This window comes from Cricetulus griseus, chromosome 3, assembly GCF_003668045.3.
Source record: "Cricetulus griseus strain 17A/GY chromosome 3, alternate assembly CriGri-PICRH-1.0, whole genome shotgun sequence".
NCBI classification, from domain to species: domain Eukaryota; kingdom Metazoa; phylum Chordata; class Mammalia; order Rodentia; family Cricetidae; genus Cricetulus; species Cricetulus griseus.
In genome coordinates this window covers 9,827,111-9,899,199 of record NC_048596.1, presented here as the reverse complement: position 1 = coordinate 9,899,199, position 72,089 = coordinate 9,827,111, and positions in this window count along the sequence as shown.

Genomic DNA, 72,089 nt, shown 5'->3' with positions numbered 1-72,089 from the left:
AGGAGTACTGGTTTAGCACTTGTTTGAATTTCTGGTAGAATGCTGCAGTGAAGCCATCTGGCCCTGAGCTTTGTTTGGTGGGGAAGCTTTTGATGACTGCTTCTATTTCGTTAGGGGTTATAGGTCTATTTATACTGCTTTTCTGTTCTTGGTTTAATTTTGGTAAGTGATATCAATCCAGAAAACTGTCCATTTCCTTTAGATTTTCGAATTTTGTGGAGTACAGGTTTTCAAAGTATGAACTGATGATTCTCTGGATTTCCTCAGTGTCCATTGTTATAACCCCTTTTTCTTTTCTGATTTTGTTAATTAGCATGCTCTCTCTCTGCCTGTTGGTTAGCTTGGATATTGGTTTGTCTATCTTGTTGAACTTCTCAAAGAACCAACTCTTTGTTTCATTGATTCTTTGTAATGTTTTCCTAGTTTCTACTTTATTGATTTCAGCCCTCAATTTGATAGTTTCCTGGTATATACTCCGTGGTGAGTTTGCTTCTTTCTGCTCTAAAGCTTTCAGTTGTTCTGTCAATTCTCTATTGTGACTTTTCTCCAGTTTCTTCATGTGGGCACTTAGTGCTATGAACTTTCCTATTACCATTGCTTTCCGAGTGTCCCATAAGTTTGGGTATGTTGAATATTCATTCTCATTAAATTATAGGAAGTCTTTAATTTCTTTTTTTATTTCTTCGTCAACCCAGGAATGGTGCAATTGTGTGCTATTCAATTTCCACAAGTATGTAGGTTTTGTGCAATTTGTATTGCTGTTGAATTCTAACTTTAAAGCATGGTGATCTGATAAGATACAGGGGGTTATTTCAATTCTTTTATACCTGTGGAGATTTGCTTTGTTGCCAACTATGTGGTCAATTTTAGAGAAGGTTCTATGTGACACTGAGAAGAAGGTATCTTCTTTTGTGTTTGGATGGAATGTTCTATAGAAATCTATTAAACCCAGTTAGGTCATAACTTCTGCTAGATCCTTTGTTTCTTTGTTAAGTTTCTGTCTGGTGGTCCTGTCTAGTGGTGAAAGGGGGTTGTTGAAGTCTCCTACTATAAGTGTTTGTGGTTTTATGTGTGGTTTGAACTTTAGTAATGCTTCTTTTACAAATATGGCTACCTTCATATTTGGGGCAAAGATATTCAGAATTGAGACTTCATCTTGATGAACTTTTTCTGTGATGAGTATGCAATGCCCTTCTTCATCTCTTTTGATTGTTTTAGTTTGAAGTCTAATTTGTTAGATATTTGGATTGCTACACCAGATTGTTTCTTGGGCCCATTAGATTGGCAAATCATTTCTTCACCCTTTACTCTGAGGTAACACATGTCTTTGAAGTTGAGGTGTGTTTCTTGTATACAGCAGAAGGATAGATTCTGTCTTTGTATCCATTCTGTTAGCCTGTATCTTTTTATGGGCAGGTTAAGTCCATTGACACTGAGGGATATTAATGTTCATTAATTGTTGGTTCTTGTTTGTTTTGGATTTATTGTTGGTGGTGTCATTTTGTGTGTATTTTGCCCTCCTGTTTCTTTTCATGTTTGGTAAAATTGGATTATCTATTGCCTCTGGTTTTGTGAGTGTACTTATCTTTGTTGGTTTGGAACTTTCCTTCCAAAACTTTCTGTAGTGCTGGATTTGTGGGTATGTATTATTTAAATCTGGTTTGTCATGGAATATCTTGTTTTCTCCATCTATAGTGATTGAAAGTTTTGCTGGGTACAGTATTCTGGATTGGCATTCATACTCCCTTAGTGTTTATAGGATATGTATCCAGGACCTTCTCAAAGTTTCCTTTGTGAAGTCAGGTGTGATTCTGATAGGTCTGCTTTTATATGTTCCTTGGCCCTTTCCCTTTGCTGCTCTTAATATTTTCTCTTTATTATGTAGGTTTGGCATTTTGATTATTATGTGTCAAGGGGACTTCTTTTTGTGGTCCAGTCTGTTTGGTATTCTGTATGCTTCTTGTACTTTCATAGGCATATCCTTTTGTAGGTTGGAGAAGTTTTCTTCTATGATTTTGTTAAATATGTTTTCTGTACCTTTGAGCTGTATTTCTTCACCTTCTTCTATTCTTATTATTCTTAGTTTGGCCTTTTCATGGTGTCCCATTCTTCTTAGATATTTTGTCTTCGGGATTTGTTGGACTTGAGATTATCTTTGGTCAATGACTGTATCCTCTATCAAGTCTTCAATAACTGAGATTCTCTCTTCCATCTCTTAAATTCTATTGGTTATACTCACATCTTTAGTTCCTGATCATTTATCCAGCCTTTCTATTTTCAGCACCCCCTCATTCTGTGTTTTCTTCATTGTGTCTATTTCAGATTTCATGCCTCGAACTCTTTCCAGTGCTTCCTTCACTTGTTTGTTTGCTTTTTTCTTGTCTTTCTTTAGATTCTTTAAGAGATTTGTTTATTTATTGAATTTTTTGGTTTGTCTTTTCCTCCATTTCATATAATTTTTTTCTTGTTTTACTTTACATAATAGAGTGTAGAAGTTTGTCCATGGATAGACATTTAAGGAATAACAAGGCAGTACCTTTAGCACATCAGAGTAAGCTTAAGTTCCTTAGAGATGTCTTCTTACTGATTCAACACAGGACTAAGATGAGCAGGAAGAGCACACCTATCAAACATGAACACAATGATCAAAGACACAAAGTCTAAGATGGATAAAATTGAGCCAATAACCTAAAGAAATGCAGGCCAAAGTTGGAGAGAGAAAAGGTCAGATCACTGGAGACTCCAGCATCCTCCAAACAGACACTACTCTATCTCATGACTCATATTCCTTTGATCAGTTTTTTTCAGTTAGCATAAAACTGACCCAGAATTTGAATTTATATAACAGACTGAAAGCTATTTTGTCTTCTAGATTTGCTCTTCATTGTTGGATGTTACCATGATCATAATACAAAGACACTGCTTTCAGAGTGAGTAGTATTACAGGGAAAATTGTATTTTGCTTTTCTTTTACAAGCTCTGGGCAATTAATAGCTGCTGGGGGAATGGGAATTACTTTTCTTTAAGGATGAAATTCAAGAAAGAAAAAACAAGCAAATTTTTAACTAGGAGGAATATTTAAATAAAATACTGTTTGGCCAATGAGACAGCAAGTTAGTCAGAACTAGAAGTCAAAGAGGATTCTGGGAAATGTAGTAGAGAAGTGCTGATCCAGGCAGGAAGTGACATAGCAAGGAGACTTATATTTAAGCGAAGGAGAAACAGGAAGGGTCCCCTTTTCCCGTTCGCCTCCTCCAGCGGCAGGATGTGAGCCACTGGCAAGGAGGGACACCAAATAAGGTGTCCAATAAGATAAGTCTTATAAAATATATAGATGTATGATAATTGAGACTGAGCTAACAGATGAGAATCCTAGTCATTGGCCAAGCAGCATTGTACCTAATACAAGTTTCTGTGTAGTTATTTGGGTCTAACTCGGGCAGGCGGCTGGCATGTACATGTGGCGGTGGGGCTCAGCGGCTATTGGGGGAAAGATTTATTGTAACAGTTGGCCATTTTTGTTTTCAATATTTTAATATTATCTTACAGCATCAAATTGCATCCCCATGCTGTTCTTGGCTGATAAATCCTATATGAGACTATCTAAAAACACATATTAACTATGTGAAGACTCCTGCTTTAGCAAAAGCTTGGCTACAATCTAGGGAAGGAAATAATTATTGGAAAACTGATTAATTTCAATAACAATAGAAAATAACATAAATTTTTAAAATTAGTAACATAACAGAAATATCATTATATATTTGATATATAGAACTTATTAATACATATAACCAAGACATAACTTGCTATATCACATTCTTAAATTTAATTTTCCTAATCAATGAAGATTTATTTGCTCTTTGAAATGTCTTTTTAAAACACCTGTTATATTCTTCCAAAGAAATTAGAATTCAGATGTCCACACTTTCTTTTCTGCAACCATGTCAGGCACATTGGTAGCATAGCAGAAAGCAATATGTGGTCATTACCCTCTCTCTGCCTCACTTCCCTAGCCCCATGTTTTCCTTTGTGCAACTTTTATAAAGCACATTGAATTCAATGATATTCTTCAGAATTTTAATGTTGAGCCTCTAAATTGTTGATAAATGAATTGAACACATCAATTTTATGATTTCAGATCACATGGTAATTATTACTGGAACACTTTAGATAATAAATGGAGGACACATTCATGAAATCTACATATACATTGATTTTTTTTAAATATAGTATGTTTTCAGTGAACTCTAAGAAAGCTGTGATTTCAGTTTGGGATAAATAAATGGTCTTTTCTTAATTGATAGAAATTACATTAATGGATTTTTTCAGTGACATTAATCATCATCAATATAGTTGGGTCATGGAGACAAGATGTCATATATATATATATATATATATATATATATATATATATATGTGTGTGTGTGTGTGTGTGTGTGTGTGTGTGTGTGTATGTGTGTTTATAGTGATAGAAGAATATTAAAAGAATCAAGTCCTTATCAAATCTCAGCTTTAAATCAGTTACCATCATTTTGCTCTCTTCAATAGTCTATGCAAGATCTTTGTGAAACTGCCCAGTTAACATGGATCTTGGGCATTTCAGAAGCAGTTCCACTGTAATATAATATGACAAGGTTACATCCTGAATAATATTCTTTAGTTCTGGAATCTTATAAATGAATTGGAAAGTGGAGATAATTGGGATGCATCCAGAGGCCATGGCAAGACTGACAAGAAGATTATTTCCTGTGTGGCATAATGAAGGGAATGTGAAGTGCATAGCTTCTGGATATGATGGTTCGGTTCAGAGTAGCTACTCAGAGATACTGATGCTAAAGGTTTAAGATTATCTCAAACATCAGAGAATTCAAGAAATGGAGAGATAATAAACATATAGCATTTGTATCAGTAGATGTATTTATTCTCAATGTGGAGAAACACAAAATAGTGAGACACCATCATTGATCATGTTCAATAAAAGCTGACTAGCCATCTCACTAATCCTTATAATGTTAGATCTGTGAATATTCTTTATAGTCTCAGAGTACATGCATAAGCTATTGTGTATGAACATGTATTTCTTTCTCTCCGTGTGTGTGTGTGTGTGTGTGTGTGTGTGTGTGTGTGTGTGTGTGTAAGAGAGAGAGGGGGGGGGAAGAGAGGTGTTAGAACAACAGCCCTAAATCTTTTTGGCTCATTTTATATAGTATGATATTTACTCCTGTCAGAATGGCTAAAATCACAAACACCAATGACAGTTTATGCTGGAGAGGTTGTGGAGAAAGGGGAACACTCCTCCACTGCTGGTGGGAGTGACAATCCTACAGCCACTTTGGAAATCAGTATGGCATCTCCTCAAGAAAATTGGAATCAGTCTACCACAAGATCCAATAATTCTACTGTTAGGCATATACCCAAAAGAAGCACATTCATACAAGGACATCTGTTCAACAATGTTCATAGCAGCACTATTTGTAATAGCCAGAAACTGGAAGCAGCGTAGATGCCCTTCAACTGAAGAATGGATAGAGAAAATGTGGTACATTTACTCAATGGATTACTACTCAGCAGAAAAGAAAATGGAATCTTGAAATTTGCAGGCAAATGTAAGGAACCTAAAAGAAACTATTCTGAGCGAGGTAACCCAATCACAAAAAGACAAACATGGTATGCACTCACTCATATCTGGATTTTAGACATAGAGTAAAGGATTACCAGCCTACAATCCACACTGCCAGAGAAGCTAGTAAACAAGAGGGCTCTAAGAGAGACATACATGGGGAAAGGGACAAGATCTCCTGAGCAAATTGGGAGCATGGGGGAGGAGAGAGGGAGCTAGGAGAATGAGAAGGAAGGGAAGAAGAAGAGGGGTGAGGAGGACATGAGGGAGCAGAAAGGCTGAGTCAGGGGAAGAATAGAAGAAAACAAGATAAGAGATACCATAATAGAGGGAGATATTTTAGGTTTACAAAGAAATCAGGTACTAGGGAAATGTCTGGAGATCTACAAAGATAACAACAAATAACAATCTAAGCAACAGAGGAAAGGCGACCTTAAATGCCCTCCCCTGATAATGAGATTGATGACTGTCTTATATGCCATCCTATAGCCTTCATCCATCACTAATGGAAGTAGAAGCAGACACCCACAATTAATCAGTGAACTGAACTGGAATACAGTTGCAGAGAAGAATGAGTGATGAGCAAAGGGGTCCAGACTAGGGAGGTGAAACCCACAGAAGCAACTGACCTGAACAACGGGGAGCTCTTGGTCCCCAGACTGATGGCTGGAAAACCAGCATGGGACTGATCCAGACCTCAGGAACATGGGTTTCAGTGAGGAAACCTCTTAAATCTATGGGACCTCCTGTAGTATTTCAGTACTTATCCCTAGCATAGGTGTGGACATTGGGAGCCCATTCTACATAGTGGGATATTCCCTGAGCCAAGACACATGGGGTTGGGTATAGGCCCTATCCAAAAGGATATGATAGACTCTGATGACACCCTATGAAGGCCTCACCATCCAGGGGGAGCAGAAATTATATGTGATAGGGTTGTATTTGGGGGGTAGGGGAGGAGGGGAGGGAGAGAGAACTGGGATTGCCATGTAAAACAATCTTGTTTAAAATTCAAATAAAAAAATCTGCAAAAAAAAAACCTATAGGAAATCAATAAATCCCTTAAAGAATGTCAAGAAAGCCAAGAGAAACATATGGTTAAAGAAACAAAGGATATGATAGACTTGGAAGACCTCCTATGGAAGGCCTCACCCTCCCTGGGGAGCAGGAAGGGTATGGAATAGGTAGGGTGTCAGTTGGGGGAACATGGTAGGAGGGGAGGGAGTGGGAACTGGAATTGACATGTAAAACAATCTTGTTTCTAATTCAAATAAAAAATAATTTAAAAAGAAAAACTATATAGATAAGAAAAAAGTAATAGCTCTAGACCTATTTGTGTGTTCAGATCCTTCCACAGTGTGAAGGAAACCAGGCTCCCCTACTGCACAGAAGATATAATCCCATAGAACTGCAAGAAAATTGACACATTTGGTCATCTTACAGGTAAACTAATAACATCAAGAAAGAGGGCATAACTATGGCCAGCCATCCAGAAGCTTCATAGAATAGCCTAGACACATTTTCCAATACTCAGATTTCAGACCTGGATCAATGCTTATTTCTTTAAGGTGCTTTGATTCAATGTTGTTTGTTTTGCAAAGATAAAAATGATTGATGTGTTTTAATAGAAACTAACCATGCATAGAAACTGTTCTACGTGATCAGTGCTATAATAAGAATGTGATAATCATCTTGAGCATGGAAGAGGAGACAAAATCCAGTGATTCTTGGAAAGAAAGTGCTTAAACTGGAATTTGAAGGATGAGCACAATTTGGAAAAGCCACACAACAGGGAACATTATGAACAATGTGACTCTGTTCTCTATTAGGACAACAGTGGTCAAAGTTCCTTAAACCGAATATAACGTAAAGTTTCGACAGGATTTAGAAATTAGTCAGAAAGTGAGAAGACAGAATAGACTGTACCTGCAAAGGGTTATGGAGTAACAGGATAACTCCAAGGATCCAAATTTCAAAAATCAAAGCTACTCTCTTTAACACAGCACATAGTGGTTAGAGAAGAGACGCCAATGCAATCTCTTCTACCATGCTGCCTTAGATTGTTTTATGAGAAAACATTTAGAACTGTTCTTTCATAGATCTGGAACATACTTATGAGCTTAATTTCACAAAATCTTTAAGAAGTAAATACAGAGAAATGTACATGTGTACATTTGAACACACATGCAAACACACAACACCACCCAATATTTGAAAGTATAGTGTCCTTTTAAAAAGCTAAAACATCTACCAATGTGTTATTCAAAATTCTGATTGTGCTTGCACATGACCAAACTATACATTTTATGTTACACCAAGCATTAAAATTTCTTAAAATCACTGAAATTTTCAAAGACTGAAATTTTGTCTTTTTCATTAAGTTACTGAATGAAGACTCATAGCTGGAAGGTTAATCTAACACATAAGAGGGTTGACAGGTGGTGGCAGAATCCATCCAGTACAACATATATGTGGTCACAAAAAGAGTGATTATTCTTGAGAGAGACAAAAGAATATTTTTTTGGTTTTTCGAGACAGGGTTTCTCTGTGTAGCTTTGGATCCTATCCTGGCAGTCGCTCTGGAGACCATGCTGGCCTTGAACTCACAGAGATCCACCTGCCTCTGCCTCCAGAGTGCTGGGATTAAAGGGGTGCACCACCAATGCCTGGCTGAGACAAAAGAATTTTAATCATTTAAGAATGATGACTATACAGTGCAAGTAAGACTGTTACATGAAATTGTAACATGAAAAATAAAAGACCCAGAGAATGATATTGAAGTTCCTGCTTCAAGCTGAATATCAGAAAAGCAAAGCAAGTGGCCACTAGCTCACACCTGTAGCTCAGGCTAAAAGGGCTGATCATGCACGAACTATTCACTAAGTCTCAAACTGCTCCTTTCCTCAGTGTGACTGGAGAATGAAAAGGCTCTCTGAGACCTTGCTTTTGTCTTATATATGTCTCTAATGGTGAGATTAAAGGTGTGAGTTACAAATCTCTTTCAAACTAATTCACTCTTGTGTATATCTGGATGGCCTTGGACTTACAGAGATCTATCTATCTCTTAAGCCTGAGTCCTAGAATTAAAGGTGTACCACATCCTCCTAGCTTCTAGTTGCATGGTATTAAAGGTGTGTGCCTGGCTTCTATGGCCTGTAGCTAACTTTGCTTCCTGAATACTCAGGCAAGCTTTAATAAATAATAAACAATATCTCACCATGGAAAATGATTCAATGAGGGCAAGAATTAGTTTATCTAACATGTATGCTAAACGATATCAGACGTATATGTTAAGTGAGATTTCTATTATGTTATACTTCAGTTGGATGTCACAGCAAATGTAACAATTAGTTTTCCACTAATCATTAAACAGATTAATGATCTAATAACTTGTTCCTGCTAGCAATGAGCTCTCATTTTAATATGTGACCTGCATTATGAAGATTCTACTGCCAAAGTCTAACTTTGAATAAAATAGATACTTTTATGCCGGCAATAGTTATATAATATTCTTATGCAATATCATTAAACTATGGGCAAGCATATGATACTGAAATAACTTTGTCCTTTCCTACTTTTTGCATTTTCAATATATTTATATAATGAATATATATAATATCTATAAATTTTATCCTAAATTCTCAGAATATTTAATATTAGATAGTATAATAATTATATAATATTTAAGATGAAATATTATACAAGATTCCAGTCAAAAATTTTTCAGTCATTATATGTTTATGTAATTTTTAAAATTTCTCACCCATATTTATCTGTTTGGAATATCATAATTGAAGTCAGTATAGTTCCATGAAAATCAATTATTATCATATACCAGGGAAACTGGGTTGCTCTAATTTATAGATGTTGGCATTAGGATGAATAATTTATTTTATTATAACATCATATAATACTTACCTATAAAATATACATAAATTCAATGAATGATTAAGTAATTATAGCAATCTCTATTCATTTCTTGACTGTTTATGTAAGTATTATATAGGGATTATTTTTAAATTATTGTTAATCATCATATACCTCTTCCATGTGACTTTAAGTCTTAAATTATTATTTTTTCCCAATGGAGGGCTATTTTGAGGGAATTATTTCTCACACATACTTTAATAAATGTAACCTCTTTGGTCTGTAATAACATTATTTCTGCATATGTTCTCAGCGCTGACCTTTTGATATTATTGGATAACCATTTGGTGTTTTTCTCTGGTATAGACTATTTCTCCAACTCTGGCATTACTTAGTCACCTGTCATTCTTTCTAGAGGGTTGAGGCCTTTTGTGGTCTTTTTCCTATCCATTTTGGCATGCCCATCATCTTTGCTGGACTTTTGTTTGGGAAGTTATTTTGGTGGTATTTAATGGGTGTACCTTCCAACATTATTAGGAAACAGTCTCACAGCAAAGGACCTGATCTTCTGTTTCATCCGGTCTTTCACATTCTCTGAGGCTTAGACACAGGTATTATCTTGCAGATATATCCCTTGGGACTGGGCTACATAACTCTACAGTTTGATTGGCTGTTGTTTTCTGTAACAGTCTTCATCTGGTGCAAAGATCAGTAAACCTGAGGAGGGATAGAGACTACACCTATCTGTTTGCAAGAGGACAAATATTTATAATGTAATTAGGGATTCTACTGGTTTATTAAAATTTTGTAGGCTCTCCTCAAAGATCCATGCCTCACTAGCTCTGGTTTTGCTACATTGGTACCAGACATGATCATAAGGAATTGTAAGCCTGCATATAAAGTATTCCTACATAGTTTAAATGGTGATTTACTCATCTGGACCAACAATTCAAAGAGCCAAATACTAGAAATGAGCACCACTCTTTTAGGTCATCAGTAGGGTTGTTCAAGAGACTTCATTAATATTACATGTTAAAAGTATAACCTGATTTCCAACCAAAGGTAGAAGAAGGTAAGTTCCTTTTGCTGAAGACCCAATGCATCCCAGTCACAAACCCAAAGACACCTAAAGTGGAATTCACCTGAATACCTTCTCCCCAAGGACTAGCTTTCACGGTACCAGAATTCACCATGCAAGCTCCTAAAGAGGGGAAGTAACCAACAGTCCTATCCAACTAAGATGCCTATGAACTACCACCATGACCACCACAACATCAAAAAATACAGCATGATATGCTAATCCTAAGGGTTCAGTAATGTCACACATATCTTGGCAGTGACTCATTAATTGGACAAAAGGGAAATCATTCTTATCTGTAAGTGATCAGCTTTGCTTTGTCAAGTCCTTTTGACATGATGTTCTTCTTTTCACAGATCCAAAATCAATAAAGATAATCAAACATGACCTGGGATGTTTGGAAAAAGTAAAGCAAAATAAATATTTCCTTTATAGGCACTATAGTAAGAATGGCTTTTTTATTAGATACTGCATACCTTATGGTGAGAAACAAGACTAGTTTAGGGTCAGACAAACTGAGGAGAAGCCTTTTCTTTATATAGTAGGTGATCATCATCATGTTCTTTAATTTATTTGAGTCTTCACTTATTTCGTCTTAAATGTGGATAACAGTTTCATCTACTATTTTACTTTAAGGATAAAATGAGATGATATATGGAACAAGTAATGACCTAAGGTGGCCTGAAACGAGGTAGTGCATGAAATTATCTAGTACAACTTAAACTTTCAGATCATTGATTGCTGCCAAAATATTCTTTCATTGGTTTTCTTGCAGAATCTCTTATATTTCATATAACAATCTGGTAAAAGAGGAGTTGCTTCTAACATTTCAAACATGAGAAAGTCAAGTTTCCGTTTGGGATGATTGAGTTTTGTCAAATCACTGGGTTTAGAGAGAGTCAAAAGGAATTTTAACTCAAGTAACGTAACCCATGTCTTGTTCTGTACTTAGACAGCACACACAGGACTGTATTACTTCCATTTTCAAATTCACTTTGACACAAGAAAGCCTTTTACTGTATTGAACTCCAAAGCAGATTAAACAATTCTCTTCACTTTGCTTTTTATTTATTCATTTTTTAAGGTATTGAGAGAGTACTTTTTTTTCTGTTTTCTTTTGTCATCTTCCCCAAGCTATTGACTTTTAACACCCACACAGGAGAAGGTAGAGCTAGTGGTTTCTATATTCACTTCTTACAAATTCTAAAAATCAAGAAAAAAAAACCCTTCTGAAAGTATACTTGGAGTTGCTGTGGTTACAGGAGAAATCCCAGACATAGGCTAGCATGGAAACCTGAAACTGTGTGCACACAAAACAACAAAAATGGACTCAGTCAGATATATGTATATATGTAATTATGCATATAAACCTATATATGTATGTATATACATATATATGTGTGACAGTAATAATCAAAGAAATAGAAGCTGTCAAGTTGAGAGGTAGGTGGAGTGACACGGGAGGAATTTGAGGGGGGTTACTTGGGGAAGGCTGGAGGAGGCACAGTTATATAGTCCTATTTCACCGGAAATATAACTTTAAAACTGAAAGGTACATATGATTGTTATATTTAAAAACGGGCACATATTCCTTAATGCTATATGAAGCAAAATAATAGTATTTCTAACTTTGGATTATATTTAGCCAGAATTGGGTAACTGCAATCAAAGAAGTAAGTCAATCAAATTAATGGAATTTTGAAATCATCAGTGCCAAGCACACCAATAGTGTTAGTTACAAAATGTAATAAGCTTATACTGGATATCAATCTTTATGTCATACTGTCCATGTTCATCAGTTGGTGCCCATACTTAAAATTTCTCTTAATCTTTAGATTGCCCTATGGATGTATTCATCCTATGCTGGTTTATTAAATAAATAATATAAATTCAAAACCTGAAATAGTGAGATGCTACAACTATTTAATTGAAAGAAAATAACCAACTGAAATCTACATCATCTCTAATTTTTATCTTCCTGTTACTATAATATCTTTTTGTATAATTTTTTTATTAGTTCAAGTTAGGGTACATTATGTTTTTAAATAAGGCATTTGTATTTATTATATCTTTTTTGAGATTTAACCATAACTGCATTATTTTCTCCTCTTTTTCCATCCAAAATCCCCACATGTAAATTTTTATTATCTTTCAAATTTGGGGTCTCTTCTTTATTAATTGTTACTATATGCATGTAAGTATGTTCATATACATATATATTTCTAAATATACAAAAACCACCTGATGAGTATAATGCTACTAATATGTATGTTTTCAGAGCTGTACATTTGGTATTGGGTAATCAGTTGGTGGGCTCCTCTCTTGTGAAGCATATTGTTCCTGCTTTCAGCATGTCTCAGTTACATGTAGGTATTTGTATAGGGTCAAGTCCTCAAGGGTTTCTACCAGGATATCTTTTAAAGAAAGTGTCCCTAATTTTTGTGAGATCTTTTTTTCTGATTCCTTTTGATAACAGCATACTTAAGAACCTGGAGAGTAATATCTTCCTACCATTTCCAACAATTTTATATTCATGACCTCATAATGTTTTGCCATGGCCTATTAAACACCTATATTCTTTTGTTCCAGAAATGGAGATCCATTTGCACAAGCAGCTAAGCTTTATTGCCATTTTATCTTGGCCTAAATTCCCTTCGTCTTCCCCTTTCTTAAAGCAGTCACATACCATCCTAGTTGTCTTTACGATATATGAAAATACCTGAGCTGTCAAGTGAATTTCACAAGGCATAGCCACACTTCTTTCTTCAGTTTTCTCCCTCTCATATACTGGAATACCAAATTTTGTTTGGAATTTAACATACAAGGAAAATGTGAACAAACAAAATGTTTGCTTCATGTGTATTTATTTCAAATGTAATTAGAGCATTGTAGCTTAGCAAAGTGTTAATCAGGCATCTGAAAAAAAAAAAACCTGCATGTGGGGATTTATTCTTGTTAACCTGAGGCAGTTTACCTGGTTACATGCTGCTTCCGTCTCCTAGGAAATATCAAACACTTGAGATACATTTGTTAAGAAACTTGTACTTTCCCAATAAGTCAAAAACTTATCCTGTCCTGATCATCTACATATTTGCAGCCTTAGAAACTCTAAATCCTTCAAGGGGAAAGGAAAAGAAAGGTTAGGTCCTATCAGAGAGAGAGAGCTAAGTATGTTTTTGGAGATGACTGAGGATATTCTTTCCATGCAGAGATAAAAGAAATCAGTGTTGTTTATTTTTTCTCTATTCATTACTTAATAAATTGCCAAAGCAAGCACAGCCCTCAATTCCTCCAATTCACCTGTAATGCTCTTTCCATTTGAAAATAAACACCTTTCTAAACTGTAAGCAGCTGTCCCTCAAAGCAAGACTACTGTACACGTACTGCCACTATAACATATATACATAACATATATACATTTCTGAGGTTTGAGGTTTCCCACATTCAATACTTCAATCAATAATCATTCAAAATAATCACTCATGTTTTCTATTTCCTTTGAAAATCTTTAGAACAATAACTCTGTTACTTAAAATATATGTATCCCAGCATTGATGTTAAATATGTCAGTATATATTATTGAATGAATAAAGTATTTTTGAAAAAAAAGTTTGACAATGAGGGGTGCTTGGAATACATTTTCAATAAAAATACCAGAAAGCAAATCCAAGCCAACATTCTGTCATTATTATTCCAATATTTTCCAAATTATTTTTATTGTGGAATATTCATATTGGAGATGCTTAATGCATATCATTTTGCTGAAAACCTTAACCATAGTGACCCATGACGTTTTCAGTGGGCAGATCAATTCTTTTTAGAGAAATTCATGAACATCTGTTGGCAATAATTTCTAATGACTTTATTTGATTCTGACACATTATTTCCTAACCCCATTATCTAAACCCATCTGTGAGAATGGCAGGGAGCCCTCCAGCAATATGGCAAGCTCCTGGCATCTTGGCAAACATAGAAGGAGAGATTGAAGAGATTAGGTCTGGCCAGAAATCCTACTGCAAATCCAAGCTCCTCTATGGCAGTATTTTAATCACCCCTCAGATACAAACTTTTTACATAAAGGGCATGCTCAGGGGCAAACACAACACTACCAAAGGCGTTTTGATTCAAGACATGAAATGAAATACAAGTAGTCAAATGGTGAACTGGTTGGTATTAAGAAATGAATGGTGAAATAACATTTTAAAAATAAATTCCTGTGGAATAATAGCCGGAATGACAACTCAGAATAGGGAAATTATAATCTACTGTCTATTTTGGATGTTGAGATAGAGTTTTATTGATGGGGAATGTACTGTGTATGTTCATCTTATTGATTATTAAATAAAATACTGTTTGGTCAATGGCAGCAAGTTAGACAGGACTAGTAGTCAAAGAGGATTCTGGGAAATGTAGTAGAGAAGTGGTGATCCAGGCAGGAAGTGACATAGCAAGGAGATTCATATTTAAGCAAAGGAAACAGGAAGTGTCCCCATTCCCACTTTGCCTCCTCCAGTGGCGGGATGTGAACCACCAGCAAGGAGGGACGCCAATAAGGCATCTGATAAGATAAGTCTTATAAAATATATAGATTTATGATAATTAAGACTGAGCTAACCGATGAGAAATCCTAGTCATTGGCCAAGCAGCTTTGTACCTAGTATGTCTCTGTATTATTTTGTCCATCCACGCGGCAGGCAGAACTCGGTTGGCTGGCAGAGACCGCCCATGTGGCGGTAGGGCTTTGGCAGAAAGATTTATCATAACATTTTATCATGAATCCCAGAATGTTCTGCTTTACTATATAATGTGTTGAACTCACAACAATATTGCAGCCTCTTCCTTCTGTGTGCTAGAATGACAGGTCCATCATCAGAAAAATCTGGTCAACCAACAAACAGAAACAAAGACGAGAAGCACTCCAAACTCAAAATGTATAACTGAGAAAACTGGAAATGAGAAAGAAGTGACACATTGATTTAGTATTCATAAAATAAAATGACAACTCTTTACTTTTTAAAGAGTGCTGAGAATGTAGATATTGTCTTCTTTGCTTAAATAATCAACACCTAAAAAATGCCAGTGACACATTAGCCTTTTGAGAGATCTATTTTTAAGCAACTAATAAAGATTTCCATTTTAAGGGCATGTGAAAAAATGTTAAGAGATTAAAGTCAGTATCAAACAGAGATACCTAGGAGATACACAACATCAAGGAATTGATTGGATGTGGAGTTATCAGAGCCTTTTCTTAACTTCTTGTATCCTTCAAAGAGCTGGGATAAAGAAAATAAAGAAGGGGGAGAGGCAGAAAAGGATGGAAATGGAGGGAAGTACAGACAGAGAAGAGAAGTGAAGGACTTGAAGCAAAGAGAACTAGAGAGGGAGAAGAGAGAAAGGAAACCATGATAGTGGTGAGTGAAAAAAATGGTAGTGCCAATGTACCTATGCAATATTCCCTTAGCTTACTATCTGTTAGAGAAATACAAAGTAAATATACAGCAAGTTACCACATCATAATGAAAAAGAGGCCTAATCATAAACACAATAGAGATGAACAAATCAACCAGAAACTACAAGCTGTTTCATAAGAATATAGAGAAGTTGAATGTTTCATGTGCCATAGACAGAAATGTTACAATGTACAGCCAATAGGGAAACAATTCAGAGATTCTGGAAAAAAAAAGGATCAGGAGCTAAACTCATAAATTCTCACCAAAATCACTGCCCAAATATGAGCTAAACAAGGATGCTAATAGACTTGGAAAAGTGGAAGAGGAAAAGCCTGAGAGGCCTCAACCCTACACAAAGAACTGAGGAGGGCAGAGAGTGAGAGAAGTGGTTCCTCCTAGGGAAGAACACCCCAATTGGTTATCCAGTGCAAAACAATCAGTGCTGCAAACTGCCACCCAAATAATATTAAAATGGAGTGATCAGGTTATATCTATGAGTGTGTGTGTGTGCGTGTGTGTGTGTGTGTGTGTGTGTACATACAGAGAAATACAATAACAATTAGCAGAAAGGTGCCCATAAATTTGAAGGAAAGTGGGGAGGGGCATATGAGAGGATTTAAAGAGAGGAAAGAGAAGGAAGACATGTAATTATACTACTATCAAAGCAAATTTTTTAAAAATTGAAGAAAATAAAAATATGTAGCATTGGTACAGAATACTGCAATTTTATTTATATGTACACTTGTAAAAGAAAGTGGGCCAGTGCCTCAGATACTTACACACCACTGTTGTTAAGATCATTATTCATTTTTATCCAATTTATTTATTCTTTAAAATTTCATTTTCCATTCCAACCACAGTTCTCCCTCCCAACCCTCCTCCTGCCCTCCCTCAATTCCCCCTCCAGCCCACCCTCAGTCCAGTCCTCCTCATGGATAAGGGTTCTCATGAACTGAAATGTGAGCCAATGAAACTGTCTATTTAGCCAATGAAGCAATTATGGAAAAAAACTTGAATGGCATTCACCCTTTAAAAGGGTATCATTCTGATATTCACTACTATAACATTAGATCAAGAAAATTCAGACACAAATGTGTGATTTCAATTATATCAACTATGAAGAATAGTCAACTTTGTGTTTAAAGTTTCCAGGTGCTACCGATGGAGAAAAATGGAGAGTTACTACTTGAAGATTTCTATTTGAGACACAGACAAACAGCCCAGAAATGAATTGTAATAAAAAAATTGGAAATCAGTTAGTATACATTAAATCATTAAATTGAACAATTAAATATGAATAAATATCAGTTTTTATAGCTTTTATATTACCACAAATAATAGATAATTTTTTAGACAGTCACTGATTTTTGCCACACCTCAGAATTCTTATCAAAGGCATAAAGGAGACGATAAATCTCATCTGGATTGCCATAATGGCTGTTAAGGAGATGTATGATGCAGACCTCAGATCACCCTGAACTTGAATTGTGCTGGTCCATTTTCTTTCTTTCTTTTTTCTTTTGTTCATTCTATTTATTCTTCTCTCATAAGCATCCCAAAAGCTTTTTCCCTCCCTCCTCCCCTCTCCCCCAGATCCAAAGCTCCTCTCTTTCCCTTCAAAAATGAACAGACCTCCCAGTGATATCAACTGAACCCAGCATAACAAGATTCCATAATATGAGATATAAACCCTCATATCAAGGCTGGACAAGGCAACATAGGAGGGGAACAGGATCCCAAGAGCAGACAAAAGACTCAGGAATTACCTCACTCCCACATTAGGAATCCCATAAAAACACCAAGCTAAACCACAGCAGCATATATTCAGAGGGCCTTATACAGACACATGCAGGCTACATGATTGCTGTCTCAGTGTTTGTAAGATCCTATGAGCCCTATTAGTTGATTCCATAGGTCTTGTTCGCATGTTGCTCTTGACACTTCTGGCTCCTACAATCCTTCCTCCCTCTTTTCCTCTGGGTTTTCAGAGCCCTAAAGTTGGGGTGTGGGTTTGTGCATCTGCTCCCATCATCTGCTGCTATTGGAACCTTCTTGGATAAAAAATGGGTTAGGCACCAATCTATGATCATAGCAAAATATCATCAGGAATTCATTTCATTGACTCTTTTTTGGACAGTCATGTTTGGTTCTTCCCTGTCTCAGCTCCAACCAGTTTCCAGTTCCTGGCCAACTAGACAATGCCAGGTTCCTAACCATACAGGTTGTGTCTGGCATGTTCTCTCTTATGGCTTGGGCCTCAATTTAGATCAGTCATTGGTTGGCCACTCCCACAATCTCTAACCACCTTTCCCCAGCACATTTTGCAGGCATGACAGGTGTGGGCCAAAGGTTTGAAGGCTGCTAGATTCTTATGTTGGATGGGGATTACTTTTTTTTCTGGTCCAATGTATTTGATGACCTATGCTTCTGTATCTTTATAGGCATCTCCTTCTTTAGTTTAGGCTGGATCTCAAAATATTCCATAGTCGAAATATTATGGTCCCCCACAACTTACCTCTGTAATTCCTAGATTTTTTTAACCTAGATTTAACCTAGATTTTTCATCTCCAAAATTTCCTTACTTTGTGGTTTCATTATTGCTTCTATTTCCATTTTCAAGTCTTGGGACACTTCAATTTGCTTTTTCTTGACTTTGTTTTAGGGATTTACTTATCCCATCCTATTTTAATTTGTTTTTTCCCTAGATTTCTTTGTTGGATTTATTCTCTTCTTCAAGGGTCTCAATAATCTTCATGAAGTTGGTTTTAAGACATTTTTTCATGCTTCAGCTGTGTTGGAATAGTCAGGGATTGCTCTAGTGAGATAGCTGGGCTATGGTGTTGATATATTACTTGGGTTATTGTTGATTGTGTTCTTACACTGGCATCTACTAGGCATCTGTTTGGGGATGTTTTTAGGTCTAGGTGCTGATTTGGGGGTTTATCTTTGTTGGATGGGTATTTTGTTCCTTTATTTCTGCTTATTTTCTGGTCTTGTGGCCTGTGGTTGGGCAGTGTTTTTCCACTTGAGTTGAGGACATGAGTTCTGTCAGGCCTTGTGGCCTCTGATCTACCAGGGAGTCTCTTCCCCAGGTAAAGGATGGTACAAGGTGACAAGGAGGAGAGGAGTGACTGGGAATAGTGTTAGGGGGAAGGGCACAGAAAGAGAGGTAGGCAGTCCACCTAGAGTTCTAACAGCCAAGTGTGGCCTATGACTCAGCAGAGAGTCTCCACACTAGTGTGAGCTAGGATATGGTGATAAAGAGAGGGAGATAGGAGATAGTGTCAGAAAGGTGCTCCAAGAGAGTGTCCATAGACAGGCAGCCTACCTGGCTTTCTGGCAGGCATGGCTTGTGTTTAAATAGGGGTCTCTTAGAGTTGGGTGCTGTGATACAGGGGACAAATGGGGGTGGAACAACTAGGAATTATGTCTGTTGGAAGCTAGAGTCTAGGGAAGGTGCAGCCTACCAGAAGTTTACCTGGTCTTCTGGAAGGCCTGGCCTGTTTTGGGGCGAAAGATGTCTTCTAGAGGGAACTGAGAAACTATAGAATGGTAGATGTCCATAGGGATGGCCTACCCTGTCATTTGGGGGTACCCTCAATAACTTAGAGAGTGGTAACAGTATGCATGTAGGTAGCCAACCTAGTCTTCTTCTGTTTTGTTTCTAATTATGTTATACTATAGAACCTTTTTGCTGATGAATTGGTTTAGTTTCTTTTCTTATAGGCATGGTTTTCTGTTCTGCCTGCTAGCTCCCAAATAACCACACAGAGATTTACTATTAATTATCAATTCTCAGCTGGTGTCTTAGGTTTGTTTACAACTAGCTCTTACAACTTAAATTAACCCATAATTTTCATCTAGATTCTACCATGTGGTAGCACCCTTTTCCAACATGGCATGTTCCATCTCATGCTTCCTCAACGTCAGGGGTGGAGACCTTGTGGCTCTGCCCTTCTTTTTCCCAGAATCCTCTCAGTTTGGCTTACCTGTGTAACCAATTCCTGCCTAGCTATTGTCCAGTCTCATCTTTATTAATCCAATGAGAGTAACACATAGTCACAGTGTACAGAAAGGATTATTCCATAGCATTTTCATGTTGTTTTGATCAAATTTTCTGACAAAGAATAAATGATACATTGTTGCTCACAGTTCATTGCATTTCCCTGCAATTCATCTTGCCAGGAAAACCAAATATTGCAAGATGTTGAAACAGCCAATCTCATCACAATCACAAACAGAAAGTAGAAAGTAATGAATGAATGCTTCTGCTCTCTCCCTTTATTTATTTATATGGGTCAAGATTCCAGACAAGGAATGGTGGCATTCAATCCCCACCTCAGTTACCATAAATGCAACCGAAGCAATAATCCCCTACAAGCATGCGCTGAGGTCTACCTCCTGTGTTATTCAATACTCTTTCAGGATGACAATTGGCATTAACCATCACCTATGCCTAAGGAACAGCTCAATTCAGATGCATGAGTATGAATGAGGAGAAGGAAACCAAGTCTCCAGGAGCATGCAACTTGGAACAAAGGAGAAAACATACTAAAGATAAAATCAGAAATGGAAATAGCTTTGCATAGGAAGAAGATATCAGAATAGAATAGAGATGGTATCTCAAGTCAGTGACACAACTGGCTTATTTCTTGTTCTGTTTATTACTTCATTTATTGTTGTCAACTCAAATAACATTTGGACACTAGAAATATACAATGAAGCATTCCTTAGAAATACTCTCTCATTTGAATAAATAACAACAACAACAATAATAATAAATGTTTCCAGTTATGAGATAGTCACAGAGGTTACCTCCTAATACTATAAATCTATAATTTATTGAGTTACCATTGAAGTCCCAAATTAATTTTTCTGAGTCTCAGAAATTTCATATTAATGTGTAAGCATATAAAATAATTTATCAAATGAGGTCAGGTAGTGTTAAAATTGTTTTGTAGCACTTCATGATAACAAAGAGAGAATTTTGATCATGTGGAAAAGCTATTTCCTGACAAAACAAAGGTTTTTATGTATTTGTTAGGTTTCTCTTTCATCAATGTAACAACCTCAGATTGATCCTCTTTTGTTTCTTCAAAGAATTTAAAATTGCAAATGATTCACTCTACCAGACTTTCTTGAAAATGTTAGAATGAAGCATACCTTATCTCTCCAAATGAATTCAATTTACACCAAACAGAATCAGCTGACTTTGTCAACAAGGGAGAGATACAAATTTATATCAAAGTTATTGTAATGCTTTAGATGTGAACATCTCTGTTTCCTTCTTTCTAGTAATTTTGTCATGACTGGAGGCATCATTCATTGCAATGAATGAATGGCAATGTAGACTCTCTCTCTCTCTCTCTCTCTCTCTCTCTCTCTCTCTCTCTCTCACACACACACACACACACACACTCTCACTCACATGCACACAAAACTTTCTGCCTTCTAGATTGTAGTGGTATGAATGATAAATGCTACCCAGGCTCATGTTTGGGAAGTGATGGAGGTCATGAAGTAGACAGTAGATGACAACTGGTTTATAACAGGTCAACCCACTGGATGAATAACTCTCTGATGAGAAAACTCACTTCACAAGGACCGTGGGGGTCACTGACTATATGAATGACTGGTTGTTCTGTCTGTAATTTTTCTCATGTGCCAGCTATGGGCATTTTTCCACTGCTTGTGTATTTATTGCATGAAAATATTCCATCTACTGGGCACACATATAGCTGTGGATGACCACAAATATGATTTCTGGTTAATCTGTATAATTCTGATGAAAATAAACAATACTAGGCTGTTTTTCAGTTCTCATATTGACATAGGAAAATACTAGTATTCTCAGTCACCAAGACAGATAATTTTAGACATCAGAAGTCCCAAACTCAAGGTTCAGTCAACAAACTGTTTATTGTTTAAGTCCTGAATTTCAGTGTCACTTTCTGTCTGGGAACCCTGACCACTCAGATTTATATGCTTACCTTACTCAGCATGCCCTGCCAATGTAACCTCTGTAGCCTGAGAGAAACTTGTGATAAGTTTGACTCTGTTTCCTATTGTTTACCCAAGAAGTGCTGTGTGACCCTGAAAATGTGATTCATAATTGTCCAGAGGTTTTGCTCTAGAGGGAGAAGTAGGAGAGAAATTCAAGAGAACTCTGTGTGTGTGTGTGTATGTGTGTGTGTGTGTACATGCTGAAAAGGAGACATAGCTGAATATGCAGGAAAAAATGGAGACAGAAATGCTATATAGCTAGCTATATACAAAAATATTTAGTTGGGTGTAGATAGAGAGATTTTCACAAAGGGATTTTTTTGAGTTGAAGTAAAAGAGGTTATCAGGAAAGTGTGTGTTTCCTTATTTAACCTCAGATAGAAAAAGTATAGCCCTCAGATAAAGAAGAAGTTTTTTTAAGTCCTTGGAGCTCCGAAGGCATTATTTACATTACCCTGGGAGTATTTCTGGTACCTGATATCCCAAGCTGCAGAAGGGAAGTAGTATATAGCCTTGCTAGAGGAAGTCTGTTACTGGAGGAAAGATTTGAGAGTGGATGGCCTTTCCTACACTTCAAATTTTCTCTCTCAGCTTTGTTTTTGTTGTTCAATACATGATATCTCAGCTTCCTGTTAACTGTTTCCTTGTCATTTCCACCTTTATGGACTCTTTCTGGAGCTGTAAGTCCAAATAAACACCTTCCTTAAGTTGCCTTTGGCCACGCTAAATTTTGCCATGACAACATAAAAGTAAATGTCCATTCTGACAATAGAATGTTCAAGCAATGGTTTACATAAAACACAAGTTTAGTAGGTCATAATAACACTTACCTACTAAAAGCATCCTTGGCAAACACTAAACTGTCACTTCTCAAGCAGAAGTATATTTTCTTCTGCAGACAGATATGTCACCAAATATGAACCCATTTATTTTAATTAAAAAATGTTGTACCCACATGTGAGCAAATTAACACAATTTCCCATTTGAGACCTCTTCAAAATAAAGTACAAATCTGTGGACCAAAATGCTTTTAAAACTGTCAGCTGCTTCATAAAATATCCAGAGAAGAATGTCAATTTATATTCACCAATAAAATTAGCCCACAAAATAGAAACAAATCTCAATTAGAAGAGTAAAAATAAAACATTACTGACATTATTATGTTCTACAAAATTATATCAGAACAAATTCTTTTCAGAGACTACATTTGTTTGGGGGGATTTATAAACCACAAGGCTAAGTTCTGTTCTTTTTTAAGGTCAATTTTAATCTTCTGATACCAAATAATATACTCCCTCTGAAACTTACAGAGTTTCTTCCAAGAATGAGAAAAATATTGTACAACTAGCAGTGTTAAGTGCACATATTGGTCAATAGTTGCTCAGAAAACACACTGAGTCATTGGTTATCATTTCTGGAGCCTTCAACCAGTAGGGGATCGAAGCATAAACAGGCACCCACATTTAAGCACTAAACCATACTCCTGGAATCCAGTTGTGGAGAGTGAGGAGAGATGAGCAAAGGAGCCAAGCTGGAGAAACCCACAGAAACAGTGGACTTGGCCTAGTGAGAGCACAGAAAACCTAATCATAAATCTGGGGAACCAGCATTGGACTGAACCAAGCCCTTGGAATGTGGTGCCAGCTAGAAGGCCTGGGCAGCCTATGGGACCTCCAACAGTGGAGACAGTGTATATCCATAGAGCACAAATGGAGTTTGGGAACCCATTCCCTATGGAGGGATACTATTGCAGGCCAGATACAGCAAGGAGGGCCTGGACCCTCCCCCAAATGATGTGATGGACTTTGAAGGTCCCCTGTGGAGGGCCTCACTATTTCTGGGGAGGTTGGGGAGTGGGTTTGGGGGTTAGTGGGAAACATGTGAGAATAAGAGGGCAAGGGAATGTGAAAATAGATATGTAAAGAAGAGTGCTTCTAAATAAAAAAGAATGAAAAACATTAAAATAAAACTGAGTACAAGAATGTGACAACAGTAAGGGAAGAGAGAACAGGGATGTTAGAGAGAAAATCCAAACACATGCAATGGCAAATTCCATTTATTTCCCACTATTGCCAAGCCCAACTACAAATAAAGCAAAAGAATACATGTTCCACACACACCATCATGCATGAATCTGAAAGGCCTGGTTAGCCCCTGCAGTTTTCAGCAGACTTTGAACTTCTCTGATCAAACCTCACTTATTCAGCTTTACTATTACACTGTTGTAATGGGCTTCTTTGCCAACATCATTTTGTTAATTGGTGTTCCATTTGGGAAATGTGCTACATAGTTTCCCCATATTGGAAGAATAGACTGTACTGGGTATAATTCAATCAGAATAGTACCCAGAGATAGTGCTAAACTTGTGAGTTTTCATTGCAAAATACAAAATAGCAAAATAATCAATTTTCATCAAATGAGAAAAAAGTGGTCCTCAAAGAACTGACAAGAAGACAGTGACTAAATATAGTGCACAGATCACAAATGCCAGCCTACAGCCAAGTTTAAATTATTTCAGGATAATATACATACATATATATATATGTATGTATATTTATATATATCCACATGATTTACCAAAAAGAAGAAAAATATATGTTCTAAAGCTATTATTTGAACTTAATCTATAATTGCACAGAAGTTAAGGGTTTATCAGGTAAATATAAATAAAACTGTTTTATCCATCCCTTGCTGTCTTTTTTAAAAATATTACTGAAATTAGTGAGCCTGTCTCTTAATTCATTTACTAAATAGAGATAATTGTAGCTTTAATTATTTAAATATGATCCTTATGGAACTCTGATGGGGGAAGTACTTCTGGGTATTTTTATCCTATTAATTGTTTAATAAAGTTCTGCTTGGCCAATGAAACAGCAAGTTAGGCAGGACTAGGAGTCAAGGAGGATTCTGGGAAATGTAGTAGAGAAGTGGTGATCCAGACAGGAAGTGACATAGCAAGGAGACTCATATTTAAAGAAGGAGAAACAGGAAGCATCCCTTTTTTCCCCTTGCTCCTCCAGCAGCACGATGTGATCCACCAGCAAGGAGGGAGGCCAATAAGGCGTCTGATAAGATAAGTCTTATAAAATATGTAGATTTATGATAATTAAGACTGAGCTAACAGATGAGGAATCCTAGTCTTTGGCCAAGCAGCATTAAGCCTAATACAAGTTTCTGTGTATTCATTTGGGCCCTAACTCAGGCGGGTGGCTGGCGTATAGCTCACACGTGGAAGTGGAGCTCAGGCAGCTTTTGGCAGAAAGATTTATTGTAACAGAACTCACTTGGAAAGATGTTTGGCAGGTCTGAGGAAAGAACCTATTAGGATTACACTACACTCTACCAAGTGGGTGTAGTATCAAACCAACTTTCAAAGACTTAGTTCTATATACTTACATTAACACAACTCTCAAGAGAAACTTCCTGTGATCCACAATTGGTCAATTCATTTAAGAGAACAAGAGATTACAGAACTATGAGTCTTGTATGGAACATCTATATCACACCTGCACATTCCAAGATTCGTCTATTGTGAAGAGAGGCAAAAGGATTATAAGAACCAGGGGTGACAGATGACTGCAAAAAAATGGTTTTCTAGACACAGCAATGTCGGGGATACTGTAGCCACACCTGCCTAGGGGCTGGCTACAGGTGTGCCTGACCACACCAGCGAGGGGTGACATAGGGAAGATTTAAGAGTGAGGGATACTGATGTGGAGGCCCCTTCTTTCCCTTTTATCTTTGGCTTGCTTACTTACTGCTGCCATGCTGGCTGGCTAGGTCACTCTGTAAGTATTCCCTGTTAAATTCCCTTGTAATTTTACCTGGCTCCATATTGGTATTCCCACATTACAGCAAGGCAGTCACATTTAAATTCGTGGTGGTTATAACAGAATGCACAGGTCCTGCTCAAGCTTAAGGCAGGCACCCAGTCTAGCAAAGCAGCTGCTAAGAGAAAGCTAGGCTTTTCTTGAGGGGTATATACCCTGAGAAATCATTCATGCTTTAGTGAAAGGCCACAGATTCACAATATCATATATGGTTTAAAAATTAATTTTAAAAAGAGAATGCAATGTCGACTGGGTACAAAAATGGTAGTAAATCTGGGAAGACTTGAAAAAAGTTCAGTATGATGCACATGTATTACAAGAAATTGTCAAAGAACTAATCAAACTACGAAAAAATGTTGTCATGAACTACTACATTTCAACTGCTCAGTCACTATTATTTGGGTTGGTTTAATTTCACTTGAATTTCATTGCAAAGCACCAGTATAAAGCAATTAATATATTAAATATCAAGAGCATAAAGAGTATGCAATTCTCAAATCTCAGATTGTATCTACATATATACTAATAAAATGTTAATTCATAACCATGTAATGTCACTCCTTATACAAATTTAGAGAAAATATCCTTCAAATAACTTTGAAAAATTAAATAATATGCCACATATATATTTTATTTATAAATATACACAAAGGAAATGTGTTTAAAATTACAGTCTAAGACCTACTTTTCACATGCAGAATTATTGACAATTACCATTGTTTTCTGAGAATCATGATTACTCCCAAGTTATTCATACTTTTAAATAGATCATACAGCTTTAAAAAGTAGAGAACATCTTCTTTCAAGGGTATGAAGATAAAATATTTCTGCTAGGCAAGAAGATTATGGAGTATTGTTTCTGATTGTAAGATGGTATGTTTTTTAACTTAAAAAAAGTGAATCCCAAGCCTTATGTTTATCTACCGTAATAAAATATAAGAAACTCTAGTGTTTTGTTTACCTAGAAAGTTACAAAAACAAATTAACAGAAAAATATGTTATAGCTAGTGTTGTCAGCTCCTACCCATAGCTCCTACCTACAGAAGGCTGTAGACTGAAGATGCTGTCCCGCCTAGTACATAAGCCCTTGTATCCCAAATAAACACAGAGGTTCATATCAATTATGAAGTGTTTGGCTGATGGCTTAGGATTCTTACTGGTTACCTGTCTCTTAATTATTAACCAATTTCTGTTAATCAATGTATTTTGACTTGGCCTTTTCTTACCAGAGACTGCCTGGGTTCCCTTTTCCCTTCCATCACAATAGCTACATGGCATCTCTCTCTAGTGACTCTGCCTTTATTTTCCCAGCATTCTCTTAGTGTGGTAGCCCTACCTTTACTTCCTGCCTGGCTACATCCTGCCTGTCCATTGGCCAAAATAGATTTATTCATCAACCAATAAGAGAAACATATATTCACAGCATATAGAAGTGTCTCCTCCTTCAGAAGTCCAATTAGAAAACTTAAAACAATCTGGGTTGGATAGTTCAACAAAAACATGACAAATCAAAGGTATAGTCATCTTTTAGATAGCATAGTTTTTATTGAAAAGTAAATTATCATCACAAATAATTGAAAATTTGAGAGTATTAATAAAAGAAATTTCAAATGTATACATACTCAATAAATGCTTACTAAAATACTGACTCACTACATACATTTATTCATAGTTGACTGTGCATATATATATATATATACATATATATATATATATATATTTGTGTGTGTATGTGTGTGAATTATAATGTCAAAATTTTAAAGGAAGGAATTTTTTTTTCATTTTATTTGCACTCTTGATTAAACGTGTAGGTCTCCTTCTAAGGACATGTGGTTCACTTTCATTTCCTTAATATTAGAAAATATTCCTTTTGAGCATTTGCATATAGCTTTGTTGTATAATGATAATAATTAATAACGGTAAATTATGCAGAAAGAAATTATCAAAGCCATTGAGTAACACCAGATTTCAAGCCCCTGATCTAAAGCCTTAATACAGTAAAATTATTCAGTATTTGCAACTATATAAAGTATCTTAAGTATCCAGTCATAAATGAAATTGAAGATTGATATACTATGAAGGTAATAAAAGTCAAAACAATCTGAAGTCTTGTAATGTGACTACCTACCACAATTATAAACAATTCAGATTAGTTCAAATTCAAAAATTTTAAAAATTGCTAAGATAGTTTTAGGTCTTAAGAATTTCAGTGTGGGAGAGACATTCAGAAAGTCTTAAATTAGTTTGTCTAAGATGGAAAAGGTAATGAGATCCTTCAAGGCAAATATTACAAATTTATTGAAAAAGAGTAAAAATTCTGTAGTGCATTTGGCATGAATGTGAAAAAAAAACAAGTGCTACATGGAAGACTTTTTTTATATACTGATGCAAGATAAATGAATGTAAGTAGACCAATTATTAAACTATCCAAAAGAAAAGGCAGTGATTACATCCTGTCACACCCTGGGAAGTTCTATATACAATGACATGATTTTGTCACTACTGGTGCCTTCATTTGAGTGATGAAAGTGGCAAAAATACATACATCGATGCAGTAGTTTGGGACATACATGGATCTTCCTGTATGACTCATTTCACAACTCAACTTTTAAAAGATTTTCAACATTGTTTTCTGTGTGAGTTTTCTCTCATTTTATACAATCCAAGTAAGCCCCCACATTAAAATACAAAATATCAAAATAGCTCATAGTATCATCAGTTGACCCTCCATAAATATTTTTAAAAGTCAAAGAATTGAAATGAACCCAATTTTTCAACATTTTGATTCATGCAAATTAAACATACATAGCAAATGCTTTTAATTTAACAAAATTTTAGATTGCTAATTTCATTCTCTAAGTTTCTACAGTGCATTTTTTAAAGTACAATAAAGAAGATAATCAGGGTATTGTTTCCAGGCCAGTTATCAATGAATGCACGGAAATAAAATCATTTTCTCTAAATACATAGCTTAAGTAGATTCTACATAGCCGCTTGATCTCAGGTACTAAATCTAAACTAAAATAAAGACTTTCAACCCTGCTTCCAGGATCAAAGCAGTTGCCAATCTTGTTCTATTCCTTTAGCTATCCTTAATGAATATTTCAAGGGATGCTCCCTTTCTGATATCTTTCTCTGTAGGAATGGCATCAAACAGAATTGCTTGATGTAAAGTCAGTGCTCACATCCTTTAAGACATTAGCTCAAATGACATCAATTAATGTTTTTGGAAGTTTAGAAAAGCTGGCTTCATGTGCAGGTTCCTTAACCAAAAGACCCTTGAGACACAGTGGTCCCTTGATTCTTTCATATAGCTACATGAATCAGTGCCAATTGCCTCTCCTATCATCCTATAATATTTCCAGTTATCATCAGAGTAAATTTGGCCATGAAAATAGCAATTTTACAGCAACATGTGCATTTAACATGATGTAGAATCTCAGATATCCATATATTTTATTGGGTTTTAACTAATGGTTTGGTTTACCCCTATCTTGTATCTTTAGGAATTAAACACTTCTCTTATACTTTAATATGCTTTTCTTTACTAGTTGACTTTATATATTTGAGACTTTTAATTGGATAAACTCTCATTTAGTTCAACATTATCCACATGATGATATTTATAGGAATTAGACAGAGAGAGCATAGCTTTCATCATTCTCCTCACTCAGCAACCCACTTTGCCCTAGGCTTTTCCATTCTATCATTGCCTAAATAAGCTTGGTAAGATGCCATAGTGGAAAATATAATTGGTAATTGTAAGGATAAATTCAGGAAACAGGACTCAGGTATTCTATGCCCTGGTTGTCCATGGCTGCCTTCCCTAGGCATCAAACATGACTGTTTCATAAAGCCTTGAAATTCTTATAAGTTCCAGTCTTTAAAAGCCCAATCAGAAACAGACCAGAAAAGAAATCTCATCAAATCCCTTAACACAGATAAACAAGAAAAACGAATATTGCTTTCACTAACTTGGCTCATATCCAACCTTTTTTCTAACTGAGATCTTTGTATAATGGGTGGTCTGAGTAAATGACTCATGAACATAGTGGATGCTAGGATTTATAATTTTATCCTCAAAATATCACTTAAGAAATTTCTTGTCTACTCATCTTTGCTTTGGAAAAGGCTTTTGGGCATGAATTTCACTTGCATTACTTGCCTTAAGAACTTGAAATGACAGTAGAAGCTCCCTAAAGTATGTGCATATAAAATGGCAAATCTAAATGATTTCATCAAATAATGAGGAGGTAGAGCCCCAACTGGCCATTTCTGGTCACAGATGGGGATTGTCCATCTCTGTATATGTTTATCTTATTGGTTGTTGAATAAAGTACTGTTGGCCAATGAAGAAGCAGGTTAAGCGGAACTAGGAGTCAAGAAGGATTCTGGGAAATGTAGTGAAAGAAGTCTTGTGAAACAGGCAGGAAGTGACATAGCAGGCAGACTCATATATACGCAAGGACAAGAAGGAAGTAGTCCTCTTTCTCTTGCTCTTCCCCTTCTTCTCTGGGGAATTGCCATGTAACTGCCAGGAACACAGGACCCAAGGCCTGCATCCACCATAAGATAAGTCTTATGATTATGGTTGATTATTAAGACTGAGCTTGCAGTTGAGAAATCCTAGTCTTTGGCCAAGCAGCATTTGTACCTAATATAAATCTCTGTGTAATATTTGGGGCCCTAACCCTGTGGGTAAAACTCGGGCAGCTGGCAGAAAGCACCCACATGGCAGCAGGTCTCAGGTGGATTTGGAGTAAAGATTTAACATGTCACCAAGTGAAAATTCCAGTACTAGCATTGGGTTACATTTAATTGAGTTTTTTTTTGTCATAGGGGTCCCATGAGAACCTCCAAACAACCCAAGCTGTTGTCAATTCTATAACTTGCTCCACAGACACTAAGAGCTATGTCTATTGCTAAAATCAAAACCTATATAACTCAGTGAACATGAAAAAGTCAAGCTGGTATCCACCTACAGCTGCCACCCCTATGGGCTAGAGCTTTTGGTTCACAAAGTACTCTGAATGCTACCAAAGGAGAAATGTAAACAACAACCCAGTCACAAAACCCTTTTTATCTACAATAGTGTCCTGCCTGCAAAATATGCTAGTATACCAGTGGCACAAATTTTGTGGGATTAATCAACCAATACCTGATTTCACTTAAAGCCTACTGGTTGAGATTGTACCTATACCTGATACTGCTTCAGTGATCAAAAACCTAAGACTATATAGCTGATGTACCTAGGCTAAACTTCCAACTGTTCTACTAAAAAACTCTGTAGACAAGTATGGCCTCGAACAGAGAGATCTACATGCCTCTTGCTACCTGAGTGCTGGGATTAAAGGCATGCGCCATGCCACTTGGAAACAAGTTATTCTTAAGGTTAAGCCACATGCCCAATAACAGCTGGCAAATATAAAATGAACTATACAGCCTCTTTGGAGATTTCCTTTTCTTGTAATGATGTGTCACAGAGTTTCCTTCTATCTCTCTCTATATCTATCTATCTCTATATCTATATATTCTTTCCTTTTACCCTTGAGTTTCTTGTGTTTATATGTTATGTTATGTTATGTTACGGCTTCCAGTATAGTATTTTCCTGGGATCTGAGTGTGTGAATGAATGTGTCTCTGTGTCTATTTTTGTTTCTAATGGCTTTTCTTGAGTTCTTTTCCTTCTGTTTATTTTGTTCTATTCCAATGTGTTAGTATTTTCTTCAACCATTTGACAATTTTATTTTATTTTATCTTAATATTACCCCTTAACTGACTATGTTCTAATGAGAGACAGAAAGGAGTGAATCTGCATGAGATTTTTGGGAAGGAACATGGAGGACCTTTGGTTGGAAAACCAAAATCAGCTCATATTATGCGAGAAAAAAATAATCTATTTTCAATAAAAGAAAAACAGGACAAAATAGTGTTACTCTGAATAGTATTCACAAGACTAGTGTTACTACCAAGGAGAAGAGACACAGAATCCCTGCATTAAAAGTGCATTGCCTGGTGCCTGAGTTCCACCCTTTTCTAGATAGGCTGAACATGAACACAGGTCCAAGGCCAACACTTGAACATCTTCCAGCCACAGTTAAAGTGAAACACAATTAATGTGGATGCCAATGGAGTCAGAGCTAGTTTGATGCACAGATCATTTATTACTAAAGTACTCATGCGACTGAGTCAGTGATGTACAACCAGTCAGGTCAGAGAACAAAGAGAGTCGCATATGTGCGACCCTCATATTTAAAGTCTGGCTATGTCACTCTGACCATAACTAAGTGTGGATGGTTGGCATCACCTGTGCCAGCCCCAAAATGGGCGTGGCCAGCATTTCCCCCTACAATTTCCCTTTGAGTCTAAAAGAGAATTAAAACTTAACAGTGTAAATTATCTATCATTAACAATCATAAGGGTGAATTACAAGAAGTTATTATAAGCTACTAATGTCACATCTAAACTATTTTTATTCAAACTAAACCTTAAAGTCATCAGAAAGAGATGTCCAAGCTTAAACACCTCCCTCCAAACAGAACCTTAAACAATAGGAAATTAGCCCTAATTAGGTGTCAACAGTGGGAAAAGTGGGCATAGTATTCTCCATGTTACTTCCTGCTGAACTGGAACAAAGTCAGCCTCATGGGGTCCTGTTGGGAAATATGTTAGGGTAGTGAAAGTCCTGAATGAGTTAAATCCAGTCCATGTCTGGTTGGAGATGCTTGATTAAAGGTCGAGGTTGAAATCCTTATCTTGATTGAAGTTCTTGTGTTGATTGAACTCAGTACCTGAAGTTCTGGCCAGGGTGTTAATTGAAAAGAAGCAAGTTGGCTCCAGTGTACTCAAGGAGATATGACCCATTTTCTTTCCACAGTGTCCAGGGATTGCTGTCAGGCAGGTCTTCATTGGCTGTTTTCTCTGGAAGCTCTGCATTTGTCTGAAGAGGAGCTATAGGGGTAGTAGATATTATGAAAAGGAGTGGCAGAGGGGAGTTAGGAGGAGTGGAGCTGGTGGAAAGTGTGGCTATCATGTATTGCATGAAAGAAGCATCTAGTTACAACTTAAAAATTGTTTATCCATCTTTTCAGTGAAACTTGATTCATTATCTGGCAACTTTAATCAACTGACTATACTGAAAATTACATTTTGTGAGCTCTGGACTTTGTTCCTCACTGTTTGGGTCTAACGGTTTCTCTTTCTGATTTTTTAAAGCCTCTAAGCAGATAACAACATGTTATCGGTGTATATTATCTCAGACCAACAACTCTAAAGATTAGGAATGCCATGAATAAGCCTTGAGGATGTGACAGTATGGGAAGTTGGAGATGGAGATGGAACCATGAAGGAAGGTAAATCAATGGGTAGTGAGGGTGACAAAATGTGAAAAGAGAAGATAAGAGACAGGAAGTATGGAGGATCACTGACACCATGGAGCTTAATCGTTTGATTTTCCTAGGAGAACTAAGGAATAAGTCTTAACCATAGTTGTGAAGTTTAGTGTTAAGGTCATTTGCAATGTAATAGTGGATGGCAATTTTAGTATAAATTACTTTAGAAAATAATTTTTTTCTATTTTAACTATAACTGTTTACTTCATTGTCCTTTAAGGAACACTAATACAACATAGTTTCAGTTATTGTTTATAAATAATATTCATCACATAAGAATGATAGGCCACCCAATGACAGTCAAAGAATAAACCGCTGATCAAATCAGTAGACTGCACATGTAGAAGTCAAAGTATCATTTACTGCTATGCTATCCATCTTATTAATACTCACAGAACACTAACTTTCCTTGCTGCTACATAGGAAATAAAATAAGTATTTGACTATTTTTTCAAGTATGACAAATGTCTGTGAGGTGTTTACAGTCTTCAATAAAGACACAAAACAGCAGAAAGTTCTGAATTCAAAATTTCATAGATTAAGCCATTACTTGTTGGAAGTATTTACCAATCATTATGTTACCAATTTTCACACATCATATGTTTAGTTTGGAAATTGTGAAGGTATGGAGATATGTTTTTGCTTGCTTTTGCTGAACTCAAAAGGAGTAGAGGAGACTTCAGGACTAGGCATACTTGAGGCCCACCAAGTTCTATGTGTCTCAATATTTAACATTTGATAGGGTATTATATGTTTTACAATATTTGAAAATCATAATTGTGTTCTATGACTCCATGTGTATTTTTATCTTAGATGAAAAGGCCACATGGCTATTGAGGAGGTAATGGACATTTTACCACTAAGTAGTGAAGTCAATGTTAATAGCAGAAAATGTTCATGCCATTAAGGTCAATAGACTGCCCCCCACCCGACCCAAAAAAGTTTATTTACTCTTATTGTAGTAGAGGTAATGGTGAAAGTTCATTTTCACGAGCAGTTTAACAAAGAATTTTCAAGGTTGAATATTTTGAAGTAAGCCTTAGGTACACACACACACAGACACAAGCAGAATCTAATCCACCCCAACTCTGAGTCAAGCCATAGTATCCAAAGGAGAATGATGCCCTCCCCAAGAAGCTAACAACTGACAGTTGATAGTTCCTCAGTTAAGGGTGGAATCTCATGAACTAAGAGTTGATAATACCTCAGTTAGGGGTAGTTGTAGTGTAGTGATGTATTATTTATGATTTATTAAAGATTGACTGAGGATTCAGAAAAATAAAGTCAGCCACAAGGCATAGAAGACAGCATACACCTTTCATCTCAGCAGCCTAAAGCTAGAAGGTGGTGGTAAATACCTTTAATCTTTGGACTCAATATTAAGAAATAGATGAATCTCTGTGAGTCCAAGGCCACCCAGATCTATATGAGAGTGAATCATTTTAAAAGAGAATTATAGCTCACATCTTTAATCCCAACATTAGGGAAGTGTGTAAGACAGAAGTAAGGTCTCAGAGAGACATTCATTCTCCAGTCATGCTGAAGAGAGGTTACAGTCTGAGGCTTGGTCAGAGATCCTGGAGATAGGACCAGCTCCCTCAGCCTGAGGTAGAGGTAAGAAGCTAGTGGCCAGCTGCTTTGCTTTTCTGATATTTAGCTTGAAGCTTGAACCCTAATATCAGTCTCTAGGGCATTTATTTGCATGTTACAAGTAGACCTCATGGTCTCTCCCTCCCCTATCCATACTGTAGCACTTTTTACCTACAGAAATATTTGATTCTGTAGCAGACTCTAAAATTTCAGTTTAAACAAAATGATCTTAGTTGTATCACATCCTCCATGAATATGAAAGATATGAAGAGTAGAGTCAATCAAGCAAATGAACTGTTAGTCTAAAATTTCAAAACCAGAGCATAGTACAATTTATTACAATAACCTGGACACTAAGCGGGTAGCTCAGTATGGAGCAGATCCCTAATATGCATATGTCCTGGGGAAAGTGAATAGGGAAATGTTCTAATTATGTTTTAACTTAAAAAAAAATCAAACTGGGATGGCCTTTGTACTCAAGAAAGTAATGAGGGCAAAAGAAAAAAATCTGGAAAAAATACAAGAAAATTGTTTCAAATTAGCATTCCCATGGAGACAGTGATATAAACTAATATGCATACAATCACTTGTGAGGAGGAATGGGTGGAAGCAGGATTGGACAAGGAAGATCAGGTTGTTAAATAATATTTAAAAAGCTGTCTTTGCCATGATGAAGTTTGTCTTTGAGGCAGATTCCAGAGGCTTTATGATTAGACAAGTTAGGCTGCATATTCCATCCTTGTATTAACCAGTTACATAATAGAAAATCATAGTACCTTTTACAAAGGCAATTCACATGAGCTAACACAGCCCCAGTTACCCCATTTAAACTGCCCTAAGGGACTTGAGACTATATATATATGAACTCATCAAGAGGAATACAGCTATGGACATACATGAGACAGTCTAAGAGATCTATGTCATCTTTAAGGCAGAAGCTATTATTACCTAGCTTTGGAAAATGCAAGTAAGGGAAGGGCTGAAAAAAAGGGATTCATAATAGAGGAATTAACAATACTAAGGTCCTGAGGCCTTGAGAATGCAGTGCACTTGGGAAACCATGAGCAGCAGCAAAAATAATGAACACAGAGAGGCTAGAAGCAGCTGGAGTCACTGGCAATGACAATACCAAATAAGCCTTATACTCTTAGCTGAGAACTGTTGTGAGAATAGGAGAAAATGACTTAAATATTTATCATGTCAATGCAAGGGGTTTATAATGTGAACAGATTTGCATATTAATATATCCTAATGCTAGGCAAGTACATAGATTTCTGAAAGGCAGCATTGTTCTCTAAAGCCTCCACTGAACTCTTTCCTTTAAAATATATTCTTTGATAATATCATATAAACACACAATGAAATGTAATCATATCCAGGCCCCATTTCTCCCATTTGACTCTCCTTAGATAATTCCAATTCGATCCCTACCAACATCATGATTTTTTATTTTAAATAACTCACTGAGTACAAACAATGCTGTTGACATCTGCATGGGTGTGTGACAATCCCCTCAACAATGGTCAACCAACCAGTAGCCACTCCCTGCTCCTATTTAAATCTACACACTTACAGTCACTGATTCTCAACACTTAAGTTTCTCCAAAAGCTGACAGATAGTGTCAATGTAATTAATGAACTTAAACTACAGGGTTCAAATCCTAAGATATGACAATATAACCATGTGGATATTATTGTATTAAAAAAGAATTCTATAACTGACTCCTGAGACTTATACTACGAGATGTCATTTAATGGATAGGGTAATTGTTAAAATGAACCTTAGCTTCAAACTCTTAATACTATTTATGATAAGAATTTCCTGCTTTCAATTGTAGTAGGGTCTCTGCTTTGCTTAAAATCCTTACCAAATTTTACTGCTATAAGGCACTGAATGCAGTGGAAATACACTTGTAGATTGCAAATGAAGATTCAGAAGGCAACCATATCATCACAAATAACATGGACACAGAGAGAGAATAGGAAGCTAATGAGTCAGAGTAGGGATAGGGTCTCCAGCATTAACCTAAAATTATTTCTAACTCTTCTAACAAAGATGCCGGCATCTATGTATCATTATAGAAAGAGTCAGGAGAGTTTCTTTCACCAGTGCATTTTGATTAGTTTCCCCCTAATACCCCTCTTTCTTAACTATGTTTGGAGGCCTTTTTTCTCAAAATAAATAGAGAGAACACTAGTAGAGGAGTAGCATTCAGGACTATAAATTCACATGGATGACAGGCAGTTCCAATCACCTCCATACAGTCACCCTGTCCTGGAGATAACAAATGCATTTGTTTCTCCAAATAGAAAGACACAGAACAATGATGGAACTATTTTTTTCAAGGTTGAGCCTGAGTTGCAGTTTCAATCTGAGTTAACAGTGATAAGAAATGAAAATGAAAGTGGTAGGAAGTGGAGGGCTGGGAGATTTGATAGCAGAAACTGGTTACTCAGCTTTGCCTTTCAAAGATCTCACCCCATCCCAGCCCTTAACTCTGTGTCTTCCAGAGAAAAGAGCTCCAGAAAGTGGTTGAAATGGAGAGAACAAGCCTCTCCAAGACCAATACAGACAATCTTCCTTAACCAGTCAGGGTTTGACCACTCTGTGTAGGGTTATGTTTAAATAAATATTCATTGAATATTCATTGTAATCTGCATCATACAAAATATTACATGAGCCAAGTCCATTCCAATTTCAATGAGAAAACTCCAGCTCAATGTAGTTTAACAGCAACAAAAATGTGAGGGTTTACCAGTCAAATAAAAGAAAATTACAATACAAGGAAGGTAACATTTAACATATTATACTCAAACATTTGCCTTTACATTCATTTATTGAGTCATTCATTCAGTTATGCTTGCCACCTCTATGTGATGAAATTGACTGTCATTTTTACAATGAAAAACAGCAATTAATTTGCTAACCTTTACTAGCTGAGGGTTCTAAGTCCATTTAACTCCATTACTAATTTGGGAGAACTTTTCTATTTAGCCAGTTGTATTTCTGATAGCCAATTTCTATTATTATTGACTATAGCAAAATGCTCTGGAATAATAATAAATAAAAGTCATAATAAATGTTCACATTTATTACACTATGGATTTGTTAATTATACAATGGAAAAAATGGTGCTGGCATAACTGGATGGGGACATGTAGAAGATTACAGATAGATTCATATATATCCCCATGCACAAAACACTCCAATTGGATCAAAGACCTCAACAAAACTCCAACCACACTGCATATCTTAGAAGAGAAAGTGGGAGTTGCCCTTGAATGAATTGATACAGGAGATCACTTCCTGAACATAACAACAGTAGCACAGATGCTGAGATCCACAATTAAAAATGGGACAGCCTGAAACTGAGCTTTCGTAAGGCAAAGAACAACGTCAACCAGACTAAATGCCAGCCCACAGAATGCATAAAGATCTTTACCAAGCCCACATCTGACAGAGGGCTGATATCCAAAATATACAAGACCTCAAGAAGCTAGTCACCAAAATACCAAATAATTCAATTAACAATTGGTGTACAGAACTAAACAGAGAATTCTCAATAGAGGAATCTAAACTGGCTCAAAGACACTTAAGAAATTGCTCACATGCTTAGCCATCATGGAAATGCAAATCAAAACAACTCTGAGATATCATCTTACTTCTGTCAGGATGGTTAAAATAAAAAACACCAATGACAGTTTATGCTGGAGAGAATGTGGAGAAAGGGGAACAATCCCCTACTGATGGTGGGAATGCCAACTTGTTCAGCCACTTTGGAAATCAGTATGGTGGTTTCTCAGGAAATTGTGACCAAGTCTAAATCAAGCTCCAGCAATTCCACTCTTATACCCAAAGGATGCAAATTCATACAATAAGGACACCTGATCAACTATGTTCATAGCAGCATTATTTGTATTAGCCATAACCCAGAAGTAACCTAGAAGCCCCTCAATCAATGAATGAATACAGAAAATGTGGTAAATTTACACAGTGAAAACAAAACAATGGAATCTTGAAATTTGCAGGCAAATGGATGGAAATAGAAGAAACCAGTCACAGAAAGACAAACATGTTACATACTCACTCATATATGAATATTAGACATAGAGGAAAGGATAATCAGCCTATTATCCACACCTCCATAGAAGCAAGGAAACAAGAAGGACTGTAAGAGAGACATACATGGTCCCCCAGTGAAGATAAAGGGACAAGAGCCCCTGAACAAATTGATAGCATGGGGGGATGGGACAGGGAGGTAGGAGAAAGAGGAGGGGAGAAGAGGAGGGGACACATGAGGGATCAGGAAGATTGAGTGGGGAAAGGAATAGAGGAGAGCCAGAAAAGAGACACATCAATGGAGTTAGCCACTGTAGGTTTAAAGAGAAATCTGACTAGGATTTCTAGTCAGAGAATTATACAGAGATCCACAAATATGACCCCTACTAGGAGCTTAAGCAATAGTGGAGAGGCTACCTTAAATGCCCTTCCCCTATACCAAAAATGATGACTACTTTAAATGCCATCCTAGAGCCTTCATCAAGTAGCTGATGGAAGCAGAAGCAGAGATCCACAGCTAAGCACTGAGCCCAACTCCTGGAATCTGATTTCAGAGATGAAGGAGTAACCAACAAAGGAGTCAAGACCATGCTGGGAAAACCTGTAGAAACAGCTGAACTGAGAAAGTGGGAACTCATAGATCCCAGTCTGACAGCTGGGGAATCAAACCAGGCCCCATGAACAGCCTTCATTCAGTAGTTGATGGAAGCAGTCACCGGCACCCACAGCTAAGCACTGAGACATACTCCTGGAATCCAGTTGTAGAGAGGGAGGAGTGATGAGCAAAGGGGTCAAGACCATACTGGACAAACCTACAGAACCAGCTGACCTGACCTAGTGAGAGCACATGGACCCGAGGCATAAGCTGGGGAACCAGCATTGGACTGATCCAAATCCTCTGGATGTGGGTGCCAGCTAGGAGGCCTGAAAAGTCTATGGGTCCTCTAACAATAAAACCAGTATTTATCCCTAGTGCACAAATGGACTTTGGGAGCCCATTCCCAATGGAGGGATACTATTTCAGCCCAGATACATGGAGGAGGGCCTAGGCTCTCCCAGAAACTTTATGACAGACTTTGATGATCCCCCATGGAAGGTCCTTGGGGAGCAGGGGTTGGTAGGGGGCATGGGAGAATGGGAGGGAGAGGGAAGGGGGTGTTGATATGTAAAATGATTGTTTCTAAATAAAAGATAAATGAATATATATATATATATAATATATATTATGTTATAGTCACTCTTGGTAACAATGCTTCTCTCAAGAGCCACAGATTAGCTGGGTGTTGTTGGTGTATGCCTTTAATCCCAGCACTAGGGAGGCAGAGGTGGGCAGATCTCTGTGAGTTCAAGGCCAGCCTGGTCTCCATAGCAAGTGCCAGGATAGGCTCCAAAGCTACATAGAGAAACCCTGTCTCGAAAAAACAAACAAAAAAAGTCACAGATTAGCTTACAAAATCCAAGTATTAAGTATGAGAATTATTAGGGGTTCAAGTGGAAGATCAGAAAAGCAAAGCCTCCAAGTCACCAAAGAGCTCTTTCCTTTACCACGGCTGGGGCAGTCCTGTGCTCATATGGCTGGGGATTATTTGCCTTGAAACTGAATGCCATGTGAGACCCTGAACTCCTGTCTTACACACCTCTCTAGTGCTGTGGTTAAAGGCACCACTACTGCCTGGTCTCTATGGCTACTGCCAGCTTTGTATTCTGACCTTCAGGTAAGCTTTATTAGATCAAAAACAAAATATCTCCACAGTCAGCAGAGTCCATGAGACTGTCAAAACAATACATGTTATTGTCGTTTCACTTACTTGCCTCCCAGAAGTTGTAGATAAATCCCCATTGCTGAAGAAACCATGCATATGAAGTCCAGAATTGGAGTCAAGCCTGACCTGAAAGCCTTCTCCCTAGAGGTCTAGTTTTCAGAGTACAAGACGGTGCTGCGCAAGTGGCCAAGGAAAGGAAACAACAAATAATTCTCCCAGAAGTGATGCCTATGGCTATTTGGTAAACAGCATATTTTCTAAACGCATTCGAAACACTTATCCTTATACTTACTGAAAGTACAGTTCTTTCTCATTATCAAAGAAGCTCTTCTTGCAGCAGGAGACCACCATAGAAAAACCAAAACTGGTCAAAATGCAGAGGACATCTGATTGATATGTTCCCTCTCCAATGCAAACTCCTACAACTAAACTCCTGCTTCTAATGCTCAATTAAAGTTATGGAAGAGCAGAGAGAAAGATTGTAGAAGCCAGAGTCTCTGTTTTCCAGAGTCTCTGTTTCTGTTTTCTAGAAAGGGAAGGGAACCTACATCAATGATCCCTCAACAATATGGCTTCCAGAAAGACCTGAATAAGGTCAATACCAATAAACTTCTTAATGTGTAAACAAGAAAGGTCAAGAGACCCTCACCCCTAGACAAAGAACTTCATACAAATAAGGACTGTTGAGAGAAAAGTTAGTCTTCCCCAAGAATGCCCCCCTAGCTGATTGTATATTAGCAATACCAAGTAGTCAGTCCTGAAATCATATATTTGCAAGCAGTACTAAATGAACTCAGCAGATTGTAGTTATTTATAATAACTACAATAGCAATATAAGAAACAGGCCAAGATTTGAGGGAAAGGCGAGTGATAGGGAGGTGGTGGGGATAGGAAAAGTAAGAGAAATATTATGTAATTATCTTAATTAATAACAATAACATATAATAGGCAAAATAGGTAATGGTATTCAAAGCCCATATTCAAAATGGTATTTCCACCATCTGAATCTCCTACCTCACTCATTTCATGCAAACATTTCTAGATAGAAACTGAACAACCATAAAATGGTTTGGGGAAGTTAAAATCCCAAACCCATTATAATATCTGCTAAGTCTTTGCTATTTGATAATTTTCAAAAATATATTAAGAAAAGAATGATAATGAGAGGCTTAAGAGATTGCTTAGGGGTTATGAGCACTGCTGTGCAAGCCTGAATACCAGAGTTCAGACTCCAACATCCAAGTTAAAGCTGTATGCTGGTCCCATACATATCTCCAAACCCAGAAATGAAAGAAGTGGAGACAGCAGTATCACTGGGGCTAGCATAGCTGAAAACATGAGTTCCAGATTCATCGGACAGTCTGTGTCAAAACTAACATGGTGGAGAGCCATGGAAGAAGACAGTAGCATACCCTGCAGGACTTCATATACTCATGGGGGCAGACTTGCACACACATGTGTTCATGCAGCACAAATTCACACATGCATAAATTCATATACTTCTACACATGAAAAAATAAAATGAGCAACCAGGTTATTATGAGCAGCACTTTTAGAAGTGGACATAATTCACCCCAATTTGTCAGCAGTTCCTATTTTGTCACTGTTTCACATTTCTTTCTCTTCGTTCCTCTTTGCACTTCTTATTAAAACATAGTGATGTTATATTAGCTGTTATACCCTCTTTACAAAAGCCACACTGTAGAAATTTCAGCCCCAATGAAAGATTTTAGTTATAAGTCAAGTTAAAAGTATTTCCCTTCTAAGAACATCATTTCTGTTGATGAGTGTGTTCTGTCAGCTTTCTGCCTGGCTGTTAATGTATATTCTTTTGTTATCTTTTGTCTTTAGATGTTTCTGTGCAGCTAAATGGAGACATCACCATTCCCCATAAGAAATATCTTTGCCCTCCAAACATCTCCAATGAGGCACAGGCCAATTCTAGATGAAATTTGGGCATTGATTTATAGTAAACCTTCCACCATTGCCCTAAGGAGACAAGGTGATAATGCTGCATTTTTGAATAATTGGTTTGGAAAATCAGCTCCTGTGCTGAAGGATAAAATAATGGAATTTATGTTGTACCTCATTTATGTTGACAGTTGTAACATTCCAGGTTTGATTATACAAGATGAAGCTGCTAAGATGCAGGCAGGGGTTAGGGAAGGAGTACAAGCCATGTTGCAGAATCTCAGACACCATATATATAATTTTTCCTAAGCTCCGTGTTATGCAGAATATCCCGGATATCATTCTGCATCCCACCCCGCATGGAGGGACTGAATGACTGACACATGGGCTCTGTGTTTCCAGTGGCTTCAGAATTTGATCTATATTATTAGAGGAATGTTGTATTTGCATGGAAATTAAACCAGAGGTAACAGCAGCATTGAAATATGGGCACAAGGCTTCCTTATTTCATCTCATTAACATTCTGTCTTTGGATTCAGTGTCAAAATATAACTAATACAATTGAAGATAATAAACATACCTTATGAAAAGATAGATAATTAAATATACATAGGAATATATAATACTTTTGAGTTAACCATAAAAATACTATAACCATAAAAATAACCAACTAGTGGCTATATCAAGAGTAGGGTAACAAACTGGAAATTAAATGAAAAATTTATGCATTTTATGCATGACAGAAAATACCTCTTCCTCAGTTTGACTTACTTTGAGATTATGATCCAAATTTTCTTCAGAAATGGTGTGATGGCATGATTTTATAATACATTATGGGTAAATATTATTGTATCATACTCATGTGAAGCATGATCCTAGTTGGTCTTGTCAATAAAAACCCAGAGTCTGATATCTGGGTAAAAGCTGAAAAATCAGAGAAGTAAAGGACCCGCCAGTCACCCAGATGGAAAAGAGCATCTCCTGTTTACACTCTGACTCATCACTTCCTCTCTACCCAGCCATATCACTTCCTGTCTACTGCTTGTATAGACCTCCGGACCTCTATGGATAACTAGTGACTAGCTGCACCCTCTAATCTCCACCAAGCTTTATTAGTCAGAACACAAAATATCACAACAAGTGTGTGTGCGTGTGTGTGTGTGTGTGTGTGTGTGTGTGTGTGTGTGTGTGTGTGTGAGAGAGAGAGAGAGAGAGAGAGAGAGAGAGAGAGAGAGAGAGAGATTATTTTTTATTCATTCATCTATTGTCAGGAAACTGACAGGATTCTGATTCTGTAGCCTGGTTTTTGTGAATATACCGGCACAATATAGATATTCATGTAGCTCAAGGATTCACTGACACTGATGGTGGTTCTCTAGATAATACTGACAAGTGGTGTAGATGAAGAATATGGGATTCTTTTCTTTACTCTTTTCTTTCCTTTTTGAATTTATAATATAATTATATCATTTCTCTCTTCTCTTCCTTCCCTCCAGCTGTTCTTTGTACCTTCCCTTGATTTATTTTTATTCGATGGCCTCTTTTTTCATTAGTTTTTGTTACATGTTTATATGCGATCTTTTCTGGGAAGGTATTATGAAAACCACAACCAATCAAAATGCAGAGTTGTCCCAATATATTCATGTATGTAAAAAACTGCAAATACTAATCTTCATGGAACGCTGTAAGAGCCAGAGTATCATGGGATTATCTCCTAGTAATGTAAGAGTTCGGACCCGTAAAGTTCAGTAGTGATTTGTTGGCATTTATGCTGGACTCAGCATGTGAGTGTGTGAGTGCATAGTACATGTGTACCTGTGTCTGAAATATTTTCTTTGGGTGTGCCTAAAGAATATATTACACTACTAACTATTAGGGCCCTGTCTGCCCAGTTCAAGATTGTGGTCATTGAGAAATTAGCAGCTATCCATCTCTATTATTTATGCCTGTTTTGAAAAGTTTAGAATATATTTATGGACTCATTTTTTGTGTGATTCTCATTCCAAAACAGTGAAAGTAGTATCAGTCATTGTTAACTCCTTGACTGAGTAAGAGAAAGACATCTGATGGGTGTGTCTCTTAGTCACTGTTCTCATACTGTGAAGAGACACATGACCAAGGAAATCCTTATAAAATCAAACATTTAATTAGATCTGCTTACAGTTTCAGAAGTTTAGTCATTATCACCATGACACAGAGCATGGAAGTGTCCAGGGAGGTGGCTGGTGAGATAGTTGAAAGCAGTATGTCATGATTCAGAGCAGACAGAGGTAGAGAGACTGGGTCCTGATGTGTAACTCACAGTGAGACAGGTGCTCCAACAAGGCTATACATCCTAAGCTTCCAACCTTTCTCACATAGTGTCAATCCCTGATGATGACCAAGTGTTCAACTATATGAGCCTATGAGGAGCATTTTTCTTCAAACCACCATTGTGCTTGAGCATATATAAAAATTGAGAATTGCTAATACAGTACTTTTTTTCTTTATATTGGCTTGGAGCTTAAGATCCTATTTTGCAACATGAGTAGTATTCCCCTACTATGAGTAACACACTCATTTGCTTGATGGTATGCACCCTGTCTATCCACCTGGCCAGGGGAAGTCTGACCTATTCCCCCTAGAGTATTGCAAACTCCATCAAAAGGAGTTGTCAAGAAACTCATATGTGTTGACCCTTCAGCCTTTCCCTCTGGACTGGCTCATTCCCAGGTCCTGAGCGTGGTGCTGATTCATCTGTCTGCTGCTCATCAGAGCTCACTGTGTCTGGTAAAGCATAAGACTTACAGTCAGCAGGTATTGCCACAATACTTTTATGCTAATTATCTGTGACATTTTATGAGTCAAATTTGGCCTCACCAACCATAACATGAAGCACATAGTGTGGCTATGCATTTAATCACTGTCATGAAGAATATATAGTATAAGTTAGAAAAACTTCACTATGCAATGTGTTATTTCTCTTGATCAATCATTGTGTGTGTGTGTGTGTGTCTGTGTGTGTGTGTGAATGTGTGTGCGCGAGTGTGTGTGTGAATATTCCCAAAATGCAAAAAAAGGAAACTTGTATTATTATATTCTAAAAAGTAGAAGCCTTGTATAATTTCTTATTGTAAATATGTGGAGTAAATCTCTTTCATAAAGGATTTTTAGAAACCCAAAATTTTATTAAAGCTACAAACAGGATCCCCACACTTTTCAGAAGTCTCACAGTGACAAACAACAAACAGGGCAGTGCTGCGGATCCTCTAAATTGTGCATGATGGAGATGTCTTAAGCAAAACTCCATCTGAAATAAAACTGAGCAATCAGTTTCACTTGTCATTTAATGTACATCTAGTACTTCATTGAGGATTAGTCTGGTTAGCAATACACTTAATTGGATTTACTTTCAATTATAATTGTATAGTTTTATGACATACTGGTTAACCTTACAATACAGGAGTGCAATGTTTAATTATCATACTAGAGTAGTTTATATCACCTTAGTTACTTCAGTTCTTTCATGTTAAAAACGTTAAATATACTACATGCTAGTATTTGAAAGTCATATTAATTCTTGTCAACAATAATTGTCTGTTAGTTTTTTATTAGCTTTTATTCATTTTACACAAAATCATTGGTTCCAAGATTACATTTTATTCGATAATGTTACATACTTTAACATGTATTTCAAAACATCATAAAACATTCCTCCCATCTAGATACACTACTTTACATTAGTCATCTTTTCTCCACCTGTCCTCATGCTCTTGTAAAGTTCTGGTAATTATATTCTTTATTTCTTTGAAATACACTTATTTTGTTGCCATATATAAGTAAATATTATATAGATTTGAAAATTGAAATTCTTTCAATTAAAGAAATATGAATGGAATGGAAGCTCACTGTATTAAGTACATAAGCCCAGAAAGAAAAAATTCCTGTGTTATCACTCAATAACTTTTTAAATCTTGAAGCTTCCTGTTGCTCAGTACCTGCCATTTCTTCACTTAGCATCAATTCCTTCCGTATCACTAATACTTGCTTTAGTAGTTGGAAATGGGACCCCTCTAGTCTAAAGATGACCTTTCTGTGAGTCTCAAAAAACAATTGAGTCACAAGAAAAAGTGTCAGATACAGAAAAGGAAGGTGCATTGACTGCCCAAGACAAATAGATTTTCATAGCCTAGGAAACTGTAAAACAAACTTTAAAATTCTGGAAAAACACCATCTACTTCATAGCAAAAGACAAAGTGCTGATGCAGAAACTGGAGAAAAGTGGTCAGGGCAAGGATGAGCAAGACATGGGTTACTTTTCCTAATCAGGTGTCAGTATTCAATAACAAAGGATCATTGGTCATCACAAAATTAAATGTCTCTCATGAAATTCATGATGTTCCAATAGAGTAGTTTGGAGATAAAATGAACAGAAAGTTACAATGTACAAAATTCAGAGAAAAAGCCACCTATACATTTAGGCTTATAAATGATTGATGTAGGTATAAAACTGGAGACCATAAATATACTCTTTGTAGATGCCATCTGATATTTATTCATATGGTATGTGTATCTTCAAAATGTATGTGTGTGAGTGACAGAGGAGAGGGAGGAAACACATACACAGACAGACAGAGAGAGGGAGAGAGAGAGAGAGAGGAGAGAGAGAAAAAAATTGTGAGATGTATGTTTACCACACTCTTTAACAAGAACACTCTTGAGTTGGATTGATTCATACTTCGAATCAGATATAGTCGGTAAACAAACACGTTGTGTGTAACTCTCTCTGGACAGGAGACAGGTATATTATTAGTCTCTCAGGTCATATGATTAAGCTCCACATCATTCTAATTTCAACTCTTGGTCAATCTCCATCATAACCTTTTCAGACTTCTAAAAACTGATTTGCAGTTTTACCCCATGGGGGTCATCTTGAGATGGAACAATGAATGCACTATGCACAGGACTTCAAATTGGACATTATACTCCAGATTTTAAGGTATCATGATGAACAAAAAAGCATTTCATCAATTTCAACTTTAGCCTGCATTTAATTTCATCTAATATATAATTCAATGTAGTTTTGCTTAAAGTGCCTCAGTCTGACACTTCTAATAAATGTAAGCAAAATTGTGGAAATTTCATTTCCATGTTCTATAAAATAGAGATGCTGACTATCTTTGGTAAATTTAATGTGGTGTTTGACAATCAGAATTTCTTTGTGAGAGAATATTTCTCTTATCACCTGAATTTGAAAAAGTAAAACCATGTTCTTCTTTGAAGAAATGGAAACTTAGCACATGATTCAGTAAACTTTAACATTAAGACAAACCCTAAGCACTGAAAGCTGCTTATGTTGAGAAAATATTTGTTCTAGAAAAAGCTTCAACAAAGTGGGACTTGAGAGAATCTAGCCCCAGAATATGAGGAGAGCAAGGGTGTTCCCTGAGTTCTTTGTGCTTTCCTATCCATTGAAGGAATACACAGACAAATGCAATGACAGCAAGGTGCACGCTTCACCCATCAGAGGTACTGACAAGAATAAAAGAAACCTTGGTGTAGCATCAAAGAGACATTGAGAATATCATTTGCAACATGAAGCCAGCTCTACCTGCATAGACCCATTTGGGTGGGGGTCATTTTAGGAACTTCAGGCAATATTCTAATTCTTTCAAGCACACAAGTGATCACTGAGGACCTACTCTGTGGTGTGTACTTCGATGCTGGACACAACAATGGCAGTAAACATGCAGAAATGGCTTCCTAAGTTTGTCATAGATAAGACCCAAAGCAGTGATCACATGGTGATGTTACTGGGTCTGCCATGGTGTAGGGAATACAGAGCATGAAACTGAGCTATAGTCCTCAAGACAAGGGAGATATGATTAGTGGTTGGAGTTATAGCAGTGGGAATTTCAGACAAAATGAACAGACTCTGTAGACTGTATAGAAAAACTTTGGCCTCATCAGATAAAGGCAGGGAAGTCTCCGCCAATTTCTTCACAGCCTCGTCAGGCCTTGTTCACATAGAGTTCAAACACTGTCATTCAAACCTATACTTCCGGGTCACTCAAAATAATATTTGTCATGATAGGAGGGTAGAACATAATTATTCAATAGATCCTAGCTTTTGTAATTTTTTGGTACTCTCAGAATTGTAATCATATTCCTTTATTATAAACAAACTTCTTTTACATGTCAATTCCAGTTCCCTCTCCTTCCCCTCCTCCCCAACCCCTATCCCAACCCCTTTCTGCTCCCTAGCGAGGATGAGGCCATCCACTGGGGATCTTCAAAGTCTGTCATATCATTTGGAGCACGGCCTAGAACCTCTATGTGGAGAGGGATCCCAAAGTCCATATCCCCCCACTAGAGATAAATACTGATCCACTAACAAAGGCCCCATAGATTGCCCAGAGGTCCAAAATGACATCCTCACTCTGGGTGTCTGGAACAGTCCTATGCTGGTTTTCCAGCTATCATTTGGGTCCATGAGAAACCACTTGTTCAGCTCAGCTGTCCCTGTGGGTTTCTCCATTCTGGTCCTGATCCCTTTGCTCATCACTCCTCTCTCTGTGCACCTGGATTTCAGAGTTCAGCTCAGTGTTTAGCTGCTTCCATCAGCTACTGGATGAAGGCTCTAGGATGGCATATAAGGTAGTCAGTAATCGCATTATCAGAGAAGGGCATTTAAGGTATTCTCTCCACTATTGCTTAGAGTGTTAGCTGGGGTCATTCTTGTAGATCTCTGGACATTTTCCTAGTGCCAGAATTCTCTGTACACCTATAATGGCTCCCTCTACTATGGTATCTCTTATCTTGCTCTCCTCTATCCTTCCCCCAAATCAATCTTCCTGTTCTCTCCTGTCCTCTTCTTCTCCCCTTCTCATTCTCCTAGCTTCCCTTACTCTCCCCTATGCTCCCAATTTTCTCAGGAGATCTTTTCCCTTTCCCCTTCACCGGGGAACCATGTATGTCTCTCTTAGGGTCCTCCTTGCTTCTTAGCTTCTCTGGTGGTGTGGATTATAGGCTGATACTTCTTTGTTCTATGTCTAAAATCCATATATGAGTGAGTACATACCATTTTGTCATTTTGTGACTAGGTAACTGCACTCAGGATGTTTTTTTCTAGTTCCATCCATTGGCCTGCAAATTTCAAGGTTCCATTTTTTTTTTCTGCTGAGTAGTACTCCATTGTGTAAATGTACCATATTTTCTCCATCCATTCTTCAGTTGAGGAGCATGTAGGTTGTTTCCAGGTTCTGGCTATTACAAATAATGCTGCTATGAACATGTTTGAGCAGATGGCCTTGTTGTATGAATGTGCATCTTTGGGGTATATGTCTAAGAGTGGGATTGCTGAATCTTGTGGTAGACTGATTCCCATTTTCCTAAGGCACCACCATATTGATTTAGAAAGTTGCTGCACAAGTTGGCATTCCCTCCAGTAGGGGAGAGGTGTTCCCCTTTCTCCATATCCTCTCCAGCATAGATTGTCTTTGGTGTTTTTGATTTTAGCCATTCTGACAGGTGTAAGATGGTATCTCAGAGTTGTTTTGATTTGCATTTCCCTGATGGCTAAGGATGTTGAGCACTTTCTTATATGTCTTTCAGCCATTTTAGATTCCTCCACTGAGAATTCTCTATTTAGTTCTGTACCTCACTTTTTAAATGGATTAGTTGGTGTTTTGGTGACTAGCTTCTTGAGTTCTTTGTATATCTTGAAAATCAACCCTCTGTCAGATGTGGGGTTGGTGAATATCTTCCCATTCTGTGGGCGGCCATTTTGGTTTGTTGGCTGTGTCCTTTGCCTTACTAAATCTTCTCAGTTTCAGAAGGTACCATTTATTAATTTTCGTTCTCACTGTCTGTGCTACTGGTGTGAGGTTCAGGAAGTGGTCTCCTGTACCAATTTATTTGAGGTTACTACATATTTCTTTTCTAGAGTTTCAGTTTGGCTGGAGTTATGTTGAGGTCTTTGATCCATTTGGACTTAAGTCTTGTGCATGGTGATAGACATGGATCTATCTTCAGTCTTCTACATGACAGAATCCAGTTATGCCAGCACCATTTGTTGAAGATGCTTTCTTTTTTCCATTGTTTAATTTTAGATTCTTTGTTAAAAATCAGATGTGGTTTAATATCAGGATTTTCAATTTGATTCCATAGATCTACTTGTCTATTTTTGTGCCAATCCCAAGCTGTTTTCAGGACTATACTTCTATAATAGAGCTAGAAGTCAGGGATCGTGATGCCTCTGGACATTCCTTTATTGTACAGGGTTCTTTTGGCTATCCTGGGTCTTTTGATTTTCTATATAAAGTTGAGAATTGTTGTAGGGAGACACTGTAACCACACCCCTAAGGGCTAGCTACAGGTGTGCTTGACCACACCTGTCAGGATGTGGTCAAGGGGAGGTCAGGATAGGTTCTTAAAGGGCTGCAGACACGTGGGGACCCCTTCTCTCTGGCCTCCCTGACTTGCTGCTTCTGGGCACACTCTTGCTTGTGCTTGGCTAGTGTATCTGAATAAAGGAAACCTATACCCTATTGACTGCTGGTTGATCTCTAACAAATTGTTCTTTCAAGGTCTGTGAGGAATTGTATTGGGATTTTTATGGGGATTGCATTGAATCTGCAGATTTCTTTTGTCAAGATTTCCATTTTTATTATGTTAATCCTACCTATCCAAGAGCATGGGAGATCTTTCCATTTTCTGGTATCTTCTTTTAATTTCTTTATTTAAAGACTCAAAGCTCTTGCAATACAGGTCTCTCACTTTTTTGGTTAGTATTACCCCAAGGTATTTTATGTTGTTTGTGGCAATTGTAAAGGATGATATTTCTCTGATTTCTTCCTCAGCCCACTTATCATCTATATATAGGAGGGTTACTATTTTTTTGAGTTAATTTTTTATTCTGCCACTTTTCTGAAGGTGTTATAGCTCAGTGATAGACTAGTTTCTAACAGTAAATTTTCTCTTGCAAATTTCTCTAAGGACACATCCAATGAAGACTGAACAGGTACTGTTATCTGAAGGATAATAGAGCTACAAGGCATAGAATGCCCAAGATGTGCTGTGTGCTGACCATGGTCCTTTAAGGAGCAATTTATTCCTTTTTGTATCTGCTTGGAGTATACCTGATGTAGCTCATCAATACTAAGATATGACCAAATTACTAAGGCAGGAAGATATTTTAAGGTGTAACATTTTCCTGTGAAATGTAAAACTGGAGTATAATTAATTGTAGAGACAAAAATAACTAAACATTTAAATTAGTAGTAATGGTATTATTTAACTTGAGTCCTGCATCATTAGCAAATACAATTAAGACCTCATTTTTCAAAAAAACACATAGTTAATGACTAATTTAATATTTTGTATTCTAGACAAATTGTATGTAATAAACTGAAACTAAAACAGCATCAAGTAGATAATGAGAATACATTTCAAGTTAATGTCAATAAAATTTTCTGTTATGGGAATCCTTTATCTTTTTAAACTAATATAATATTAATTGTGCTAACAAGTGGGTTTCTACTTTGAGCTTGAAGGAAGGACAAAAATAGATGGCAGTCATGAAGTTAAAGTCTATGAATTCTGTAAACCTTGCCTCTTCCTTTTCAGGCAACTAATGGGCTTTTCATTTTGGAACACCTCAACCAAATCCCTGCATATCTCCTTGGCTGTCTCCTGGTTTCTGCACAGTTCATGGGACTTCTGTGGGATTATAAGAGAGCATAAAATGGAAAGACAAATTCAAGCACCATGACCTCCCAGCACCAACATTCCTAACAATTGTCCTAGACTTACAGGGTTTGTTTGACATTAAGGACAGTACCAGCTGTTGACACTATAAATTATTGAAATATTAGATAGTTGAAGGCAATTATTAATACTTAAAACTGCACTGGTTTATGTAATATATTTATCCAAAGTTTGTCAAGGTGATAAGCACTTTTATTGGACTAAGCTGAAGTTTTGATTTGAGTCCAGGGCAAAATCAGGTAGTCCCAATAGTAAGAATATGGATGAGGGTAGCAAAAACAGTTTGTGTAAAAAATACATTTATGAAAGCATTTGAGAAGTTACTATATAACTATAAGCCAGAATTTTCTTAAAATTGAGATGGTTGAGCAAAAACAATATACTTAGATCTCAAAAGTTTATTTTGCATTTTATATAAGATGAGCAAATCCTGATTCAAATTTTTATATAGAGCAGTATGAATACCATTCCATCTATACATGAATGAGACAAGGAGATAGGCTATAGAAGGCTATAGACAGATTACAGTATCCTATTAAGTAGCTGGGCCTACGGATACAGCAGCAGGGAACAATTTAGGCAGAATGTGATAGAGTTGACTTTTGTTCCATGGGTCATCATTCTAACAGTGACACAGTAGAGAGTTTACCAAAGTACTGGTCAAAATAAAAACATCATTAAAATTAACAAACTCATAAAGCTTATTACTGAAATAGGGATAAACAATTTTAAATCTTGAGCATGACAGAATAAATGACAGGCTATATAAAAAGCACATTGTGAAAGTAAATTTCTGTAAAAAAATTCAGTAGAAAGTTCTGCTTCCACATTTCCACTGTATTATGCTAATGTAGACATTCTACAATGGTACATGAGCCACACAAATAGTTATGATGTATGTCAATATCATGCATGATTCAAAAGGGAAGCCATAAGAAAAGGAAGGACAATGGATACTAACAGCAGATGGCAAGCACATGATATGATTGCTGACACAAGGCTGAATTCAAAGATCTAAGGATGTTAAGCCGGGAAAAATAAGGAGAAAGTTCACAGGAGGTGTAAGTGAGTAACAGAGAGAACACAACATTTTCTTCTCAGGACACATGGCATTTGAGTGCTCATTCTATTGAAAGTGTATCTTCCTCATGGCATGCTCCCTGCAGAGAACAGAGTCATTTTTGTTAATCTGTCTCTTTCTATATGTCTCTGACTCTATTTCTTTGTCCTCTCCCTCTCTGTCTCTCTAGTAGCAATACTTTTTCATTGGGACTGCCAGCTAACAAATAACAACACTGAGACTATTTATGAAAGTTTCACCTTTAGGTTAGGCTTGTCCCCAACTAGCTCTTATAACCTAAGCTAGATTAATATAACCCATTTATATAAATCTAAGATTTATCACATGGTATTGCCTCTCTTCCATCTTGCAACTCCTGTTTTCTCACCTTATCTCCTGGCTTCTCTTGCATACCTAGATCTCTCTTCTTCCTTTCCCTCCTGAGAAATCTCACCTCTATTTCCTAGTAGCTTTTGGCAGTCCAGCTTTCTGTTATACCAATCACAGCAATACATCTTCACACAGTGTACAAATATCCCACAACACTGTTTCTTTGTCTCTCTGTTCTATGTAGACAGATGTTTCTGTCCAACCTTGTTCCATGGTCATTTAGTCAAAAATAAACACATACTGTTTGGCCTATGGCTCAGGTAAAGTGGGAAATTACCAATATGGAGCCAAGTAGAAATATAAGGGTATTTAATAGGGAAAAGCTTTACTTACAGAGTGACCTAGCCAGCCAGTGTGACAGCAGTCCATACAGCAAGCCTAAAGGGTGAAACTGAAAGCAAAACCCAGCCCCCTGACCATCACCTCTACATCACCCTGACCATGCCCTCGCAGGTGTGTTCAGGCAGACCTGTAGCCAGCCCCTAAGCAGGCTTGGCTACAGATTCCCCTATGCTCGGGCTTCTTATTGGCTAGCTTTAACTTGATTATTAACCCATTTCTATTAATCTATGTTATCCCACATGGTTTTGGCCTACTGGTGATAACTGAGCCTCTTGTTTTCTTGGCAGCTACATGACATCTCCCTGACTCCACCTACTACCTTACACTATCCCTGTTTGGATTTCCTACCTGGCCAATTTCTGACTGTCCAATATTCAAAACAGCTTTATTCATTTTCCAATAAGAGAAACATATATTTACAGCATATACAAGGACATTGCCCATCAGTTCTCTCTCTATCCTTCTCCCTCCCCCCCCTCTCTCTCTCTCTCTGTATGTGTATGCGTGTGTTTGCATGCATGCATTTTGTGTGTGTGTGTGTGTGTGTGTGTGTGTGTGTGTGTGTAATATCTTCAAAAGAGCTTGGTATGAATCTGTAGCTCTAGCCCTCAGGAAACTGAGGCAGAAGGATGTTTGTAAACTTGAAGCCACCATGGAATACATAGTGAGTTCAAAGTCACTATGAGCTACATAGCATGAGCTACATAGTGAAACCTCATATCAAAAATGAAACTAAAATAGATTAATTATATATATATATATATATATATATATATAATTTTTTCTTTATTACTTTGTCCTGAGCATATTCAACTGGCATTAAATTAGTTTCTTTAAGTATAATGTTATTTGAATGTATATGATTTCAGAGCTGGCCACTTAGTATTGAATAACCAATTAGGAGCCTGTTCCTGGGGAACACTAATTCTCCCAATTTCAGTATTCCTTAGTTACCAGTAGTTCTTAGTCTAGGTTTACAACTCTGTGAGATACCCCTTCCATGTAGGCAAAAAATATATCACTAATACATGTATTATATGTATGTATATATGTATATATGTATATAATATACATACATATATGTTCATTTTAGAGAGGAAAGGTCAGGAAGAAGGTATAAATTGGTATAATTATATTTTAATTTTAAGAAACAAAAATGTTATTCAAACTTAACTTGAAAACTTGTACTTTAAATGGTTGTACAATCACCTGTCTCACATATGTATCATATAATATATAACATTCTTATATAATTGCTATTTTCTAAAATTTATTAAAATAAAATCATTGCTTTGTATTGCAACATTTAATATCCATTACTTCTTGTTAAAAAACAAACCAAGCTAGTAAATGATCTCTTTGCACATAAAAATGAGATAGTTTATAATTCAGAAGAGCCACCATGTATCAGAAGCTCCACAAAGCTCTCTGAACTCTCTTCAGGTAGACACACTGGCATCCTAAGAGCTAGAGCTCTCTTACCTCCCTTTGCCTCCACACACAGACAGCTTTCTAACAGATAAGACTGAAGAAAGCTACAGCCATTCTTGGAAACATGCTATTTGAATACTACCTTCCTTGCTCGGTCACCCTCCCCTTACCTTCTCTTAACTCCCTACTTGTAATAGTTGTGCGAGTCCCACTGGGTTTTCCTGCAAGTATGTCTGACATCTGTGCCACATTTGCATTTCTGCTCTAACTGCTTTGCTCATAAACTTGCCTTCACTTACATGCATTGTCAACTCCTCACCTTGGCTGAACGTTGAGAATGAAGTGAACACATACTAGCAAATGTGAATGCAGGTTTGTCACAAAATTAGTGTTCACTATAGATTCATGCTTTAATAGTAATAATAGCAATTACATGCAGAATTAATTGTTTTTTTATAACACAAGGAATATGCAAGGCAAGAAACTTACTGTGGGGAAAAATGAATAAGCCTGTAACAGAAAAAACACACTGCTGTTTGAAAGAGAGAGAGAGAGAGAGAGAGAGAGAGAGAGAGAGAGAGAGAGAACTGCAAAAGAAAAATTCCAATAAAATATTTTGTTAAAGAAAATAGACACCCCTCCCCCAAGTTTTGGAAACATTGTCTTCTGGACACAGCAGTGCAAAGGCACACTAACAGCAGTAGTGACAGAATACACAAAACCTGTACAAGTCCAAACCAGACAGAATCATAGCTGAGAGAAAAGATGGTATAGCCTCTGGCAAATGACCACTCTCCAGTGATGGGGGAAGTACTTCTGTGTATGTTTATCTTATTGAATGTTAAATAAAGTTCGGGCAGCACTCGAGAGGCTGGTGGAGACTGCCCACATGGCTGCAGGGCTTGGCGGCTTATGGCAGAAAGATTTATTGTAACACGCCAGTGGGATATCACATGTTTTAAAACTTCAGGCCAGAGCAGCATGTCTGAGTGGAGTTCTGGGTTGGTAGGGAAGATGTGGAGGTAGACTGAAAAGAATAGAGTAGAGTAATAAAAATGAAAATAAAATTAATATTGTTTTCTACCTCAATAACATTTCCTAAAAGTAGATCACAAAAAATAGAAATATAATCCAATAGTCAAAAGTGATATATTATTATAAATATAAATTATTATACAATATTTGTTGCTTCATTATAATATCTAAAGCCTATCAGTAAGGCTGGAGTGATGGTTAAGGGGATAAAAACGTTTATTTTCAAATGTGAGGACTTTAGTCCAAATCACAAGAATCTACATAAGAGCCAATTCATAACACTAATATCTCTAATTCTAGAACTCTTTTTGACAGATGAAAGATCAAGACATGAAGATGCACAGATCATATGCCATTTACATTCAGATTCAGTGGAAAAGCTGAAAGACCCTGCCTGACACAGGCAGAAGGCAAGGACCAATCCGTGAACTCGTCCTTCGAGCATGTGTGTGTCTTCCCACATACACACACACACACACACACACACACACACACACACACACACACACACACACACCACACGAAAGTGCACTTATACATACATACAAACACAAACATCGTCTCACATATGGCATCCACCCATTACAAAATGTAAGACTGAGAAAAAATAACTTTATACTTTTGTAAAGCTGACTCATTTATCTTAACCTTCTATACTAACTGTACTAGTAGCATATCCTCATGTGTCTCTTCTTAGGATTTTGTCAAATGATTCTTAAAAGGAAAACAAACTAGAAATTAAAAAAATAGCTTTTTAGTTTGATGTAAGACAAGAGAGTTCAGATGTTTCCATGTTTTTCATTCATGTTCCCATGACTGTTCCATTCTTTTAACTCAGAGATTTTTTACCATAAAAGAATATCAAGGATATGATGTAAGAAGCATGGATTGTTCAAAGAAGGATGCAGGTATGTGTTGCATTGAGATTTCAAACATCTAATATTTGTAAATTACATAAAAGTGGTACCTAGTGATACAATTCACAACTGTTGTACACAAACTGTGCTGAGGCCATACTGAGTCAGCCACTGTCCCCTAAATGCTGAGAAGGTAAAGATGAAACAAGAAAGTGAGAATAATCACGTATATTGCCCAAATATGAAAGAGGGCTTGGGCTTGGGCATCCACAGTGAAGCCCAAGCTTTTTACTTAGAAGTAAATGACATTTGGACTGATAAAATGTAGCCAAGGGAAAAGCTGAAGATAACAGCAACAGAAACTGCCCATAAATTAACAAAGGCCTCAAAGAGAGGCATGACACTGCATGCTGCAGACATCTCTAGAGTGGTATTATTAATACCCATCCTCAATTACTTCTAGGACAGGCCTGCCACAACAATAGGATAGACACATTGAGCCTTTGTAAAGTAAATGGGTTTGCAAATTTCTAGTGTGAAATGTGCCAGCTTGTATGCAAGTCAATGTGCTATTTAGAGAACCTGCACAGCCTCTGGGATATGCTATTAGCACTGTAGGGGAGAGCAGGCCATAACTAGAAGAAACATCCTGAGTGAGGTAACTGAGACGTAGAAAGACAGACATGGTATGTACCCACTGGTAAGTGAATATTAGACATAAAGCAAAGGATAACAAGCCTGTAGTGCATAACCCCAGAGTAGCTGGGAAACAAGGAGGACCCCCCCTGAGAAGGGGAAAAAGTGTAAATTGGGAGTGTGGGGGGAGAGAGGAGGGTAGTTGGAGAGTGGGGAGGGGAAAAGGTTAGGAAAACATTAGGGGTCAAGAATGTCAATTTGGGGAAGGACAGAAAGGGAGAGCAAGGAAAGAGATACCTTCATAGAGACAGCCATTATGGGCTTAATAAGAAAGCTAGCACCAGGGAAATTCCCTGGAATCCACAAGGATGACCCCATCTAAAAATCTCAGCATTAGTGTGGAGGGTACTTTAATGGCTCCTCCACTATCATGAAATTGACTACCTTAATTGCCATCATAGAGCCTTTATCCAGTAACTAATGGAAGCAGATGCAGAGATCCACAGCTGAGCACTGGGCTAAACTCCTGGAGTCCAGTCATAGAGAGGAAAGAGCAATATTATGAACAAAGGGGTCAATATCATGATGGAGAAACCCACAGAAAGAGCTGACCCAAGCCAGTGGGATCTCAATGATTATGGACAGACAGCTGGGGAACTAGCATAAAACTGAACATGGCCCTCTGAAAGCAGGTGATAGTTGGATGGCTTGGGCAGTTTGTGGAGTCACTAGCAGTGGAACCAGTATTTATCCCTAGTGCATGAGGTGCTTCTTTGGAGCCCATTCCCTATGGATAGATACCTTGCTCAGCCTAAATATGTCGAGTGGGGAGGCTTGGCCCTGCCTCAAGATATCTGACAGAATTTGTTGATTTTCTATGGAGGAGGTCTTACCCTCTCTGACAAGTGGGACGAGGTGGGAAGATGGAAGGGAGAGGGAACTGGGATTGATATACAAAATAAGATATTTCTAAAACATAAGAAAAACAAAAAATACAAAAAATATATACAACTCCCATATCTGTTTCTCTTATCCTAGCCAAATCTCTATTCATTGAAATCATTGTATTCCTTACTAAGAAAGGAATGCTGTTTTATTAGTACTCCAGCATTTTCAGGTAAGTGAGGGATGGGTTGACAAGATCCTGTAAAACCTCACTGAAAATAATGTAATGAAACAGACAAAAATATATAAAGGCATAGGCATGGCAAAAAAAAAATGTACCACTGACTAAAGCTGAGTCACAAGGAAAAACAGGACTATTCAGAGATTAGATCAATTTGTCCCTGCTGTGAGAGAAAGGATCTTCTCTTAGATGTTTCCATGATCACCACATATTGATCTCTCTGGTTCCAGTTGACCAATGCCTACAAAAAATGTTCTCATCCACTGGGAGAGTAAGTGAGTGAGTGACCATAAATAGAAATTGGAGTAGGATGGTGAGAGTGACAAAATTCAAAGTTTACAGGGAAGGCAATTGATAAATAAGGATAAGTTGTCACAGCGATGCTTTTGGGAGGTTGACTCATTTAGTTGGAGAATATAGAAACCAGACAGGGACTGAAAGAAAGGGCAGTGATGAAGGTGTTAAAAAAGGGGGGATGAGGGAGAGTGATATGAAACGCTGTCCTAAAAATGACATGACTGTCATACATGCACATTTATGGAGGTTGTGGTTATCTGAACAAGACCAATATAAGGTCATACCAGTCAGTATCCCATAAGAGGAGGTGCTCCCCAGCTTCTGCTCTTTATTATGCAGCTAATAATAGTTGATAGGGCTCAATGGGGGAGTAGCATTATTTTCTGTTAGAGAGAGGAAGAATAAATGTTTGGAGGAGGACTTTGGGGGAGGACATGGAGAAGTTAGAGAGGAAAATAAGAAAATGTTTATTATTATATTTCATTGTAGTTGAGGAAATTCTCAAGACTTCAGAAAAATAAATAACCAAATTAAAAAGTAAACTGTTAAACTGACTGTGGAGTTCTCAGAAGACAAAATATAAATGGCTAAGAAATAATTAAAAAGTATTAACCATCTTTAGTCTTCAGGGAAATACAAATCAAAATGAGTCTTGTATTTCATCTTACTCCAGTCAGAATGGATAAGATTGGTTATTGTATAAGAGTTGGTGAGCCCTGAAATAATATTCACACAAATAACACTAAGTGGAATGAGCAAATTGCATTATATATTTATACATCTTTATTTATGTATACATTACCTATATATTGTAATAAGTAATATATTTATTATTTATACTAGATTTAATAGTGACAACAGAAAATAGACCATGAATTTGAGCATTTGGGGCATGGCAAGTGTGGGATGGGTAAAGTGGGGGATAATTGATATATTTTAATTTCAAAAATACAATAATAGAATAAAAGACATCAGTTCTGGCCAGGAAATAGAAAAATAGCATCCCTCTTGCACTGCTGCTGCTCCTGAATTGGTGCAGCAAGTTTGGAAAGCAGTTAAGAGTTTCTAGAAAATATTGAAATAGATTAAACACATGACCCAAATGTACTGTTAACTTCTAGTATATTGGACAAATAATAAAAACCCAGAGACAGATATTGGGGTTCCAGCTGGAGATCAGCAAAGCAAAGCAACCAACCACTAGAGAGTTCTTACCTCTACCATGGCTCAGACCGAAGGGGGGAAATCCTGTCCTTAGTGAGACTGCAGACTTCGATGCTCTCCACCAACCTTCAGACTGCCCAGGGCCTGCACTGAATTCTAGCTTTATATCCCTTTCTAATGTTGGGATTAAAGGCATGTCATCCCAAGTGCTGGAATCAAAGGTGTGAGCTCTGTTTGTCTTTTAGACTTATTCATTCTCATGTAGCCCAGAGTGGCTGTGAACTCACAGAGAACCATCTACCTCTGTCTCCCGAGTGCTGGGAATCAAGGTGTGGCCACCACTGCCTGTCCTCTATGGATAACTAGTGGCTTAGCTCTGTACTCTGATAATCAGGCATGCTTTATTTGTTACAACAGAATGTCACTACACTAGTATTATACACAACAAGAATTATTTTTCACTATAGAGACTCATGCTCATCCATGTTCATAGATTCTCTGTTCATAACAACTAAACTATGGAAGCAGCCAGTATGCTTATCCATCAACTGATGCATGGATAATGAAATAGAATGTCTAGGTACAATGGAATATTGTTCAACTGCAAAGAAAAATGCAATTATGAAATTAGCATATAAGTAAATGGAGCTGGAAAACATCATGCTGAGTGAGGTTAATCCAAATCCAGAAAGGCAAACATCAGACCTCTTCACTCACATATGGCTCCTAGCATTGAGTCTTTAGGTCTGTGTGTTTATTTTGGAGTACCTGTGAAATCCAGGAAACCATGAAGACACAATGATGGCGAGAGAGAAGAAAATGGTAAGGGTGAGAGGATTGTAGAATAATCTGAATGAAGAATCTGAAACAGAAATTTAAGTGGGAGATGAGAACACAAGAGAGCATTGCAAGAAGGATAAATAAGTCCAAGGATATTTGAAAAATTCACATGGAAAACTACTATTTTGATGTGTTATGTATATAATGGTTTAATTGGTATTATCCTATGCATGTTATCAGGCTCATGCTAGAACCCAAGATGGGCAAATAAACATAGTAGTTTCAGGTTGTAATACTTCCCCTGCAGTTCTTGATCAATGTTATGAAAGACACTCCAATACAATACAGGATATTTGTATTCCTCTCCATTGCTAACCAGAACTTGATGGCAGGAATATAATACACACATAGGTTATAGGACATTGAGAAATTAAATTGGTACTAACCATGAAGCTTTCTCCCAGCTGGCTAGCTCTCCTAGTACTGGAATGGACAGCAGGAAGGAGGAATCATCAAAAATCTTACTCAGCCACAAACCCATGGACCTCAATAATGACCACCATAACAACTCAAAATCATTTTCCCATTGCATCTAAGGCCCAAGCAACAGCAGTGTCAGAGGACAAGCTTTAGGGTTCAGTTTTCTTTTTTTCCCTGCAGATATAAAGGATCTATCAAGCCTCATCAGGCTTGGTCTTATATGTCTTTAACAGCTATCTCACTGGCCTAGGATTTTGGACTTATCTTCATGAGCCTGTAAGTCATATCCTCAATGTTGTAAAGATACTGCCCTTTGGTTTCTTCCTTTGATTTTAGCAGACTTAATTTAAATTTAATTCTGCATTCCCCTTTCGTTCTTGCCTTTGTCATAACAGTACTTAAGTTCCTCTGTCCTTCCTTAACATCCTTAGTTCTGTATGCTTCATGAGAAAACTCAGTCCCTACTGTTTTCATGAAACCTACTTAATGGCTGAACCTTTCTTTTACTACTTCCTTCTGGAACTCTAAACTACTTCCTAATGAACTCATGATAGGTTGTATTTAGCAGACACACAAAAATGTTGTAAAGATAGGCACCTTCAGCAACGAGACAGGTATTCAAACAGAGGAAGAAAGTTTGAGTTAACCCTATAGGGAGACATAGAAATTGTTGAGATGAAAAGTATACACACACACACACACACACACACACACACACACACACACACACACACAAACATGCACACGCACGTACACATGTATGTTCATGCATGCTCTTTCTCTGTCTCTCCCGCTCTCATACACATACATATACACACCACAACTATGATTGATAGTAGATTAATCCAACTGTGCCAGAGCTTGTTTCTGATTGGAGTATAGATTTTTATGTGAAACCTCCTGATTTTGAAATATTGACAGCTAATGAAAAGATTAAAAAATGTGTGCAAGTCAAATAAAATATATTTATTTGGCATATTTTCCTTTGGCCTCAATCTGCACGTAGAGAGTCCTTTTTCTAAGGGCATTGCCTTCTGGTAGGTTGAATTGTAGGGATAGTCATTCACTTATTGCCACTGAAACTATTGCTGAAACAAATCCACGAAAATGCACAATACATCTTCATTGATTGTTGGTTTCTAGGAGAATTCACAAGCCTCTCCCCAAGGACAAATGCTGAGCTGAGTTTCACAGAGGATTGCATGAGACACAAGCCTGCATTTTCTATGCATCTGCTTAGTACTTGTCATTCATCTAAAACTCACATCCACAAAAATGGTCCATGATCCTGGGACCCAAATCCATAGATTCTCCAGGCACTTAATCACAGATTTTTGTTTGTTTATTTGCTTGTTTGTTTTTTTCTGCTGCTGACCATTTGCCATTAAAATACAGACAATTTAGTCTTTTACCTGGCTCATGTAGAGTCTACTGAGTGATCTTATTGTAGAAATGTTCCCTACAACTAGGATCCAAATATTAATTCATAGACTCAACTACCTGTTACAATAAATCTTTCTGCCACCCACTTGAGTTCTGCCCACAATGTGGATGGACAAATACATAAAGACTTATTTTAGGTACAAATGCTGCTTGGCCAATGACTAGGATTTCTCATCTGCTAGCTCAGTCTTAATTATCATATATATATATATATATATATATATATATATATATATATATATATTTCATAAGACTTATCTTATCGGATGCCTTCGCTGGCGTCTTCATCCCCAGGATCACATGGTGGTTCAGAGAAGAGAGCAGGAGGAAGAGCAAAGGGGAAAATGGCCCACTTCCTGCTTTTCCTTGCTTAAACCTGAGTCACCCTGCTATGTCACTTCCTGCCTAGATCACCACTTCTTTACTACATTTCCAAGAATCCTCCGTGACTCCTAGTCCTATCTAACTTGCTGCCTCATTGACCAAACAATATTTTATTCAACAATCAATAAGATGAACATACACAGAAGTACATTCCCCACCCACTACCTCCTAGGGAGCCTTGATTGACAAACTCTGCTTTGGTGGTAGCATTCCAATCTCTGCAAACACTGTTTAATGTAGATCAAGGTCATAGCCTCACAGAGATAGTATTTCAGACATAAGCTATAGTGGTTTGAATGGAGAATTTAAAAAAATCATTATTTAAGTCTAAGTGAATGTGAATGCTAACTTACTTAGAAAAATAGTTTAAAATAATAAAAAATAATAAAGTTAAACTTATAGATATTGTAAGGATATTGAAATGATACCCAGATTAATTAAGGAGCCAGAAATCCAAGAGTTTGTTTCCTTATAATGTAGACTAGTAGCAGGAATTCAGACAAGACTAAGAGATCCAAACGGTTATGTGAAGACACAGGCAGACAGGGTGCTGGCGTCACAAGCCAAGGGATACAAATGGGTTGCTCTGACCAGAACCCAATTTAAGGGACATTCTCACTTCTTCTTCCAAGAGGCAGGGTTACATTTTTTCCTAAAATGTTGTCACTCCTTTCCCTCTGGAAATGATAGATTTTATTTAACCATCTCTATCAAATGTCATATCTGTGGGAAAGACACCTGACACTAAGCTGGTATAAAATCATATAGACAGCCAAACTATGAAGGTGCTACAACATTTTTCATAGCAGAACCAGTTTTGTACAGTTGACCATTTCTGGGATTATGCATGGTTCTTTGACATCTTCCAGAATTTCTCTATCAGTGTGTCTTTCTGACTCTCTGTTTGTAACTATTTTGAGTATATTTATATGTTCAAAGAAATACCAGTGTAGTTTTGTGTTTGTCTGATGGGTAAAATCAGCATTTTGATATGATCATGTCTATGGGTTCTTTCACAAAAACCAGAGTAAAGAAAGTTCTAGCCAAGTGGTGATGGTACATGACTTTAATCCCAGCATTTGGCTGGCAAAGGCAAGCAGATCTCGGTGAGTTCAAGGCCAGCCTGGTCTACAGAGAGAGTTCCAGGACAGCCAAGGCTATATGCACGAGTGCGCGCACGCGCGCGCGCGCACACACACACACACACACACTGTATTGAAATACCAAAACATAAAAAGTAACTAAGTTTCTATTAGCTCCTGAAATGATTAGACTAATGTATTTAGCCAATTTAAAAATCAAAACTAAAGAAACTAACAAATGGGGAGTGGGGAAGGAAAGACAAGTTATTACTGGGGGTATTTAAAACCTGCTATATCCCTATATACCTATATACCATACATCACAGTAAAACTTTCTCAAGGACTAGTATTCTACTCTGTGGTAGAATAAATATCTGCATATTTACAAAGATTCATCAGTAACCAATGTGCTTCTGGAATTGAGAACTACCATGCCCTCTAAATAACAATGTTTCTGCTCTCTTAACTGACAATTTGTAGCTTTCTGAACTTGTTTGTAATTTTTTCTTCTTTTTTTAAAGATTTTTTTTATTTGAGTTAGAAAAAGATTGTTTTACATGTCAATCCCAGCTCCCTCTCCCTCCCCTCCTCCCCTCCCACCCCCCAAACTAAAATCCTACCTATCACATATCCCTTCTGCTCCCCAGGGAGGGTAAGGCCTTCCATAGGGGGTCATCAGAGTCTGTCATATCCTTTGGGATAGGGCCTAGGCCCACTCCTGTGTGTCTTGGCTCAGGGAGTATCCCACTATGTGGAATGGGCTCCCAAAGTCCACACCTACACTAGGGATAAGTATTCAACTACTACAGGAGGTCCCATAGTTTTTTGAGGTCTCCTAACTGAAAGCCACGTTCCTGGGGTCTAGATAAGTCCCATGATGGTATCCCAGCTGCCAGTCTGGGTACCAAGTGCTCCCCCTTGTTCAGGTCAGCTGTTTCTGTGGGTTTCATCAGCCTGATATGGACCCCTTTGCTCATCACTCGTTCTTCTCTGCAACTGGATTCTGGTTCAGTTCAGTGATTAGTTGTGGGTGTCTGCTTCTACTTCCACCAGCTTGTCCTCTCTTGCTTAGATTGTTAGTTGGTGCCACCTTTGTAGCTCTCCAGACATTTCCCTAGTGCCTGATTTCTCTGTAAACCTAAAATGTCTCCCTCTATTTTGGTATCTCTCATCTTGTTTTCTTCTACTCTTCCGCCTACTCAACCTTTCTTCTCTCTCACGTCCTCCTCACCCCTCCTCTTCTTCCCTTCTCATTCTCCCAGCTCCCTCTCCCCTCCCCCCATGTTCCCAATTGTCCCTTTCCCCATGTATGTCTCTCTTAGAGTCCTCCTTGTTTACTAGCTTCTCTGACACTGTGGATTTTAGGCTAGTAATCCTTTACTCTGGGTAAGAAAATTTAATTAATTCATCAGTTGCAGCAAAAATCTGGAACTGCTTTTTCTTGCTCACAGGAGGGTGATCGTATAAACAGCCTCAAGATTATCCTCAAGGAAAGAACAGAGAAGAAAGTTCCCTCAAGCCCACACCATTGACATCAACAAATACAGTCTCCTTTTCATTTGTATATACATACCTAATACACTATAGCTTTTGAAAGGCCATATATAATCTTTGAATCTACGGTATCATAAACAGAGAGAGGATACATGGGTTTAATAAAGCAACTGCTTTATAAAAATGTAATGCGTGTTTTGTAGAGTTTTTTACAGACAAAAGATAAAAATAAGGATGCATGGGAAATGAGACAAAATTGCTAACCATTGATAGAAAAACTCTAGATAACACAATCACAGAAATCTCAGGTAACTAGAATATAGTTATTGATACTATATTCACTATATTTATTATTTCAAGTAAAAATTGTCTTAATCTCTACCCCATACAACTCAGTCTCTGTTTAATTAGGTGAATATCTTCTGAAAAAGTTTACTTGATGACTGTCTGACTAGAGTGGACTCTGTTGGGTGAGGCAGTGTGTATGTATCATTTGACATTTTTGACCTATCAGTTTCCAGATCTCACTCTTTAGTGGGATGCTCAGATGTTGTAGATTCCAGACTCTTTCTTATCTCTATGAGAAGGAAAAATTCTTCTTAATATTTTATTCCAAAGAAAGTGTCCAGTATATATTCTTCAGATAAATGAATGGATATTTTACTGTTCAATGAAGAGTTGTCTCTGAATAAGAGTGTAAGGTGATTTTTTTTCTCAATTTGCTAAGAAGTGAATGAACCTTTGGGAAATCTTTGTCTCCTAATATGTCAGATAAAACTATACCTTTGGAAAAACATATCTTTGAAAATCATCAAGCATATAGAGATTGAGATGGTCAACAGGGCATCTGTGTTATTTACAGCAATCCAATACAGTAGAAAATGCAAATGTTGGCAGTGTATGCAAAAGTAAGCAAAGGCAGGTTCCTCCTCCCAGGTGGTTGCAGACTGAGATTGTTCACTTACAGAGATCTCCTACTGAGACTAACTAACACACACAACCACCTCCATGCCTGACATAATAAATGTACTTGGGTTCTGAGTTACTGTGGAGTGTCCCTTCAAAGAGGGAACATCTGCCCCTGACCACAGCTCTTCCCTGTGTTGGGTGTGTCAGTTTGTATGTCTGTCCTTTCTTCATTTTCTTACTGGTCAGTCAGGTATCCAGGAACAAGTCACCTACGTTGAAATAGAAATCTCCATATTATTTTGAAAGTCATACACTACAAAATTTGGCAGCTTGTAAATAGAAAGAGACTTAACAAAAATTAACACAATTTTGAGAGAGATGGAAAGGGAAACCAGAGAGGGGGAAGGGAGATTTCTTTATAAGAAAGCATTGTAACTGTTTTCTATGACTTCAAACTTACCTTTCAACTATCTTACTTTTGTGGTCTTAGATTTATAACTATCAGTGGAATAACAAACTAAAACTACCTTACAAGAACTGGAAATTGTTTGTGATCAAGCCATATAATGGATCCATTATATTATATCATTCCCAGTGGTTCTAATTTAGAATGACTAATAAAGACTAATAAAGAGGTCATTAGTGGGAATGGTTCCAGAAGTAAAAAAAACAAATGTGAAGATAAGTTCACAGAACTGATTACTGGTTATCTGGAAATGGTTCTTAGATTTGATTAGATTTAAAGCCTTTAATTTAATCTATTGTCACTCCCAAATGAATTACCATTAATCTACAGCACGAACTGGCAAATCAGCTAAATAAACGATCCTCTGTTGACATGTGTGATTGGTAACCCAGTCTACGTTAGTTAATGTAAGTTATGTAATATACTTTATTTGTTATTTTAAAATTTATTGGAGACTTTGAAATAAATATGGGCTTAGGACTTTAATTCCCAGTTCATAGGCTGCTTAAGCATCTAAGAAACTTGCATGACTTAACTAAAAGAAGATCTCATTACTTTTAGATACATGATGAAGCAATCTTTATTTTTAATTCATGAAATTTTAATTCATAACATTTTGTAAATTAAAAATATCAAACAAAATTAATAAAACACAAAGTCTATAAGTAATACATGCCAATAAACATCTATACACTTAGAATAGTATGGTGATATATTATCTATGATTTATTAAAGATTGACTGAAGATTTAGAAAGCAAAGCCAGTCTCAAGCTATACAGATCACAGATCAGGCAGGGGTGGTACACACCTTTAATCCCAGTACTCAGGATTAAGATGTAGATGGATCTCTGTTAGTTCAGGGCCACAGTGACTACAGGAAATTGATCAGGTCCTAAAAGAAGCATCTCACACAAAGTTAATCTCAGCACTTAAGATCACATGCCTTTAATCTCAGCACTAGGGAGATTGAGACAGGAGGATATGTCTGGGTGAAGAAAGGAATATAAGGAGGAAAAAATAGGAATTCAGAGCCTTTTGCCTCGAGGACTTGTGGAGAAAGCATTGCCATTTCAGCTGGGTAGCAGTAAGATCTATTGGTTTGGCTGCTTTACTTCTCTGATCTTCAGTTTGAAGCTTGAACCCCAATGTCATTTGTTGGGTCTTTTAATTTTCATGTTACAGAATAGTCATTCTAAAGCTGTGGAGCTCCACAGAGGACTTTACACTGTTACTACTGAACATAAATTTTTATTTAACTATTTTAAATAAAAAACAACCTTATTTTATATACCACTCCCAGTTCACTTATCAACCATCAAATGTACAGAAATCCATAAGTTAAAATCAGAAAGAAAAAACACAGCTTTAATGTCCTGTCATATTTTCTTTTTCATATAATTTACTTTTTCTTTTAAATTTCACTTTACATTCCAACAACAGTTGTCTCCCCAACTCCTAGAAATAGTGGAGAGGATGCCCAAACAGGCCTATCCCTGTAATAACATTGATGAATACCCCAACTATCATAATAGAGCCTTCATCCAGTAATTGATAGAAACAGATTCAGAGATACAAAACCAAGCACCAGGCTGAGCTTTGGGAATCCAGCTGACGAGAGGGAGGAAAGAATATATGAGCAAGGAAAGTTAAGATCAAACTCTACAGAGACAACTGAACTAAGCTCATGGAAACACATGAATTCTAGACCAACAGCTGTGGAGACTCGAGGGGACAGAACTATGCCCTCCATATGTGGGAGACAGTTGTGAAACTTGGACTATTCTGTCATATATTCTATCCCCTCCCTGTATTAAGTCCTTCACATTTTCAAATATTTACAATTTCTTGTTTTCATTCTACATATAACACTTCAGCCACATGTATATTTGTGTAATAAAATTCAAAACATAATCTTGCAATGTGACAAAATAACAAAAGAATTTATTATTCAAACTTGTAAGTTAAGAGAAAACTTAGAACATCCTTTAAAAAAGGATTGGCCCTTGGAACTTGAGGTAGAAATAGGTAGGGAGATATGGATGAAATGAAATTTCTCTCTAGCCTCTTGACAGAGAAAAGGACTTCAACCTTCAGAAGGATTGAGTAGATACCCTACCAGGTTCTAATGTGATAGAGTTATTATAAGGCAATGGTTATTATTGTCATTATTATTGTTCAGGCTTATGGCTTTAAAATATATAGTAAGACCCTGTATCATTATACCATGGTTTGTGAAGTAACCTTGGAGGGTACAATTACCAAATACATTACAAAACATCCTGAAAGTTATATGAAATATTTTTGTTGAAATATACCTTAAACATATTATATAACACTTAAAGAACACATTGTAAAAAAAACTGGAATTATCAAACAAAACTCAAAGAATACATTCTTTGGGATGTGTACTAGTAATTTGCTTGATTAGTTAAATGAAATATTTACACTTATTAAATCTCTTACTTGTTATGGTACACTGCTTTTGTATACTATTGAGCAGGGTATTTACAACTTTCATGAGGGTCCTCAGGGCTCAGTGAAGAGGTGTAAAAATCTAGTTTATCCATCATCACAAAGAGAAAAACAGAATGAATGAGTAAGAAACACCTTTATTGTTCTATCACATAATTAAGGGTTCAGGGTAAACTACCATATTGATCTTTACACCAACAGGCATCAAAGAAGTCTCAGGAAGTAAGACTTGCTGAATGGGATTGGAGGAAACGAAATAATATATTATGATATGTAGGGGAAGCTGTAGCCACGTAAAAGGGGAATTGTAGGGGAAGCTGTAGCCAGCCCCTAAGTAGGCGTGGCTACAGCTTCCCCTACAATGATAGGAACAAATGAACATTAAAATAATCCATTAAATGCTACTGTGATATGTGAACAGTTTGTGGCATGTAGACACAGGTGGATCACTATATTTCTTTGGACTTTTCCTACCAGAATTAACTCAATAGCCACACACTCATTTCTAGAAGGAAAGATAAATGTAAAACAGCTTCTACCTGGTATAGAAAAGAGGGATGAGACTGTATAGAAAATCCTCTAGCAAGTAATTAAATCTCAGGAAGAACAAAGGACAATTTTGTCTTATTCTGTTCCTATCCCAATCTACCCTTGCCCCTCCACACACACGTGCGTGCATGCACACACACACACACACACACACACACACACACACACAGATGCACACACACACAGATGCATGAGCACTCACACATACACGTGTGTATGTTGAGGACTTAAGGGCAAGAACTGGTAGTTTCATAGATACACAGTACAGTTGAGACATTAGGAATCATGAAAAAATAAAAATTGGTTTCTTGGAGAAGTGATAGTAACAGTGCAGACCACATCTCTGATAAACAGGTACATTCTGCTCCACACTATTGAGCACTAATCAGAAGAAAACCCACCATATTTCTCAAATCCTCTAATACTGTGGTATCAGTCTAGAGTAAAAACAGCAGTAGATTACAGCTCAAAAAGATGTAGAGGATTCAGGAGAGCTAGGGACAGGCATGAAGAAAAGTCTTTAAATATTAGAAGAGAAAAATAAGGTAAGAAGAGTAAATTTACGTCTTTTGGTCCTCTTAGCTGTAGTAAATCATACAGTGTCCAACTATTTGACAAGTTATAGTAAATTATTACAGCAAATGCCAAATTTTTGAGTACTCTTTATCCTGAAAAACAGTTGTACTTTTAACAACAAAGTTACAATACAAATAAAGGATTAAAAAAGAGAGAGAGAAAAGATTAACAAAAACAATCATCAGAGTCCAAATGGCACATCACATGGATTGGCATATTATTGTTTATATCATTAATTAAAATACTTTTAGATACATCCACTCCAGCATGAGCATGATTTTGATTTTAGCCATTCTGACAGGCATAAGATGGAATCTCAGAGTCCTTTTGATTTGCATTTCTCTGATGTCTAAGGATATTTCTTTAAGTGTTTTTTGGCCATTTGAGATTCCTCTGTTGAGAATTCCTGGTTTATATCTGTACCCCATTTTTAGTTGGATTATTTGGGATATATATATATATATATATATATATATAAATATATATATATATATATAATTTTAGACAATTTCAAACGTGTGCGTGTGTTATTACTGATTGCTCTAAATTCCTTGATGTGGGATAATGTTCTTGTATACTGTAAAGATTTGTCAATCTTACTGCTTTAATAAAATGCTGATTTCCCTGAAGCAAGGCAGAAAAGCATAGGCCAGTCTAGCAGAAAAGGAGAATTCTGGGAAAAGGAAGGTAGAGAGTGAGTTGCCAACCACAGAGGAGACAAGTTGAGAATGCCTTACTGAGAAAAGGTACCAAGCCATGTGGCTAAAAATAGATAAGTATTATGGGTTAACTTAAGTTGTAA